General features: G+C 38.5%; 3 protein-coding genes across 3 annotated transcripts; all 3 read left to right on the top strand.

Moving 5' to 3' along the window:
* Positions 1-40514: 40514 nt before the first annotated feature.
* On the top strand, positions 40515-48967 carry LOC308640255 (intermembrane lipid transfer protein VPS13C-like; the record flags this gene model as incomplete). The annotated part of the gene is made up of 5 exons (XM_081312226.1): positions 40515-40617; positions 44678-44757; positions 46257-46316; positions 47926-48085; positions 48819-48967. The coding sequence occupies 5 exons, from the start codon at positions 40515-40517 to the stop codon at positions 48965-48967; spliced, it is 552 nt and encodes a 183-aa protein (XP_081168352.1).
* A 4069-nt stretch (positions 48968-53036) lies between these two features.
* Positions 53037-55310, top strand: LOC308640260 (intermembrane lipid transfer protein VPS13C-like). The gene is made up of 3 exons (XM_081312228.1): positions 53037-53384; positions 53796-53882; positions 55185-55310. The coding sequence occupies exons 1-3, from the start codon at positions 53046-53048 to the stop codon at positions 55248-55250; spliced, it is 492 nt and encodes a 163-aa protein (XP_081168354.1). The 5' UTR covers positions 53037-53045; the 3' UTR covers positions 55251-55310.
* A 289-nt stretch (positions 55311-55599) lies between these two features.
* LOC308640254 (intermembrane lipid transfer protein VPS13C-like) lies at positions 55600-68695 on the top strand (the record flags this gene model as incomplete). Its single annotated transcript, XM_081312225.1, has 11 exons — positions 55600-55760; positions 56169-56329; positions 57265-57386; positions 58099-58393; positions 59584-59793; positions 59875-59970; positions 61452-61556; positions 62256-62420; positions 64040-64168; positions 64443-64576; positions 68515-68695. The coding sequence occupies exons 1-11, from the start codon at positions 55616-55618 to the stop codon at positions 68693-68695; spliced, it is 1743 nt and encodes a 580-aa protein (XP_081168351.1). The 5' UTR covers positions 55600-55615.
* Between the last annotated feature and the right edge of the window lie 3394 nt (positions 68696-72089).

Below are 72089 nucleotides of genomic sequence, written 5' to 3'. Positions count from 1 at the left end.
GGGGCCGCCGGGCCCGGCCCGGCCCGGGGATGCGAGCGGTCGCAGGGTGGGCAGCCGGAGAACCCGGGGTGCGGCTTGGGCCTCCCCGCGGCGGGCTGCTGTGCTGGGCGCGGGGCTGGGGCGGAGGCAGCTCCGGGCGCCGGCCTCGGAGCCGGCTCCTCCGGGCAGAGGCAGGCAGAGGACCCAGCACCCCGGTGGCGGGCCGCCGGGGGCCGGTTCTCTCCCCCGAGGGGCCGCGGGAGGCGAAAGCGAAAGCGAGCCCGCGCCGCGGACTTTGCGCCCGGAGCAGGGGGTGGCCGGGAGGGGGCGGGCTGGGGGCTGGGCGGCCGGGGGCGCTGTCAGCGCACCCCACCCGGCCTGCGGGCACGCCGCCGGAACTCCCCGGCGCCTCCTTAAACGCGGCCCCGCGAGACTCTTTTCCCTCTTTTTTGTTACATCGTAGGAGCGGAAAGAATGTCTGAGCGGGCCGCGGATGACGTCAGGGGGGAGCCGTGCCACGCGGCGGCGGGCGGAGCAGCGGCCGGTCGGCAGCGGCAGCAGCAGCAGCCTCCGCAGCCCCCGCGGCAGCAGCCGCCACCGCAGCGCCCACGGCCGGAGGACGGCGGCCCCGGCGCCGCCTCCACTTCGGCCGCCGCAATGGCGACGGTCGGGGAGCGCAGGCCCCTGCCCAGTCCCGAAGCGATGCTGGGATAGTCGTGGAATCTGTGGGTCGAGGCTTCCAAACTTCCTGGGAAGGACGGTGAGTGTCCACGCCCTCCTCTTCCCCACGCCCCCCACTTCCCCACGCCCCCCACTTCCCCACGCCCCCCACTTCCCCACGCCCCCCACTTCCCCACGCCCCCCACTTCCCCACGCCCCCCACTTCCCCACGCCCCCCACTTCCCCACGCCCCCCACTTCCCCACGCCCCCCACTTCCCCACGCCCCCCACTTCCCCACGCCCCCCCACTTCCCCACGCCCCCCACTTCCCCACGCCCCCCACTTCCCCACGCCCCCCACTTCCCCACGCCCCCCACTTCCCCCCTCCTCTACCCTCTCCTCCCCTCCCCCGCCACCCTGTCCTGTGACCCGCCCCCTCGGGGGTCGGAACGAGGTGGTGCCCACACCTACCCGTGCGTGCGTGAGCGTGCGTCACACTCCTGGCCACTGACCTGCCTCTTCCCTCCTCCTGTGTGTGTATATCTCCTAGGGACGGAATTGGACGAAAGTTTCAAGGAGTTTGGGAAAAACCGCGAAGTCATGGGGCTCTGTCGGGAAGGTGAGTCCAGCCCCCCCCTGATGGAGTCTGTGCAAACCCCGGGGAAGTTTCCTTGCTGCTTGACCAGGGACCGGAACCTGAGCCCACCTTACCCGCTCCCCTTCCCCCTGGAGGATGCTGCCTGAGGAGGAGGGAGGGGGAGGGGGAGGGCAGAGCATTTGGGATAATCCAGTCTCTGGGACTTCCTGTAATTGGGAGCATCCTAGAACCCTTCAGTGGAAGACTGGCAAGGTGCAGCCTGAGTGGCATTCATTGCTAGGTGGTGAGCGCTGGGAATCATCGGTTAGGGAGTTTAACCTAGATCCCTTCAGGTGTGACCCCCTTGTGGAGAACATGAGTGGAGGAAGGATTTCTCAGCTTTAGAATCATTTCCATAAGTACTTGGGAGTGGGTATCTTAGAAAGGAAACCTGATCACCCATAAGTTTCTTTTTGTTAATTAGAATGAATTTTGAACTAGAAAAAAAATGTCTTAATCGCTGCTGCTTTATTTCTGTGGAACTTAATGTACAAGATGCTACCAGAGGTTCTTCATGGTGTGAGTGCAATTGGTCAGACTTTTTTTTTTGAGAGCTGCAAGATGAGGGGGTTAAAAAAAATAAGGAAAGCCAGAATTTTAGATGGTGAAATAAAACTTTACTGCCCATATCTAGTGAAATCAGAGTTTAACTTTTGGTTAGTTTTAAGCTATTTGGTGGAAGGATGCTCTAGGGAAATATGTGTAGCTAAAGGTATGCCTACAAATGAAATGTCTGGTATCTGGAAGCTGTCAGATTAGTCCTGGAGATTTCCTTGTTTTTATGAATTAGGTGGCTTGGTGGCTTGTGCTACTGTTTGCCTGCACCAGGCCTCGGGCACACTGTGTTCAGAAAGGAAAAGGCCTTAAGTGAGGCTTGGCATCCCAAATACTGAATTTGGAGTAGGTAGAATGTTGGCAGCTGGGAAATTTTTAAGTCCAGAGCGGGCTGGTAGTTACTGTCTGCATATTTACTTCTTGTTTTCAACACCTGGCTTTTCTTCACTTTCACCACTTTGGTTTTTATCAGTTGCCGACTTGACCTCTTTGGCCCTGTGAGGAAGAATAATACAGTGGCAGCCCTATGAGAGCTTCCAGTTGGAACAGATCATAGAGCAAATTAGTTGATTTTCAAAAGGAGAACTACTGTTTGAGGGCAAAGGAAAGAGGGAAAGCAAAGGACTTGTTGGCGATGTTGCAATAGAAAAAATCAGTTGTTGGTCCGGTTTTAGTGTGGCATTGGCAGCCCGCCTGGGCTTAAAAAATTAAAATCACTAGGTGGCAACTCTCATAGGAAGCAGTTGGAGTGGACTTTAGAGGACCTGATCCACTCTTGTTCTTAGTTTTCATTCTCTGGGTGTGGATACATTTCCCATAAAGGGTTTCTAAATCTGTGTGAAAACAGGATGCTGATTATTGTAATTCCCCTATAGAGAATGAGTAAGTGTCTTAGCGTTTCACTGAGGACCTTCATCTGGACCAAGACCCAACCAAATTTAGTGGCCTGGACCCATTTTTGCTCTATTTTTCTGTTGGGATACATTTATCAGCAGGTGTTCCATGAAGTGCTAAGACCTTTTTTAAACTCCTTGCTGGAGGCTCAAAAGGGCCATGGATCTGGTTGTGTGTGCTTCTGAACTATCAAATTATTAGTGTTTGTTAGAGTTCATCCCCCATCCCTTAACCCCCCCACCCCCAAGCTGCTCTCACCATTTAGAGGATGCTTTAGCTGCCAGGCTATCTGTAACTTGTGCTTGCCTGTTTTGAGTAGAGACTGAAGTTTTAAATTCAGACAGTTCTACATTTGTTTGTGACTAGATTTTTTGGGGCGCTGTTTAAAAATCTAAGCTTGAGAACTCCATGAAGTAGACTTGTATGTTGTCTTACCAAACAGCCCATATCAGAATGTTTCAGGAATAAAAATACATTCAATATTACCAAAACTTATTGAACCTTTATCCATTGTCTTTGGCTAAGATTATCTCCAACGAAGTAAAAGATGTTTTGGAATTAACTCTGTACTAATTCCTCTCGTAAATGTGAGAGAAATATGTAGGTAAATTGTGTGATGAAGCATGGAAAATCAGCAGCTTTCCCTGTTACAATATCTCTAGGAATCTCTGCTGGGCTCCTGGGCTCCTTGAATCTCTGGTTTCTGATAGGTCAGAAAACCTGAGAGAGAAAGTGGCTTAACCTTATATTAGTTACTTCATCTCTTTGAAGGTAGCATTTTCTATTTGAAAACATACTACATATTTCCCAAGGTTTTTGTAGGGGTTGAAATTAAATTAGATAACCTGTGTATAATGACTAAATACATATTAATTGCTTTTAACCCTTTGAACTGCTGATAATCCCAGACCTGACTTCCTAATTTGATTTTTATCTAGGTCAAGGGTTGGTAACCTGGGACCCTTAAATAGATTTCCAGAGGTCAAAGTTTGTAGAAACTGTATGTAAAATAATATGTATGTCCACCTACCAGGGCAAGTGTCCACAGTTTCCCTTGGATTATCAACACGTCCCCACCCCCACTGTTTAAATACACATTAGGCTTTATTTTGTTTTTCCTTTTCTCTTTTTCTTATGAAGAAATTCCTTTGTGGCAAGACTGCCCAAGGGTTAATGCTGTGGAAGAAGGTTGGGACTATTGATTTGAGTGGAAGTAAGATTATTTGTGGTTTGGGTCTTCTTTTAGCACAGGTAGCAAATGCTAGGATAAAATTCCAGTTCTTTTCAGTTTAGCCTATTGTATGTCTGCATTCTCATATTTTTATTGCTGTTTTTCCTATAGTTTGTAATATTTGTTAATGGTACAGTTGACTTGGTAGAAAAAGGTTGGGTATATTTTGACTTTTTAAAAATAAGTGAACTCAAAAAATTACCTTTTTCCTTTCAAGATAATTTGTAGAATTCTATATTTATAATATCACAAATTTGTGTTTAGATGGAATTAATTGGTATGAATCACTGACTAGAATTTCTTTATTAGTTCCTGAACACATAGGAGCCTTAAAAAATGAAAACATTATAAGGCAATGTGGTGCATACCTGTAATCAGTCCCAGCAACTCCTGAGGCTGAAGCAGGAAAATCGCAAGTTTTTGAGGCCAGCCTCAACAACTTAGCTTGGTTCTAAGCAACATAATAAGACCCTAACTAAAAATAAAAAGGCCTGGAGATGTAGCTCAGTGGTAGAGAAACCCTAGGTTCAATTCCCAGTATCAAAAGCCTTAATTGCACAGTACATTTTTAAAATATATATGGTGTCTTTATGGGAATCATCAATGAAATTGGAAAAATGAACTCTTCTTTGGGCAGGGACCTCTAATTTTTCTGAAGTCCACCTGTTGGGTGGACATCATAGTTCCCCAACTCTTCCCTTTCTCCGTGCTGTCAACACTCATATGTACTGTGATGGTTGTTGCTTTAGAGTGTAAGTGTCCTGAAGGCAAGGACATTTTTGTTAATAACTATTCAGTTCCTGGGGCTGGGGATGTGGCTCAAGTGATAGCGCGCTCGCCTGGCATGTGTGCAGCCTGGGTTCAATCCTCAGCACCACATACAAATAAAGATGTTGTGTCCGCTAAAAACTAACTAAAATAAGTAAATAAATATAAAAAAAAAACTATTCAGTTTCTGCACACTTTTGTGTTCAGTATTTGCTCAAAAAAAAAAAAAAAGAACGAATGGATTGAGCTGGATATGGTGGCACAAGTCTGTAGTCACAGCTAGTAGGGAAGTAAGGCAGAAGAATCACAGGCAAATTCAAGGCCTGCATAACAACTTAGGAAGACCCTGTCTCAAAATAAAGAATTTAAAGGTCTGGAGTGTAGCTCAGTGGAAGGACACTTGCCTATCATATGGGACCTCCTGGGTTCAACTCCGCCCCCCAGGAATGAAGTGGACTACGGTGAAGATTGAACTGAGTGCCATAGGGTGAATGGTTCAGATGATCAATTTCCAATGTATTGTGACTCAAAAAAAAAAAAAAACAAAAAATAAAACTTACATTGTGTTCTACTTAAATTCTGTGTGTTGGGGTAATGGCACCAGGGGAGGCCGGAAGCTTCCTTCCAGTACTTCCTGTTGCTCTGTTCTGAGTGTAGTGTTCCATTCACACTTTCCAGAAAGGGTGAAGACAGGACACTACCTTTCATATCTCTGATAGTTGGACAGGGGAAGGAGGATGGCAACCCAGGGTGATAGCCACACTTGATGACAGGTGATTTCCCTGTCAAAATACAGGGACCTAGTTGAGCCTGGGGCAAGATGGAAAAGAGCTCAGGAGGCACCTCTAGGAGTGAGCTTTTGTTTTTGTGTTTTAAGGGTGGACTGGGAGGTGGGTGCTGAGTCAGCACAGCAGCATCACCTTCTTTCTTTTCTAGGAGGAAATGAAATTGTTCCTAGTGAACTGGAAACAGGTGTTTGTATGAAGTCCTGTTAAAGGCACTGCATTATAGACTCACACCCCTCTCCCTGGGAGTCTTAATCTCTGTTTTTCCCTCGGGTTTCTCTTATCTGTTTTTATACCCAGCTTTTTCTTATGGAAAATTTGAAACACACAGGAGAGAAAATATTTTAATGAACCTCTGTAGCCATCACACCGCTTCAACAGCTAATGAGTCACGGCCCAATCTTGCTTCATCTCTGCCCCACAGTGAGTTGTTGTGAAGTACATCCCAGGCATGGTAGCATTTTTCAGTTTTCTCTTTTCTGCTCACCTGAACTTCAACATGGATTCTGTAAAAATGGAGTCTTGATGCTGTGCCTTTGTTTAGAAGCAGGCCAGGCTGATGTTTCTGATCTCTTCTGTGAGCTTGCAAGGGCTCTTCAGGTGGCAATGCTTGCAAGTCCACTTACATCTTAAGGGAGATCTAAGCCAAGCCTTCCACAGGAGTCTTTGAGATCTGTCCCTTGGTCAGTCACCTGAGGGGCTTGTTGAACAGGAGTGCTTGAAGGAGTGCTCATTTGGTTAGTTAGTAGATTGCCCACACTTGAGAAACACCTCTCTCTGAGCATCAGTGCTGCAGTGATGTAGGTGGGCAGAATACTGTGTGTAGCTACCTGCCTGTGAGATCTGCACTAACCCATGGGGGAAGGAGCCCCCACCAGACACCCTTGCAGCAGGGATTCTTTCCTCCATTCTGCCATCTTTGAGATTCTATTCAAATTATAGCTTGTAGGTCAGATCCATCCTGAGCTACTTCAGAATGATTCTTACATTGCTGAATGGTTGAAATCAAAACAAAGGTTTTCATGACATGTGAAAATTATATGAAATTCAAATGTCTGTGTCCCTAAGTAAAGTTTTATTGGAGCACAGCTACAGCCTTTCATTTACGTATTGTCTATGACTGCTTTCTCTGTACAGTGAACAGCAGAGTTAAGTGGGTGACCCTATAGCTCACCAAGCTCAGAGAAGTTGGCTGACCCCTGGTGTAATGACTTCCTTGGAGGATGAAACAAAGCCCCCTTCTGTGATTCTAGGATTCCTTAAGCTTCCTATTTTGATGAGGAGAATACAGTATTTTATTCTGTAGTCTATATAACATAGAAGGAAATACATGGAGAAAGAAATGGTTTCACCTAAGAAGGTTGCGCCATGTCCACACTTGTCATTCATGGCTACTCTTCTGTGGCATACATGTATTTCAGGGCAGTTCACATATAGTTTCCAAGAGCCTAGGATGATGGAATCTCTTAATCCCTTGTGTGGTACGTAAATATGCAGCACAGAGTCTAGAACTTTTATGGAATTTTCACTCAAATTCTTTAGAACTTCTGCCATTGACCTGGTTTAGAGAAACCAAAACTTTGTTGGAGGTTTTGGGATTATTGGAAAGGTTCAACAGAAAACAAATCTGCATTTTGCTTGAAGAAGGCAGACAGTGTTCTGAGATCCCATATCTTTATAATTTTGTACTTGGTAAAAGTATGCAGCACTGGTATATGCTATGCTGAATTCAGAACTCTCCAGACTTCGCAGGTTATGGAAAGTGCATGTGTTATCTGCAGTAGGGCAAGATTCCGCGTTTGCAGTTTTGATTGGTTCTTGTCATAACTAATCTCAGGAGGAAAGTATGAGGTTTTATGCCTCCTCGTGGCATATTACCTGTGCATGGTGTAGTGTGTTTCTTCTTTATAAGGACATCCTTCCTGAGATCCACATCTCACAATGTCCCATGTGTAAGTGGACAGCCCAAGTTTGGTGAGTAATTGTACTGTGTGCCAGCTCATTTTACGTCCTGTAATCTTCGCAGTAACAACGTGTTCTGGCTGTCATCATTATCTCCCTTTTACAGATGAGACGACTAAGGCTCAGATAGGTGAGGTAGCTTGCCAGAATTAGAAGGCATCAGGAGGCCTTGAAACTCAAATGGGCCTAACTGAAGCCAACCTGCCTAACTGCTCCCGTGCCCCATCCATTCTAGAATGTGTACCCACTTTTGATGAGCTTCAGCAGGTTACCCTAACCTTTGTTTTCTTTGTCCTTGTCTGGAAATAATTGACCTTTACCAAAAATATTTTTGAAGATGTCAGAACCATTTCCCTGCTGTGCTTTATAATAGTGTATATGTTGTATTTAGTTGTTCCTTTATAAAATCTTTTCTTTGGGGGGGTGGGGCACGTGTGCAGTTTGCATTAGAAGTAATTGGCTTTTAAAGAAAAAGATTAAATGAAAGCTCAGGTTGCAGCAGATAGCAGGCACAATCATCTGGGATTTGTGCCATTAAAAAAAATCCTTTAAAAAGGGAGAAGTGAAATTTCACTATTTAAATAGCATTTCAGTGCAAGATTGCTTTTATTCACATTGATATTCAAAGTTTATGGCAGTATTTCTAATAAATGTGCCCCTCTGATTATTGAAGTATTTTTTGATTGAAGTTCTAAGGGGGAAAAAAAAGCGCCGCCAGTTAGTAGACTTAACAGTTGGAGTTACTCTACTTTTGAGAAAAAGGCAGAGGGTTACATTTATATTCATCATGTACAGCAGGGATTATTATAAATGAGCAAAGGAAGGAGAAGAATGAGTTTTGCATTTTAGCCACTCGTAAAACTAGATTTAGTGTTCTTGTTCCTCTTTGTAATAAAGACCCTGCTAACATGAAATACTTTTCCTCTTAGATATAAAAGCATAGCAAGGAAAAAGTAATAGTTCATTATCAATTAGATTTCCAGTCTTAAAACAGAACCTATTCCCCTCCCAGGTTTTACAGATGTTTTTCATAATCTTCAACTCAAGTGAAAATTTGAGGTTTTCCCCCCTTCTCCAATAGAAAAAAAGTAATGCTTTTACCAGTGGCCCCCGGCTTTGTATTTCAGTCCAGGAAGCTTCAGAAGTGATTGGGGAACTCCAAAACTAGAGTTGCCAGCATTTTATATATGTCTTCTCCATCAGAAAAGTAAGAGCCATTGTCTTGGAATAAAGGACAGTTCTTTAACTTTAGATTTAGGAGAAACTCAATGTGTTATCTTTATTTTTCCTCATTTTATTATGGGCTTTTCAGAGATCAGTATCTGTTTTGGTGTGTGAGAGGCACAGTACTAAATCATTGTTTCCTAAATTGCTGGGCCCCTATTTCTGTGTGCTGTTAGTAGGTGTTATGCAGATAAGAGGTTCCATATAGTAAGCTTGCAAAAGTCAGCTTTCACTGACAGGAGGAAGATTGGGAGCTGAGTTCTCCAGCTAAACCCATGTTCAGATCTCAGTCCTAGAATGGAATTGATGCGAAGGAAATCACCTAGTGTCACTGAGCCTCAGTTGACTTGAGTGTGAATGAAGTAATGGTAATTCCTCATAATGGTTGGGAGGATTAAATGATATAATCTTATCAATAACTAGAACCCAGTGTTATAAGCATGCTTACAATCCAGTGGTCCTTTAGGACTTTCAAGGGAACAACAGAAAGTGAAATAGAGGTTTTGCTGTAGTAAACAAGGTGTAGACAGTCCATGAGAGGAAGCCTCCCATGTTCAGGATGACCGTGTAGCACATGAGCCTAGGTTTCAGGCCTTCTTGGACTCTAATAAAAATAGGAAGTCTGAGAGGTTGTATTTCTTACTTCCCTCTTTAGCCATCTGACTTAGGAGCCCAGTGTGGGTTTTTACTTTTCCACATTTGTACAGAATTGTCTAGAAGCTGTTTCCTGTAATGGTTTTCAGACCTCTTTTTCTGGGCAAGGAAGGTAAATCATAGGCAGCAGAATGAAGTTCTCTAGTTGGGGAATTGATAGTGAGGACTCTGCGCCTGTGATTTTATGTATGCGTGGTGATCGTCTTGGGGTTTTCTGCCTGATGAGGGAGTTTAGAAAGTCACCTTTTCAATTCTTGGAAATTTCCGTTTTCCTTTCAGCAGTTCTCCATTTAAGTTACCTTGTTCTGTTTGGAAACCATAAAGAAAGATTCGTTTTAATGGAAAAAATGATTATTGTAATCACAAATGTTAATCCATGCTCATTGAAAAGATTTTCCCCGTGGTGGAGGCATGGAACGTAAAAGCCATCATGCTTTGTAATCCCACTCAGGGCCAATTTTAAATCTCCAACTTCAGGATTTGGATTTAGAGCACTTCACACTTGATTAAGGACACCAGGTAACTACTTCGGGCACTTGCTGGCTGGCAAGACTCAAACTTGCCTGCCTGGTCATTTCTCTTCCTGACAAGATCCAGACCTTGTCCTTCAGCAGGCCCATGGTTCTTTTGTTCAGCATAACTACTGCTTGGAGAATCTTCTGGGTATTTTGCCTTAATTTCATTCACTTAGCTTTTATCCCCACCTTGTGTAGGGCTAGCGGCTGAGGATACAACTGCAAGCTCAGTTAGGAGGCACAGCCATAACCCCCATGAGGCACTCAGTCAGCAAATACTTAAGGAGTTACCTTCCCACTAAGTGCCAGGTTTCTGATGGGTGTTGAAGATAGCCTGACAGAAGTTAGTCCCTGCCTTCTAGTGAAGTGAGACACAGTATTTACTGTTTTCTCAAGGACTGTGGAGTGCCTTGAAATCAGTAAAATAGGCTAATGTGTTAGGGCTAGGGAGTTCAGGTCAACATGATCAAGGAGGACTTTCCTGAGGATTTAATACTTGAACAGGGATTCAGATGATGAGAAAGAAGCAGCCACTGATCATCTGAAGAGAGGAGATGTTGGAAGAAGGGAGGGAAATAGGATTCAGAGGGTCAGATCACAGAGGCCCAGGTAAGGAATTTGAGGGCATTATAATGGTAATGGGAGCTTCCTGGGGGGCAGCACAGCAGAAAGGTGGCCTGATCAAAGTCCTGCTGTGTGAGGTTCCCTTTCTGTTTATAGAGCCTGCATCATGGAGAGTGGCTGACTGAGGCAGTGCAGAGAGGTTGTTGTGTTCGGGATGCTTTTGGAAAGTAGAGTTTACTTGACTTAGTGAAGATGTGGATGAGAGTAAAAAAATTAAATTGGCTTGAGCAACTGAGTGACTCCATTTAATGAAGCTGAGGAATGATGAAGGACACAGTATATTTAGGGTTGGGAGCCCTGTTTGCTTGTATGCAACTGTGGAGTCAGCCATTGAATATGCAGTTTACAGCTTGGTAGAGCAGCCTGGGCTGGAGCTCCCAGATCAGTTTGCATCACCGATGAACAGAGATTGGGATAAGACAAGTAAGGCCCAGAGGCTAAGCCTTCCGAAACTGACACTGACCTGTGGGTACACGGGAGAGGAGAACTCTTTAACGAGGTGGTTGGGAAAACCAATGAGTGTGGTGGTGTAAAATCTGAAAGGAGAGAAGACTGGGTGGGGGTTAATGCTAGGTGGGGGGTAATGTGTCAGGTGCTGCATGAAGTAGAGTACTTGGATCTCTGGCTTTGGGAATGTGGTTGTCAATGACCTTGGTCAGGAGACTTGAGCTGGCAGGTGCTGATTACGGTGCTGGAAGAGCCAGAGCTGAAGTGGCAAGGGCAAGTGTGGACAGTGCTGTTAAAGGGTTTTGCTCTGAAAAGTAAAGGAGAAGCGAGGTCATAGCAGGCTGGGGGCCTGGGGTGAAGAGTCCCAGGGAATAAAGGAAGATTGATTTCACTTTATTTTATTGGGAGAGTAATAGGCTTGTGTGTGTGTACCAGTGGAAACAATCCAGGAGTGAGGAATCATGGATAGCATGTGAGACGTGGATACCAGTCAGGGTAATGCCTCAAATTGGGGATGAGACTCAGAGCCCCATAGATAGGTTGGCTTTGGATAGTCAGATTATTTCCTTCCACTGTATGGTGAGGAAGAGTGTGTGGAGTCAGTTGCAGGTCGAGCTGTGGAATTGTGGGATAAGATGGTTGGTTCTTTCCTGTGGCTTCTGTGGAAGAGAGAAATTCAAAGGTCATCAATTGAGGAGGAGGAGGAGGAGGAGGAGGAGGAGACAGGAAGATAACCAACTAAGCAGGCAATTAAGAATCCTTTGGAGGCTTCCCACTGCACTTAGAAGAAAATCCAAACTCCCTAGCAAGGCCTGAGAGGTCCTGTGTTGTGAGCATGTAAGCCCAGAAAATCAGGAATGTCTCTGACTTGAGGTGGAATGCTGTTGAAGCAGTGGAGGGGACAGCACGGTTCTGATCAGGAGGACTTCTTGCAAGAGGCAGGGACCAGTTAACCAGTCTGGTATGGGGACACTTCAGTGGCAGAGCCTGTAACTTGTCACAGGCTGGAACATGGGCATCAAACCACCAGGAGATGGTTCTGGATGTAGACATCCTGAAAAGAGGTCTGTGCGGGGGGGGGGGGGGGGGGGGGCGGAGTGGGGGTTGTGGTGGCTGAGTTTGAAAGGTCACCATGGTAGCAATGTAGAAACTGAATTGGCAGTGGCTAAAGTAGGAGTTGGGGCCAATTGGGCACATAGCCTACCTCTTAATGTGAAATTCCTGAGTTTCTAGGTAATGATAAACTGCGAAAGTAAGGTTTTAAAATGTATAACATCTCAAATGAATTGTTTCCCCCAAGTGAAGCCCCTTCCTGACTTCTGCATATGTTTATTCATTCACTTACTGTGTATTTACTGAGCACCTACTCTGGACTTGTTCATATTCTAGTTTCCAAAAAACCACAGCAAACCAAACAGCCTTCATAGAGCTTCTGTTTTAGTGCAGGAGACAGGCAACAATCTTAAAAACAAAAATTAAAAATATATGTGTGACGGGATAATGGTGAAAGGGGAAACAGAAAATGTTGGGGTTGCCATTTAAAATGGAGTGACAAAGGGTTGTCAGAGCCAAGATTCTTAGGACCTGGCGATATAAGTCACATGGTATCAGAACAGCACATCCAGAGAAGGTGGTGCAAGGACGGGTTGGGGGGTGTCGTGCACTGGATTGGGGAGCAGGGGTTGTAGTAGAAGAGGTCCCATGCCAAAAAGTTAGAGTTGGGGAAGCAGATCACAGGGGCCTTGTATCCCACTGATAGTTCAGATCCTTTTACTGTGGCCCACAGGCTTGCTTGGTGTGGCCCCTGTCGGGCTGCTCAACCCTGTCACCTTCCATTCTTTCCTTTGTCTAGTGCGCCTCAGTCACAGTGGCCTCCTTCTGGCTCCTCTGGCTCACTGGAACCTTGCCCACTTGCAAACCCTTGCATCTGCTGTTCCCTGACTGGGCCTTTGCTGCTCCTGCGGCCTCCACCCCTTCCCTGCTGGCTTCTGTCCTCCTGCTGGACTTGGGTCAGTGTCATCTTCTTCAAGGATCTTCCACATCACTCTGTCTATTGCTTTACAGCCAGCAGAGCATGGCACTTGTTAAAATGTTTTTAATTGTTAGATCTGAGGCATAAATGCTAGGCAGAAGGTATTATCATAATTTTTTTTCATCAGTCTTGGATAAATTTGTGGAATTACCCTGAGAAAAATAGTATACCACCCACTAATAATCTTATGGAAGGAGGTGGGTCGTGTTCCTTCAGTAGCATTCCACTCCTTTGTTGGTTATAGTTTGGATCAGTGTTCATCTTTGTTTCTGATGTTCTACCACCTCTTTTTTGTTGTTGTTGTTGAGTAACAATACACTGTGAAGAAAGAAATGGTTTTGGTTTGGGAATAACTAGTTATATACAAATAAATGACAGTGTGCCTGATTCCCTCTCTTACATCACAGGGGTTTTCTTTCCCAAGATAAACTCTGCTTTTCTTAGCCTCTGAATGGGATATTTATTTCCTCCCTTCACTTTATTACTATTTCTGGGCCTTTTTCCTTCTACTCTGATGAACTGCTGTTCTGGAGTCAGACAGAGTCTACTGTAGATTTTGTGTGTTATACTTTCTGTTCCTCTTATCTTGCTTATTAGCCCCACATCTGATGAGCTTTTCATTGTTAACTGGCAGCTGTGGTGGCTATTTTTTCAAAAGATCTTGTATTTGGTAGTTGGCTTTTTTTTTCTTTTTTAAAGCTGATGGCTCTTGCAGAATGTGATCTAGTGATGTGTGTATAATCTGTTTATGGATCATGTTCTCATTATAGTAGTGGTCATTCCTGGGTAACAAACAAAACTATTTTTTTTAATTTATTAAATTCTAGGTAAGTCTTTTGTAGAAATTTCATGAAGATCCTGTTTTTCCCCTCACTAGTAGTTCTGCAACAAAAACAGCTTCTTCTTAAATATAGCATTTTGACAGATGGCATTTAAAAATTACACAAACATGACAAATCTTGATTGCAGTATGGTTTGCATATCCCTTTTGAGTGGGGAAATGCTTTAAAGAAATAATTGAGAATTTGAAAAATTAAGCGTCAGTCAATACCTGGTAGCACGTAATCGTAGTAGTAATAGTAGTAGTAATAGTAGCAGCTGTCATACTTTGAGCCCTTACTCTGTTAGGAACTGAGCAGAGAGGTGTACATGGATGGCCTCACTTAACATCTTACAGCACATGTGCAAAGCAAAGACTTATCTTCATTCTGAAGGAAGAACTGAGTCTCAGGCAAGCTAACTTGCCAAAATCAGAGTTTATAAGAGGCAAAGGTGGGGTGCCTGGCCTGACCGACCCAAAAGCCAAATGGTTCCCTGATTTGTCAGTTCTGCATCTTGAGTTGCAATTAGTGAGAGACACCTGGAATGGACTTTTTATTTTTCATTTTTTTGGAAAATATGCCAAACACACTGAAGAGAGCAATTTCAAATCAAGGAAGTGCTTGGTTGATGGTTCAAGGAATAGTAGCAGCATGATTCTAGTGAATAAAGAGGGAATTGTCTCAGGCTCTAGGCTAAATACTTGGGGTTGGAGGGTGTGTGATCGTTAAAAATCCATGTGCATAGTTTATAGAATGCATGGTGAAGAGATGGTTAACTCTCAGAAAGCAAATCTTAATAGTTGAGTAAGGTAAAAACAATTCATAAATTTCTTAAACATAACTGAAGCATCAGTATACTAATCACTTAGGACAGTATCTCCCCTAAGAATAGAAATAAACATATTGAGACAACCTTTTATAATAATGTGCAGAGATCATTTTAATCCAAAGATTATCTAGGAGCCTTTCTTTTGAAAATTAGAATGAATTTGTACCATCTCTCTCACTAAGCCATGCTGTGATTGACATTAAGTAGCTAAATAGATTGATATGACCTCTCATCTACCTGCCTTGGTGGTAGCGCTACCCAAAATGAAAATAGATTAGAACAACAAACCAAATATTTTTTTTTTAACCTTGGTCATGTTACATTGCTGTGATCTCTCTCTCTCTCTCTCTCTCTCTCTCTCTCTCTCTCTCTCTCTCTCTCTCATTTTTTTAAATATCTTTATTTTATTTATTTTTCTGTCGTGCTAACGATCAAGCCCGGGGCCTCACATGTGCTAGGCAAGCACGCTACCACAGAGCCACAACTCCAGCCATTGCTGTAATCTTAACCTGCATGTGACACAAGGCTCATGGGAGTTTGCTTGAAGTCCAGGCCAGCTGGCCTTTCCTGACAGAGCCTGTCCTTGTTTCCCACCCTTAGTTCACCCACAGTGGGGTCACACTGCATGTTGTCACTGAGGGAGACTGAAAACAAACCCCTCTCCCCAATCTTTCATCAGGAACTGGGAGTTACTCAGTAGCCTCTGGTAGAAATCTAGGATTTTGAAATGGTTATGACTAAATTGAATGTAATTTTTTAACATGAAAAATAGGTCTTAATATCTATGTTAATTGTTCTCATATAGTGCCTAATTGAGAGTTCAGTGCTTGATTTGGTAAGATTTAGCAGCCGCTATTTAGGGACAGCCTCTTCCTCCATTCTATCAGGTAAAAAGTTTGTTTTTATTTTCCAACCCTCAGGAAATTCTGAGAGCTGTCAGTTTATGAAAAGGTGATTAGAGAGTGAGAAGAGAATATGTCTTCTAAGCAGTTAGTTTGACATTGTCACTCAGGTTACCATATGCCCAGTGAAAAAACATCTTGCAATTGGATCCCTTTGTGTGAAATCCCTCTGTAGCTTTCTCTGGAAAGCTATGGTCCTGATTATTTCTGGGCACTGTTAGATGAACAGAGGAACGGAGTAGAAGAATAGTTACCTGATTTTTCTCAAACCCCACAGTTCATAAAATTTTGGGTGGGTTCTAATATACCCATGTTGTATAAGGATACTCACACTGCTCTAAGTCACTGGGCAAGTGGCTGTGTCTGTGGAACTATGACAGCCTATGCACTGAAATTGTTCAGTATGGCTAATGATTGGCATGTGTGGCATGAGAGTAAAGTGGCTGTGTTTGACAGAGCTGCTGAGCAACTCACGTGAAACACAGAAGGTTCCAGAAGAGGCGGGCCCTCAAAACTAGAGTCATGGAGGATGCAATAGGAGTTCAAGTTCTTGTTTGATCTGCTGGTCTTCTTGCAGTTGCTGACTTATAATCACCCCGAACACAGTGGAGGAGAAAGCACGAAGTTTAATACTCAGAATTGTAATGGAGTTCGGATGCAGGTTCTGTGGCAGTAGCTGTGGATACCCATGTGTGGAATCTGGGCTTAAAGCAGATCTAGCTTCTTCTAGTGTGGCAGGAAGGAAGAGTCCCTGAAGAACAGAGAGGGCACTTGGGGACTTCGTTTTGCTGCAGACAGCAACCAAAGACTCCATTAGTGAGGCCGCTGCGGGTTGGGCCAGTGATCCCTTTTCCTTATTATCTTTTGCCCTCTTTTCTCGTAAGGTAGAGGATTCATCATTGCCACCTTGTGTTTTGCTTTGTTTTTCTGTTTTCCATGCTTTGGGCTGTCATTTGCTTCAGTTTGTATACCCATACCCTCTTCAAACTGCCCCTCCAAATTCTTACTTGTGAAGAGTTCACATTCAGTCTTGCTGGGTCTTACTGTTTCCATGTCCTGTAGAGGTCATGGTTAACTGACCCAAGGAAAGGAAGGCCTTAGTGGGGAAGTGGAAGTAGATGCAGATGCAGGAGCTTTGGAATCAAAGTTCATAAACTTTTATTATTTAAATAGTGGTGCAATATGTAAAACTGTTTCCCACATTTGCATAAGTAGTTTCCTAGGGAGGGACAATACACCTTTTCAACATATTTTCAAGACCTGCCTGACTCCAGAGTGTTTTCCACCAACCAGTGAAAGTGCTGGGGGCTGGGGGTCAGTGGTGGAGGGCTGGCTTAGCATGGGTGAAGCCCTGGGTTCTGCCCCTGTACCACCTCAAAAAAAAAAAGTGCCCAAAGTCTTTAACAAAATCATTGCTGTTATTTTATTTGTAGTTAAAGCAGATTTGTTTGTTTGTTTGTTTGGGTTGCCATAATCAAGGTACTATTTTTGAAGTTTTACTTGGTTTCTAGATGTTTTGATGGTTTCACAACCGTGAAATTTTCATGGGAACTATATAGTATTCTGGTTGCATTAAAGGTTAAGGGTCAGAGAGTGGGCCAGCCTGAGGTGACTGTTTTTTGTCATAGTGATTTCAGATAGACAAAAAAAAGGCCAATTCTACCTGGAGTTTGGGATCTAAACCAACTTATAAATTAAGACAAATGAGGAATAGACTTCAGGATGTGAGGTGACAGTCAAGGTGATCTTTCTAAAACTCATACCTAATAGTGTCTCACACTTGCTTAGTCATTCCAGGGGTTTCCAAGGCCCTTGGGGGTCAGGCTAAAGTACCATTGTGGCTGGTGGACAGCATTCTGTTCACCACAAGCTCTCAGCTCCTAGACTCTTCCTCCAGGTTCTGTGCTGTCCCTTAACAAGGACACTTCCCTTTCCCTTGCTTTCTTTTTTCCTGTTTCTTTCCCTCACTCTCACCCTCAAGAGTAAGAAAATTACCTGGCATCTGTGGTCTGAGCTGAAAGGTTAGTGCTTTGAGCATCCTTTGAAGGTCTTGGTCTGGTTTTAGGTGGACAGCCTGTGTTTTGTGTTTAGCCATAAAATCATCCCATGTTGCTGCAGATAGTTCTAGTTTATTTACTATTGCGTGCTCTTCTCTATTATGGATGCACCATCCTTGTTTCAGACCCTGATGGATGGCCATTTAGGCTGTGGCAGTTTTGCTCTTTCCTTGCAGTGCTATGGTTAAAGACCTTTACAGATCTCTTTGCAGCATTGAGGTTTCCTTTGTTTGCTTAAGGATGTCTGTATAAAGAGATGATGCCAAAGTGCCCTCCAAAACAGTGTTACCGGTTTCAGAGGCCCAGGGTCTGTGTAGGTGACAGGAATATATATTAATGGCAGGGGGCGTGTTTTCTGTTTTCTCTGTGTCTCTGCTTTCAGAACCAGCAGGATCCAGCATTTCCCCCTGTGTCTTCCTCCGTGGCTCTGTGCTGTTGAAATGGTAGTTTTCGGTCCTGTAGACACTGAGAGCCCTACAACTTGAAAATGCAGTCTGACCTTCAGAGTGACCTGTTGTTCTTAAAGGAAGAATTAACTGTCAGCTTCCTGATTGCAACAATAGTTCTTCACCTGACAATATCATAGTACCCAGACTTTCTTTGCTCTTACACAAAACCTAGGGGCCAACTTTTCCCACTTGTTTCCCTTTCTCTACTCTGCAAGCCCCAGCCTCTACAGTCTCCCCTGAATAAGTCCATGAGGGATGAGCAGTAAATTTCAAAACAGGATAGAACTGATAGGAACAGATCCTTAAGTGACTGCCCTAAGTAGTCTTAGCTACTTTTCTTTTACAAAATAAATAAATAAAAGTTCCCTGTGGCTGTGATGATGTCTCTTGTCCTCCTCTAGGTGAAGTGCTGTTTGTTACTACTGAGTGTGTCAGGGGGGAAAAACTGTGCAAAGTGACTTATTAGATAACCTGTGGCATGGGGGGTGCAGGGGGTTCCTGCTGAGGCAGGTTATTGCCTGAGTGCCTGTTGGAGGAGTGGATCATTTGATTTCTTTTTATTTACATGGTATTTAGTTTCAGATATGACCATGAGTTTTCAAAAAAAAAAAAAAAAGCCATGGGAAGTTGTGCAGTTGTCACTTCATTCACAAATTCTGTACTTGAAAAGCTGCTGATACTCATGGTGTTCTCCGAATCCTTGAATCATCAGTTGCCCTCTCTCCTTTGCAGGGAATTGCCCACGCTGTATTTGTATTGAGAGGCCAGAGATTAATTCCTTCAGGAACTAGGAAAGTCTGAAAGCCACCCCCTTGTGTCCTGTCCTTTTATGCCTCTTGCCAGCTGGCAGCCTCTGCCACCTCCCACGGCCTCTTCATTCCTGCCTACTCGGAGGCTATGATTGAGTTTGGCCTCCTTGGCGCATGGTGTGCTGATGTTTTGCCACTTCTCGGAAGAGGTCTCACTGAGGCAAAGAATTGCCTGGTTTTCTGGGTTCTTAGGGGCAGAGGAAGTTTTTGTTTATGCTGATGGGAACCGATCTGAGCACTAGATGGAGAAATCCAAAATCAGACAGTCGTCCTTTTTATACATCTTTCCCGAGATCAAGATGGCGTGGGGGACAGATGCCCTTTGTGAGAGGCAGAAAGAGAATAATTCTGGATGGGCACTGAGCATGGATATGTTGTGGTAGTGTTTTAAGTACTTCCTTCTGAGTTCCTGTAATCACCAAGAATTTGACAGGAAGTCTGTATGTGACCCAGCACCATCAGATTTCTAGGTTGCATTCTCTGCTCCTGCACCCTGGGATATTTAACACCTTTTGCACTAGTTTCCTCAAAAGTGAGCATGATTTCAAGCTGTCTCCCTCCTAGGTTTCTCCTGAGCATGCTCATTTAAGGCAGGATTTCTCCACTTGGCACTATTGGCATTTGTGTGTTGTAGGATGTTTAGGAGCTTCTCTGGCCCCTGCCACTGGATTCTAGTGTGACAACCAGAATTGTTTGCAGACATTGCCAGCATCCCCTGGGGGACAAAATTGCCTCTGCTGCAAAACCTCACCTTTAATGTATGCAAAGCCCTGAGTGCGGTGCCTGGTGTACGGAAATGTTCAGCCATGTTTGACCCATGCTAGGTGCTAATAATTGTTGGCATGAATGAATGAAGAAGCGTCACGTTGCTAATGTGAAGAGTGCTATCTCCTCCTTAGCAATCACACTATGGAAAAGACCCCTTGGAGATGCCTTTAGCACTGCAGCCACTGAATTCTTTTTTTCTTTTTCCTCTGGTACCAAAGTTTGAACCCAGGGTCACTCAACCAACCAGTGAGCCACATCCCCAGCCCTATTTTGTATTTTATTTAGATACAGGGTCTCACTGAGTTGCTTATCACCTTACTTTTGAACTCACAGTCCTTCTGCCTCGGCCTCCTGAGCCTCTGGGATTACAGGCATGTGCCACTGTGCTCAGCTACCACTGAATTCTTTTGAGTGGCTGCCGAGGAAAGTATTCTGTCTCCATCCCTAAGTTTGACTGCTCTGACGCAGAGACACCTGTGAAATGCCAGAATAGCCATTGCTCCTTGGCTTTGATTTCACAATGCCCACTTTTCTCTTGCTTCAGTAGTTCTGGAATCAGAATGGATTATAAACTTGAAGGGGACAGGGGACAAGAATAGGGCTACCAGCAGTGCTGTCTCTCACATAATAGGTAATGGTTTCAGTGCTGGCAGGTTTTGGTTTTCTTCAGTAATCACCTTTCCCCTTGCAGCAGCTTGTTAGAATGATTGCCTGTTTTACTGCATTGTACTTGCTGTGAAGACTAAACAAAAAACTGGTGACTGATGTTGGTGGTAAGAAGCACACATCTTGAACTGCAGTTGGGTTGCCTCATAAGTGCTTATAACTTGTACAAATTATACTACACATTCAGGAGAGCGAGGGAAATGGTGTGGCGTGTCTTACCAGCTTTTCAGTCTTGTTTTGAAATATACTTGAAACAGGTGTGAATCTACCAAAATGTGGGTGCCATGACGGCAGGGTTTGGCCGACTGCTGTGTCTTCATGTTGAAAGACTGCTTTGAACAGAGTACGCACACAGAGTTGTGGAATATTGGTTCCTTCTTCCAGCAAGTTTCTCAAAGTGTGAGATCTGATTGTCCCATGATTCCCATTTTTAATTACATGATTTGTTTCTCTCTGTACAATAAGGCCCCTACGCACAAGCCATCTACCTCTCTGTCCAGCCTGTTGTAATAGCAGTGACACAGCTGGCTGTGTGGGATTTGAGTGGTGAGCCTCCTTCTGAGAAGTTTTCAAGGATGATTTTAACTTTATAAACGTTAGCTGAATCCTCCCTTAAAATGGAACTGCACATTTAAAGTCAAGATAGGTGAAAATCCCTAGGCATGCAGAGAGCTGTGACCTAGGTTTGGTGGGCTTACACTGCTCAGAGACTGTTGTGTTCGTTTACCTTCAGATTGCTAGAAATAAATCCCTGGAGAGTGAGCCTCAAAGCTGAGATCTAATTAGAAATTTTGTGACTTGAGGAGGGGAATACAGGACTCCAGTAATCTCCTGTTCGACTTTCTCGCATATGCTTTTGTGGAGGAAAGGAAGGGACCGCCTGTGGTAGGTTTTGGATAAATATTTGTTGATAGATTAATCTCAGATTATAACATAATGAAATAGATGAAAGTCTCCCGTGGACTAGAGCGTGATTTTTCTTCATGCACTATTCTGCTCAGCCCATACATTGCGCCTTTGACTGGTTGGTCAATTTTCTAGTCTGCCTTTTTAGCTTGAAGTCAAGTTTCATGATGTGGTAGAGAACAGGAACGTTATCACTTTGTAATTACCTTAATCTGATTTCTAAATACTCTACAATTCATACCATTTAAATAAAGGCTACAAGCCCAATGATAAGAAATCTCAAAAAGAAGAATAAAAATGTTTCTGCATTAGGCTAGTGTTGTTATTTTTGCTGATCAGTTCATAGGCAGTCTGCCAGAAGATGAGGATACAAATTAATTAACTGTTTGTAGAGATATGGCCGTGTCATTACTGATAAGTGAGGACATAAATAAGGTAATGTGTTGGCTGTTTTTCTGAAACAAGGGAGGACAGAAATACGCTAACTTAAACAAAATAGACCAAAGGCTTAGTAGAGGGGAAAAATAGTTTCTGTTAGTTTCCATTTATTAGTACATTATTTTCCCTATTGTCTTTTAAGTGCTTCTCCATGTATTGAATGGTGGGAGAAAGTGAGAATCGTCATGTTAATTTTTCTTTAAAATATTCAGTGAGGGTTGGGGTTGTGGCTCAGTGGTAGAGCACTTACTTGTCTACCATATGTGAGGCACTGGGTTCAATTCTCGGCACCCCATATAAATTTTAAAAATGGTTCATCAACAACTAAAATTAATTAATTAATTAATTAATATATTCCGTGACTTGTACCTCAGTTGAACATATTTGGATGCCACCCCATCCCTTACTGAAAACAACCATCTCATTTTTTTATATACCATAATTCAGGGTTATTGGGATTTATTAGGCCTGTGATAAATTTTAAGTAGGACCATGGATAGTCTCTTATGTGAATAGTTTGGCACAGACCAGTATCTTAAAACAATTTGTGTGTAAGAAATGGTGTCAGGTCTATAAGGCCCGAGTCCTTGGAGTTTCTTGTGTGCTTCCTTGGAGGTAAAGCACAGGACGACCCTTCCTACTAGTTGATGGAGGAATAAATCCCTGTGGCCAGTGGCATTGTTTGTTGCCTGCTGGTTAGGAGCTGGGATCAGGAGTTAACTAGGTGTAACCCTTAACACAGGCCCCACCTCTTGCCAGCTGTGTGATCTTGAGCAAGTTGCTTAACCTTTCCATACCTATCCCTGTTTGTAAACCAGGGTTGAGAAGAGCGCTTGGACCACAGGCTGGCGAGAGGGTTACATAACATAAACTGTGAAGTACTTAGCAGACTCTCTGGTCCATTAAGTGCTCAATAAATGTTTGACACAGTGACTGTTGTGATACTGTATTTTAAACATTTGCCTAACCTTTCCCTTTAGAAGTACTGAAAACAAAACAGATCTGGGGAGAAATAGGTATTTGACTTGAGGCATCAGCCTGAACTGTGGTGGCTTGGGTGATATCACTCAACCACATCTGTTTGCATATGGTTGTGGTGAGCAAGGGCCTTGTTCAGGTATGTGGACCCGTTTACCCGGGAAGGGCAAAGAGTGAAACTGCACAGTCTGAAGAAGTAAAACTGAGAGGACGTGTAAAACTTTCTTTTGAAAGGTCTCCTAGTACTTGAAAGAGAAATAAGCAAATAAACTAATAATCAAAACAAATTCAAGCTTCCAGTATTTCCTAGTGGTAATAAACTACAGTTTTTTTTTTAAGTTGGGGGGAAAACACTTTGTAATATTAAGAGATTAAGAGGAGAACTAATTAACCAGCAGCTCCCACTCCCTTGTCCCCTCTTCAGTGTTCCCTTGCAAATGTCTCTCCTCCCTGCTCCAGACCAGAGAACAAGTGAGTCTCCCACAGGGAGGCGAAAGGAAAGTCCAGAACTAAAACATTTAGTACAGTAGTCAGTAAAGCCAGAGTTAAAAAGAAGAATCCACACTTCGGGGACTTTCTGTGACCTCTTTCCAGCCATCTCCCCCAGGTCTGACCAAGTGCAAGGTGCTAGAGTATTCGTGGAATGAGTGGAGGAGTCAAAGAATCTGATTGATTTGTTTTCACAAGCATCAGTGAGAACATTAAATTGACGTGTGTATTAGTGCAATGCAGTCTTTTAGACTTGGGGAAGATTGATCTTTGTTTTTATTATAACTTCTCTTTAAACAAAGTTGCCTTTGGGGAAAACTAATTCATCGGAGTGGAAGCAGTGAGTGGTTTTAGGCACTTATGCACCGTTTTCATCATTCTCGGAACCATATTTAGATTTCTGGGACTTTGAGTTATTGACACTTGGTGTACATGCTTTGCTCTTAAATACATGATTTGTTTGCATATGGAAGGCATAAAGTTTTAAGATTTAATTTACAAAGCATTTGCTTAAAATTAGGGGAAAATCTTCAAGATGATGACTTTCCGAGCATCTTCTCGGGTATCTTAGCAGCTCCCTGGAACCAAGATGTCCTCAGTGTTGCTCCTCATTCTCAGGCCTGGCGTCCTTCCAAGATTTTTTTTCCTCAGAAAGGGGTACCACCCATTCATCCTGCTCTACAGGAAGGGAAACACGGTGTCATTCCCCTCGCCACCCTGATGCTCAGGCCATTGCCAAGCTATGTTGGCACTTCTGAACCACTGAATCCTCCCTGTGCCTTCCCAGTACCATCCCTGAGTCTAGACCGCCCACCGTGTCTCTCAGCTGTGTTCTGCAGGCAGCTCCTGACTGGCCTTGTACCACGTACCTCCCTTCTCCACACTATAGTTTGGGCCATGTTGAAAATAGTAGTGAACAATTTGATGATATCAACCTTCACGAAAGTGCTGCTTCTAGAAGTTAAGCATTTCCAAATGGCAGAAGAAGGACCTCCAAAAATTTGCCCTTCAATAAAAGCGATGACAACACTGGCAAGAATTACTAAAATCATCGTTTTCAGAATTCTGAAAATCAACCAAAGCTGCCTCCTTCTAGAAAGTGCAAGATTTAAAAAAATAAAAATTAAAAAAACAAAGAGGCTGAATCAGAGAACTCTGTAGAATTTTAATTTGCTCTGCTTTAACCTCCCCTCCCCGGCTCCACAGTAACTTTGAAAAGAAACAGCCTCACAGCTATGATAGCTATAAAACCCAGCAGACTAGCAGCTACCAGGGGGAACACAGTGCGTTTGGTCAGACAGCTGTGTGACTATCTGGTAGCTCTCAGCATGCTCTATTCTCAGAGCTTATCTTTATTTGGCATGGTTCAGAGTTCATTTTATGTTCTATCCCAAGAGTGTTCAAAAATGTATATATTAGCGATTTGGAGGCACTACTGGTAAGTTGAACTCAGTGATGCTTTGCCACTAAGCTACATCCCTAGCTCTTTTTATTTTTCATTTTGTGACAGCGTCTCACTAAATTGCTTAGGGCTTTCTCAGTTGCTGAGGCTGGCCTCAAACTTGTGATCCTCCTGTCTCAGCCTCCCAAGTTGCTGGAATTATAGGGATGCACCACTGCACCCGGAAGCAATTTTTTAATATTTCAGTTGCCTAAGCATTATACCAGTTGAAGCTAGCAAACAAACAGAAACTGGATAATTTATATGGCGTAGCAATTGGAGCAAGTTGGAGCTAGCAAGCAGCTAATCAAAATTGGATAGGAAATAAGGTATCAGTTGTGGAGCTGTGTAGAACTTCCACCTATTTCTGGGAATCTAGAAAACTATACATCTGTGAGGCTACCCATGCCCAAGAAAAACCTAAGAAGGCCCTGTCTGTCACCTCTGGCTGACCTCAGGCTCTGGGCAAGCAGGAAGTGAAGGCTAAGGCAGAGTCATAACTGCCTGCACCTTTGCAGGGGCTGGGAGATTTACAGAGTTCAAAGCATTTAAGGAAATCTCTGTCCAGCAATCCGCCAACCAAACAAGAACTTGACTGGCTACACATGACAAAGAATGCAGACTTTGTACAGTTAGTTCCGGGAAGTCATTAATCGGACAGGGTCAGGTAGATGTCATTTCCAGAATTGCTACGCCACATAAATTATCCAGTTTTTGTTTGTTTTTGTGGTATTTAGGATTGAACCCAGGGTCTCATGCTTGCTGAGCAAGCACTTTACTGATGAGCTACATGTCCAGCTCTCTTTTTAAGACAGGGACTAACTAAAGTTGCCCAAGCAGGCCTCAGATTTATAATCCTCCTGCCTCAGCCTCTGAGTACCTGGGATTACAGGCATGAATCACTGTGCCCAACCTAATTGTCCCACTTAAGTATTATGAGACAAACTAACTGTTTCCACCCATGGGAAGTGAGAGCAAGGAGTACAGAATGGAGCTATATCAAAGCAAAGTTTTTATAAAATACTTTGAAATTGTGATTTTTTTAGGGATGTTAAAATGCTTAGTTTTATGAATGAAATTTTGCAGAAAAAAAATTTTAAACCTATTGTGCAACTACCCTTTACTCTCTCCTTACCATTTCTTGCATCTAGTGACCGTTGTTCTACTAAGTCTATGAAATTAATTTAGCATGCAGCATTTGTGTGTCTGGGACTGCCTTATTTCACTTAACATAATATCCTCTAGCTTCATCCAGGTTACTACAAATGACAGGATTTCAGTTTTTTCTTTCATGGCTGAATATCACTCCATTTTCCATCCCCCCTTCACCCCCCGCATTGCTGGGATCAAACCCAGGTTAGGCAAGTGCGTTACCACCAAGTACATCTCTAGTCCTCCATATTGTAGACACACCACATTTTCCTCATCCATTCATCTGCTACAGGACACTACAACTGATTTCCTATCCTGGCTGTTGTGAATAATCCTGCCATAAACATGGGAGTGCAGGTATCTCTTAGATGGATTGATTTCCTTTTACTATATACCTAGTAGTGACATAGCCGGATCCACTGATGGTACTATTTTTAGTTTTTTGAGGAACCTGCATTCTGTTTCATAATGGCTGTACTAATTTACATTCCCATCACCAGTGTGAGACAGTTCCCCTTTCTCTGCATCCTCACCAGCATTTGTTATTTTTTTGTCTTTTTTATTATAACCATTATATGACTAGGATGAGGTGACATCTCATTGTGGTGTTTCTGGTTTTGTTTTTGGTACCGGGGATTGAACTCGGAGGCACTCCACCATGAGCCACATCCCCAGCCCTATTTTGTATTGTATTTAGAGACAGGGTCTCACTGAGTTGCTTAGGGCCTTGCTGTTGCTGAGGCTGGTTTTGAACTCTTGATCCTCCTGACTCAGCCTCCTGAGCGGTAGGGATTACAGGCGAGCGCCACCACACCCAGCTCTTAATTTATTTTTATGTGGTGCTGAGGATTGAACCCAGCACCACATGTATGCAAGGCTATTGCTCTATCACTGAGCTACAATCCCAGCCCCTATAATACATACTTAAGTCTTACTATCTTTTTATATGTATATATAAAATATATATACCTCAGTATATAAAGTATATATTATACATTAAGTTGATTTTAATTCAAAGTAGGTTATTTGGAGTTAAGGGTGTTAATATATATAAGGTATATATCTTATATACGTAAAGAAGACAGTAGAAGAATAATAGAGGAACAAAAAAAGACATAATACGTATAGAAAACAAATAACAAAATGGCAGATATAAATCATACCTTATTGGTAATTATATTAAATGTAAATGGACTAAGGACTAATCAAAATTGTCAGGAATTTGCAGAATGGATCTTTAAGACAATGTCATCCAGCCATATGTTATCTGTAAGAGATACACATTCAATTAAAGTCAAATACATTGAATGCCAATGGGTGGAAGAGAGAGAACATGCAAACAGTAATCAAAAGAGGGCTAAAAGTCTATACTAGGAAGTGTATAAATAGACTTTTATTTAAAATGGGATTAGAGACAAAAAAGGCATGTTATAATCATGAATGGGTCAGTTCATCAGAAAGAAGTAGTTTTTTTTTTAAAGATAGTGAGAGGAGAGAGAGAGAGAACTTTTTAATATTTATTTTTTAGTTATCGGCGGACACAACATCTTTGTTTGTATGTGGTGCTGAGGATCGAACCCGGGCCGCACACATGCCAGGCGAGCGCGCTACCGCTTGAGCCACATCCCCAGCCCAGAAAGAAGTAGTTTTAAAGATAATGCATCTTCTAGCAGAGCCTTATAGTACATGAAGCAAAAAACTTTACACTGAAAGAAGAAATGGGCAGTTCAACAATTATAGTTAGAAACGTTAATATCCTACTTTCAAGAATGGCTACAATCAGTAGGCAGAAGATCAAGAATGTGGATGGTTTAGATAACATAAGTCAACTAGCCCTAAGCAGGAACAGGAGAGTACACACTGTTAAGTGCACAAGAAATGTTTCAGAATCAGCTGGTAGGACATAATAAAACGAGCCTCAGTAAATGTAAAAAGCCTGGAATCATGAGTACAAAATATATTCTCTTACCACACGTAATGAATGATATTAGAAATTAATAGCAGTGGATTTGGGACATTTACAAGTATGTGAAGTTTAACAACACACTGGGCCAGAGGGAAAAAATCATGAGAAATTAGAAAATATTTTGAGATTAATGGAAGTTAAGCACAACATACCACAACAAGAATACAGTTAAAGTCATGGTTGCTTAGGGGGAAATTTATAGTTATAAACAACTACAAGAAAAAATATGAAAGCTCACAAATCAATGGCATTTCACCTTAAAAACTAGGGGGGGGGAAAAACTCAAAGCAAGCAGAGAGAAGCAAATAATATAGGTCAGGGTGGAAACGACTAGAGAATAGGAAAAGAGAAAAATCAATGTCACCAGAAGTTGTACTTTGACAAGCTCAGTTAAAGAGGAAAACCTTTCGCTAGATTGGGCTGTATTATTATTATTAATAAAATAGGGATGAGAGTCATGACATCATTACTGACCTTATAGAAATTAAAAGGTTTCTCTGGGAATACTGTGAACAGCTGTCTGCCTGTGGCGCATAGGATAGCCTAGACAGTGGATAATATCCAAGAGAGGACGCCAGCCTCCCAAAACTGCCTGTAAAGAATCAAAAGATCTGAGTAGTACTAGAACAAGTTATTTGAATTGGTGACATTAAAATGTCATCAGGAAAAGCCCAGGCCTTGATGGCATCACTGAATTCTTAGAAATGTCTGGACATTAACAAGTATATGAAGGTGTGGGGATGTTGCTCATTGGGGAAGCATCCCTGGGTTAAATCCCCTGTGCCAGTCCTACAAAAACTCCTTTGAAAAACAAGAAGATTAGAAGACTTGACTTCTCAACCAATTCTATAAGCTCAGTTACCTGGATATCAAAATCAGAGACATCACAAAAACTAAAAACAATGGATCAGATTCCTTCTGAATAAAGACAACAATCTTCAGTGAAATCCTAGCAAACGAAATCCAACAACATGTAAAAAGGATTATACCATATAACCTAAGGGGATTTAGTCCAAAAGAATGCAAAGCTGCTTTACCATAGTACATGGTAGATGCTTGATATATATTTGATGGCCAGATGAATTGAAAAAAGTCTGGGTCATGGTGATATGGATAACTTCTCCAATATTGGTAATATTCAAGTTTTAGTCCAGATTTAATGATGCTGTATTTGTAGTGCTTCTCCGTCATGTATGTGAATCACCACCAGTGCAGATTCTGAAGGTTCTGATTCTAACCAGATTCCAGGTGATAACTTGAGCTGTTGGTCCGTGAACCATACTTCAGGCAGCAAGGCTTTATTCTGAAGATGATATGCACACTGAGTGTGTACTTTGGTTTTCATTGTGACTATTAAAATAGAAGAACTAAAAATCATTTTCCCTGTGACTTGAGGGATCTGAACCAAACTCAAAATGCTTCCTATGTATTTCGTTATTTATTTCTGAACTTTCTGGGTCATATTTCTGGTATGATTTTTAGAGATTTTACAGATATGAGCTAATTACATTTCAGTACGTCTTTTTCATGTAGTTATAAAAGATACAGATGTCTAGTTTACCACACTCATCACAGACCTGTGGCTGCTAAATTTTACTCAGAAATACCATACGACAACATTCCTGACATGCTAGGCCAAGATTTTTTGTTTTGCTTTTTGGGTTTGGGTGGGGTTTTGTTGTTGTTTTTGGTTTGGTTTTCAATTTTATTTTAAGACAGGGTCTTGCTGAGTTGTCCAGGCTGGCCTTCAGTTTGAAATCTTCCTACTCCTGGAGTAGCTGGGATTATAGGAATGTGCCACTGCAACTGGCCTACACCAAATTTTGAGAATGGGTCTCAACCGTGTTGCCCAGGCTGGCCTCAAATGCCTGGGCTCAAGCAATCCTCCTGCCTCAGCCTCCCAAGTAGCTGTTAGTATAGATTGTCACATGACGATTGCTTTTGTTATGTTCCTGTAGTCTGTGATCTTGCTAAACTCCTAAATTCCAGCTGGTGTTTTTGTACATTCCTTGGGAATTTTTCACATGGACATGATGTCATTTGCAAAAGGGGGCAAGTTTATTTCCTCCCTACCAACCTATATTCTTTTTATTTCTTTATTTCTCTTGCCCATACTTCTAATGCTATATTGAATAGCAGTGTTAGGAGTGGATACCATCGCAACTATTCCTGAGCTTAGAAGAAAAAGCATTCATTCTTCACTGAGTACCATGCCAACTGTAGGTTTTTTTGTAAATATTCTGTATCAAATTGAGGAAGATCTCTGTATTACTAATTATCTGTTCAGATTTTTTTTCTTGTCATGAATTTCATCAAATTCTTTATTGCATCAATGGATATGTTTTTTGTTGTTGTTGTTGTTGTTTTGTTTTTCTTATTTAGCCTGTTGAAATTGTGGATTCTGCTGTTTGGTTTTCAGATTGACCAGTCTTCCTCATACCCTTGGACCAAACTCAGTCTTATATGAGTTTTGTCAATTTTATTGATCTTTTCAAAGAACTAGTTTTTTGTTTTATTTATATTTCTCTAGATTTTTCCCCTTGAGTTTTATTGATTTCTGCACTTAGATTTTTCTCTTCTGCCTACCTTGGATATAATTTGATTTTAAGATGTGAGATTATGTTATTAACTTGAACCTTTCCCTCAGTTTCTAGGATAAGCAGTTAGTGCTACAGGTTTCCTTCCCAGCACTGCCTTTGTTACATCTCACAAATTTTTGTTATGTTTTTTATTTTTGTTCAGTTCAGTGTATTTATATCTTTTGTGACTTCCTTTAACTAATGGATTATTTGAAGTGTGTAGTTTAGTTTCTAAGCATTTGTAGATTGGAATCAAATTAATAATCATAGCAGATAACAATGTGTTCAGAGAATATACCTGATTTATATAGTGTATTATTTACACACTCACACATACACACACACACACACACACACACGTATAATTTTTGTTCTTTTAAATTTGTTGTGGTCTATGGAGGTTAACCATTTAAAAACATAATGTTATAGGTCAATATCTGGTGCGATTCTGTAGTTAATGTTATTGTTAGTTGTATGAAAGACATGGGTTTTCTGCACCTCCCATAGGAGATACTTGGCTGCCTTTTGAACAAAAGAAGTAGTATTCTTTTTTTTTCGTTTTTTTTTCTTTTTTTCTTTTTTTTTAAGAGAGAAGAGAGAATTTTAATATTTATTTTTAAGTTTTTGGCAGACACAACATCGTTGTTTGTATGTGGTGCTGAGGATCGAACCTGGAGTCGCACTCATGCCAGGCGAGTGCGCTACCGCTTGAGCCACATCCCCAGCCCAGGAGTAGTATTCTTAACTGAGTCATGAGATTATAACTGTAACCACAATAATAATAATGAAAACAATAAACACCATTCTTTATTGAGCTCTGATATATATTGCTGACTGTGTTTAGACGGATACAGAGATGAGCATTTCTTATGTATTAGCTCATTCATTCTGACTATCAGGTAGATTATCATTGCTTCCATGGCCTTTCAGATGCAGAAATTGCATGCCTACAGGTTAAAGCCAGGTAACTAGGCACTTGAGCCCACATCTTACCACAGGCTACATACACACTAGGTAAAGATTGTGGTGGGCATTTCCAGATTTCTGTCACCTGGGGTTAAAGGCATGGTTTCTGATTTGAGAGGTTAGAATTTGCTCACAGCATGTTGAAGAGTAGCTTCAGGAATATCTGTGACAGCCTGGCCTGTCGGTCACTATTATAACCCTGTTTGCCTTCCCCAGTCCAGGTTCCCCAGGATCCTGATGTCCACCTCCTGTGTCCTGACCCAGGTGTTATGTATCAGTTTCAATAGAAGCAGTGACATTGAAAGCACTTAAGGGCTCTTACCTGGGAAGGGTCTCTGTGGGGAGATAGGACATTTGTAATTAGCAATTAATAAATATCAGACAGGAGTATTTTCTGACGCAACTTTGGCTCTCTGATGTTTTTGTTGGTTCCTACTATGGTAAACTATTTTTTTCTTTTTAAAATCCACTGTTTATTGACTGCTTTAGTTCAGATAAGGCCTCAAACCATACACATTTGGCAGATTGCTCATTGGCCTTTCCTGTCTCTGATTGGTTCCATCATTTAGCATCTTATGGTTAAAGGGAAATCCAGTTCCCTTTAATTATTGGAGTAGATGATATGAATTTGGGAGATTTGCTTGTGGAGGGTGGAAATAAAATTATATTTTATCTTTTCCCAACTGGGATTCTAAAACCCATTTTAAAACTTGAAAAACTCTAAAGCAATTAAAAACTTTCTATCGTTGATACTGCTTTTAATTACCCACTATTGAGACTCCCCATTTGAAATCAATGTGGTGTTGACTACAGTGAAGCCTCAGTTATGTGGAGACTAGCCTTCCAGGTGACTTGAAAGTATCTCTAACACTAATAAGGCTGGGAGTCCTTATATCTCAGAAAACTTTGAGCAGCAGTGAGAACAGACAATCCAGAGGTACCCCAAGAAGTCTGTTGTCATGTGGAAGTACCTTGGCTGACTCTGATGGAACTAGACAGAAGAACAGGGGTTTCCTAGGAGATGCAGAGAAAAACTCAGGGAGGACACCGAGCGATGGAGGTTCATGTAGTGAGGCTGTGAGCCTGGGATGAGCCCACCTTCAACTTAGGCTCCTCCACTTGCTGGCTTTATGACTTAATGCAGGCAGTCTCGTGGTACCACATGTACTTTTTCCTAAAGTAAAAAAAGTCACTTTAGGACTTTTTTTTACATCAACCCCAAGAGCTCATGTGAGTTAATTAACATTGTTTTGGGATACAGGAAGCATTCAGTTAACTGTGAACTCTTACTATTTTTGTTGTACATATTAGTGCTTCTCAGGATTAGTTATTTTGTTTGTTTTTTGGTTTACAAACACCCGATAACAGTACCTAGGGATAGTAGATATTCATGTATTTTCAGTAAATGAAATGATGCGTATAGAGCTCTTGGCATGATAGCTGGCGCACAGTAAGTACTTAATAAAGAGTGGTAACAAGTAGTAGTTGTAGAACAACAGTGTTGGAAGCAGTGGCCAGTGCATACCGTGACAGTGAAGCAGAAGTAATTTTATGCACATGCCTTGCACATACTTCGGGCTGGACATAGTTAAAAGGGCTTTTTACGTAAACCTTTTCTTTTCATCCGTAACAACTGTCCATGAAGGTTATTCTGTTGACGGGTGAGGATACCGAGGTGGAGTAACAACTCTTAGCAACTGGATAGGATTGGGATTTGGACTCCCGCCCTCTAGTTCCGGAAGCTGTTCTCAGATTCTTTTGTTGAGAATTTTCTAGGTTCTGTGCTTTGCGTGTGTGGCTCCTGCCCTCCTGGAGCTTATATCCTAGTGAAGGAGATACGCCTGACCCCAAGTGACAAGTGGATGATGGATGAGGACTGTCTGAAGCCATAGGGGCCGTGAGTGATCAGGGAAGGTGTTTTCAATGCAGGCTGAGACTGGAGGCAGCCAGACGAAGCACTCCATGCAGAGGGAACAGAATCAGCCGAGGTCCTGACAGTCACCAAGTCAAGGAGATGGGAGTACCAGAGTGCAACGAAGACCCCGAGCTGGGGTTGAAGTGAGTTTAAGGCACTGAGAACTCCAGAGTGGAGAGCTGGGAGACAGCATGTGCTTATTGGCTGCACACCCTAGGAAGGCCTCCTTAGTGCTGAGTGTGGGTACTAGGTCCTGTACTCACAGACAAGAAGACTGAGGCTAGTGAGTGTCAGGCTGGGATTTGAACACAGCCGGTCTGGCTCTAGAGGCTCCAGCCAACTAAGTTCTTCTATTCTGCATCTCCAGTCCTGCATGCATCTCCAGAAGCTGCAGCGAGAAAGGAAGATGCTGCAGAACCATGTATGGATTCCTTACTCTGCCTCACTTCAACATCTGTGGTCTCCCAACTACTCTGCCAGGTCCTTCAGAGCATTTCATACTAGTTTCCCTCTTCTTCATTATGCAGGCTCCTCCTGTCTTATTCTGACTTTTGCATCAGTTTTTGGGAACCATCCTCCACCCTAAGTGACCCACACCCATGCCAGAGTTACTGTTTCTATCATGTGGCTTCCTTGCTGAAGGTCTTGGGCTCTCCCTGATGTGCAAAGAAGAGCCACCCATCCTCCTGCAGCCAGATCCCCAGCAGGTGTCCCCTGCTGCTGCCCTGCATGGCCTGTCGGGTGGAGTGTGGTTGGTCAGCAGTGGGAGCAGCAGACCACGAGAGAGTTCAGCTCACATTGTACAGTGGTCAGCTGCTGTTAGATGATGTATCATGTCCTGGGTAGTTGAAAAACCTCACGTGTGAAATCTTGTGGCTTTGTAGCTAAGTTATCAAGTGTTTACTTTGGACTCGGCGCTGGGTCCTCTCCATGGAATCCTCACAGTAGAGCTATGGAACACTGGTTCTTTGAATTATATGTTGTAGACAAGGGAAACCCAGGTTCAAAGAGGTTAAGAAATTTAACCTTGCTTACACATTTAGTAAAAGAAAGAGTAGGGAGTTGAATCCAAGTAGTCTTGACTATAAAAGTGCTTTGGGCTGTTGCATAGAATGCAGTAGTAAAAGAGAATTTCCCAGTAAGTAGATTTGAAAATCAGACCCTGAAATGTGGAGATTGAACCTGAAACTGTCTCCAGGTATGGGATCACGTGTTGAAGAGGACTTGAAGTTTTCTCATCCTGAAGGGCATACGCAGTTCCAGCAGGTATTGTGTCACTCAGCAACATGAAGGCACATTTACAGCCTTCTGACTTATGATGGTATCACAGAAACTTAACCTAACATTTTGATCGTTATCCAGCAAGTAATATGTAAGACGTAATCATTGCTGCTTTCTGGATTGATAATCACAAATGAGGAATGATGCTGGTGCTCTGTGTCAGGGCTTGTTTGTGCTCAGAGACCATGTCATGCGGGCCCTGCCTTGTGAGTCTCCAGAAAAGTGACTTGAGGCTAAGAATGACTGAAGTAAAGCAACAGCCGGCAGAAGTCTGTGGGAAGTGAGTTCCACACGGAGGGACTAGCAAGTGCCAGCATGCACTGCAGGAGAGAGCCCACTGTGGCCCAGGATGAGAAACCCGGCCGAGAGGCAGGGCCTCTGCTCTGGGCCATGTGGGCCAGGTCGAGGAGCTGTTTCTTTTCTCAGAGCAAATGAAAGCTGCAGGAAAGTCCAGGCGCCAGTACACACACACAGCAAGCTCACTCTCAGGGGCTGGCCAGGAAGGCACCACGCTCTCGCTCCAGCAGTACTGCAGAGATTTTCATTTATGAATCTTATTCGCAAGTCATGAATCAGTGCGTGAAGGGGCTGTGGTGGAGGTGTGAGTGGGGTGAGGAGGAGCCCAGCTGGGAAGGCCCAGGGCCACTTGTTGAGTGGTAGGAATTTCAGAAAGAGGGGAAAACTTTCCACGCTGTAGGAACCGTCTGGCCCAAAGGTAGAATTGTGGGGAGACAAGGTAGGTTCTGGGAATTCCGAGACCATCTTGGGACAGGGGTGAATTGACTCCGCAGCCTAAATTCTAAGAGGCCCGGCTTTTGGAGAGGTGAGCCCAACCGCACTTTGACGCCGTGGGAGTCTTGGAAGTAGAGGGATGGTGTTATCGCTTTTCAAGTCAGTGGATCGGCCAGCAGGGGAGTGGAGGCCACCGGCACTGCAGTCAGCGTGGCTGGAGGAGGCAGGTTCTGGGGGACACTGGAACCTGCCTGGGCTGATGAGTGCAGCACCCCTGGGTTCCAGTGGAGGCTTTGCCATGTGCTAGCTCATGAGAGCTGAATGCGTGCCTTAGTTTCCTGGCCAGTCGTCGGGGTGGGGTGACTTCTGTCTCCAGGTTGTGGGAAACAGTGGGCACTTCCAGGAGCCAAGGTATCCTCCTGAGACTGTGTGTATTCTTTCTTTTCCTGCCCTGTGGAGTACCTGCCAAAAGAGGCACTGTGATCATCACTGTTTGACAAATGAAGAAACACAAGTCCACGGAGGTTATAGAACTTGCCAAGGTCACATGTGTCTTGAATGAGAGAACCAGGGGATACAGGGTGATAGAGGGTGGACCACATGCAACCACTCTGCTTAAATACCAGTAATACAGGATGACCGACTGGGGAGCAGCAGGGAGCAAGCTTTTGAAGAGGGGACCGCTGAGCTGAGACCTGAGTTGAGAACATGCCAGGCATCTCTTTTAAAGTGATGGCAGAGCCTGGTTGGGAATGAGACTTCTGGGTCTGCAGGGAGAACGGAGGTCAGTGTACCCAAAGCAGAGTGAACCGAGCAGAGAACAAGACAGGCTGAGAGAAGTGAATGCATTCTGGGGGCTGTTCTAAGGGCTGAGGTTTGTTCATAAAAAGCCACTGGAGTCGGGGTGCAGTGGTACGCACCTATCAACCTAGCGGCTCAGGAGGCTGAGGCAAGAGGATTGTGAGTTCAAAGCCAGCCTCAGCAATTTAGTGAGACCCCTTCTCTAAATAAAATATTTTAAAAAGGGCTGAGGATGTGGATCAGTGGTTAAGTGTCCCAGGGTTGAATTGCTGGTACCAAAAAAAAAAGCCATTGAAGAAGCTACCAGAGACTTTTAAACAGGGCAGTGACATGATTTGGTAGAGGATTTTAAAGAATCATACTGGTGGCCTCGTGGAGGGGATTGAAGACCACTTGGGAGATTTCTTCCATAGTCTAGTGCCCTCCAGGTAGCTGTAGCAATGGAAAGAAGTGGGCAGAGGTTTTGAAATGGAGCTAACTGGATTTGCTGGTGGCCTAGATGTGATGAAGGACAGAGAGTTAGAGATGATACCAGGGTTTTTAGTTTTGGCCATTGAGAGGCTAATAGTAGCATTTACCCAAGAGAGGAAAGCTTATTAGAAACAAGAAGTGGGGCAGGACCCACATGAAGTCTCTTGGACACGCTTGTTCCATTTGAGATGTGTATATGAGACGTCCAGATGGCAGTGTCTAGTAGGCAGTTGGCTACTTGAATGTAGACAGAGCTTGGGAGTAGTCTGGGCTGAAGATAGCAACGTAGGAGTCACTGGTATGTAGAAGTTGAGGATGTGTGGGAGAAGGGAGACACTCAGGATACTGCAAAGGTTAAATGCTTTGCAACAACATTCAAGTTGGGTTGTTGTTGAACACAGTCTCCCATTTGGAAGTAAAGGTCAAAGTTGTATTAACACCCTTGCTGCAGTGGAGATCCTGTCTCCAGCCCAGGGCCTTCATTCTGCAGGGGACTGTGGTGTTTCTGTACGCATGTGCTCACTGGTCTGTGTGCTTAAATCCAGTCCTTCCCTGAATGCTGGCCTTGGGTCCCTAAAGTACCCAAGGCATAGATGTGGGGCCACTCACTCACTTATTAGAAGGTAGTGGTGACCCAGATCTCGAGAAAGGGCCAAGCCTTACACAAGAGCAAAAATCCATTCTTTAAATTAGCTTCAGAATCCATGAACTCAAATACAGTATTAAAACTCTTCATATTTTTAAGTACAGAATTGATGGTTTTAGTTATATATTAAAAGCATATTTTGTAAACTTTTAAATTCAATAAGAATTTCATTTTTACTAACTCCATATTTTTTTTCTGTTGTAAATCAAATTTTTCTTTGCATTTGGATAAGAGCTATATGTTAATTTGTGGGTGGCCTGATTATGAGTTTATGCTTGAGAAGTATTCAGAAACATATCTATTGCCTTTCATACAAATTATTTCATTTCTTTCTGTTGCCACAACATTCCTCACTCTGTTCCTGTTGCTAAGGCCTCTGGAATGTCCCAATACAGAAAAAGGATATAGAACATTTTGTTTGTTTGTTTGTTTTCCCTGAAGAAATTTTATTTAAATTATCTTGTATGCTCTTTGCTTCCAAATATGGGTATGTGTAGTAAAAAAATTAGAAAGCTAAAATTATAATTGCTTAAGATTTTTATAATAGGAACTCAGTTCACAGGGTAGGATGAACTGGGCGTGTGTATGTGTTTCTTTCCTCTGAGGGGTGGTGGCACATGGCACACGTGCTCATTAGGAAGATGCTGTGTGCTAATGAGAGACTAAGAGAACTTACAGGTCACGCAGAGCTCGAGTCCTGTTCATGCTGCTTTATTGCTGGGTGATATTAGACAAGTTTATTTCTTTATAAGTAGAATGAGGATTATATTGTAAGCTTATTGTTAAAAATAAATAATGGGATCAGGATATGAAGATGGGGAGGGGACGAGGGTAGATGGAAATGATCAGTGCAGATGTGTGCATGTACGGAAGTAATCACAGTGAATCCCATTATCTGTACAATTAATATGTGTCCATAATAATAATAAATCAACTTTGAGATGGGACAAACCAATATATAAAGTGCTTAGCCCAGGACCTGGCACACAGTAGTCAACTGTCATGGCCATTGTATCAGTTGTCTGTTGATCTTAAGTTATTGAGGAAATTGAAATTTTTACAGAAGTGTAGGTTCTTGGTCCCCTACAGAATGACCCCGCCTTCTTAGTTTTACTAACTCTAAGTCACACATACAAAATGATCAAAGAAACCAAGATAGAAAGGGAACCCTCTTCCTTGTGGCAAACGTGAATCCTTGCTACTTGAAAGGATCTCTATATATTGGTATTTATCAAACTGCCTTATTTTTAAACGGGTCCCCAGAAATGTCTAGTGTCTGGCAAAGTGATACATTTTTAAATAGCATTCCTTGTAAGCAATGTAAGAAACTACACAAACTATATCAGGACAAAAACTAAATAAAGACTATGTATTTAAGGCTGCTGTAATTACTGTTTAATCAATAAAACTTATTAATTTGATTTGATAATTATAGATTTCTCATATTTTTCAACTATAAATTGTGAATTTTATACCACTTCTGTAATTTGGATTTTCCTTATTAATAGGCCTATCAAAGATAGTAAGCACAAGGATATCATGGAGCTTAGGATAAACTACCTTAAATTTTACTGTTGAGAGGGGCTGGGGATGTGGCTCAAGCGGTAGCGCGCTCGCCTGGTATGCGTGCGGCCCGGGTTCGACCCTCAGCACCACATACAAAACAAAGATGTTGTTTCCGCCGATAACTAAGAAATAAATATTTAAAAAAAAAAAAATTTACTGTTGAGAATGAAATGTCATGTCAGAAACAGTAGCCATGGAAAATGGCTTACTGTGTGTATACCAGTACACACAGAACCTTTCTCCTCCTCCACGGGCACAGTCTTTACCAACTCAGTGTGCGCATGCTTTCAAGGAAAACAACACGTTGTTTGGCTGCAAATTTTTCTGTTAAATAATTAAGCTTAGCTACAGAAGTTAGCATTCTACTGGAAGCTTCTTCAGTTGTCTGACCTGTTTATGTAATCAGAGGTGTTTAGCCTTGATAGTCCAATTTATTGGAGTTGGAATCTGGATGAAATGTTTAGAAATCAGGGGTTTTTTCTTCAAGAGGGCCCAGACCCCAGCCATCTCAAATCCCAGCTGTTGACCTTAGACAAAGTTCTTCACCTTCCTGAGGCAGTTTCTTCTTTAGTAGAATAAGGTTATAATGGTACCTACTTAAGTAGCTGTGAGTATCAAATGAAAGAGCAACTCATAGAAATGGGTCGGTGCTGCATCTGCATCCCAGAATCATGCTGGACCATGTTGGTTTGGGATCCATAGCAAGCCATCTGCAACTCAGTGTAATAGAACTATTTAAAAAAATCTGAGATGCAGCCACATGTGACTATCAGATCTGTCATTTACTATTTTAGAAAATATCATTATTTAGTATCTTAGGGCATTTTCTTCTCCATATAAAAACCACCAGTATAACCCACGCTAGAGAAAGTGAAATTAAATTTTTAAGAAAGAAAGCAGATGCTCATCAGCTTTTGGGGTCTTTTAAACATTTGCTGAATTGAAATGTGCCACCTATTCGTTTATAGCAAATATTCTAAATAATACATGTAGTGTAAAATACTTGTTTAAAATCACTGATGTTGAAATCTTTAAAAAGTTTAGGTTCTCCATCTGAACTTTACGCTGTGTTCCCTAGATCATTGTTCTGTGAATAACATGAACCATTGTTCATGGTAGGGACTTTTAATTTAACCATATTTACAATGAATAAATTTACTTTTAATCTTTATGCTTATGCAGATAGGTTAGCTTATTATTGTCAAGTTGACATTATTGTTAAAAACTATCTCCTGCTCGATTTTGGTTGGTAACCAACTATAAGTAATAATGTGAAATGCTGTGTTTGTGCCAAAGCTCTGTTTGGTGGCATCAGTGTATAAATAAATGGACTAGAGGTGATTGTGACCTGGGGGGAAATATTTCTTTATTTATTTAGATATATATTTAATATAAAACATACCTGTATATAATATCTATAAATATAATATAGAAATAAATACAAAATATATGTCTGAATTATATACACATATATATTCATGCTAGTGAAGCCAGCAATTTTCCTCTTCGGTGACATCTCTGTTCCCCGTCTTAACTTATCCATAGGACTTGGGGATCAGCTGACTGGAAACAATCATAATTAAACAAATAAAACTATCAGATTGTACAGCTTTGAGGATTACTGAGCATTTTATATGATTTCAGATTCTTACCACAACCCTTGAAAGAATTCACTTAACGTTGCTTTATTGCATGAATGTGTTGTTTGCATTTTAATAGATTTGTTTTATTACCCCTCGCAATTTTTGGTGCATGTTATATTAACCCTCTGTAAAATGTCTGTTCCTTTTAAGCTGGAGTGCACTTGTCAGAGAACGCTGATGAGAAGGTGACTCCTTTGGAGAGTAGCATTCCTCCATGTGGCTTTACAGAAGTCATAAACAGATGAGTAAGTGACACTCTGTTTCTTTGTTGCAGACATGCCAATATTTGGTCTTTGTCTAGCCCATGATGATTTCTACTTGGTGGTGTGTAACGACTGCAATCAGGTTGTCAAACCACAGGCATTTCAATCACATTATGGTAAGTGGTTAACTATTTGAAAATTACTTTTTAAAGGGAAAAGGGAAAAGTGGGGTTAGACTGCAGGCCAGTCATGGCACATAACATCCCTCCTTTCACAGGAAGTAGACTGTCGAATTCATAGAGAGGGTTAATACCTATCAGATGTTGGATGTTTTCTGATTTTTATTGAAAGTGATCTGCTAGTGATTTTCTGTTTTTTTAAATTGAAATTAGGGAAAGTGTATTTTATAAGTTGTCTCTTGAAATACCACACCTATGTTTCCTTCTTGAGTCTCTGGTTATGAATTTGGTAGATTTTAAAGTTAAACACACAGACACACAAACACAGTATAAAGGCATGGGCCTTTCTTGAAATGTGATTTCGAAATTTCCAAGTTCAATAGTTAAGTAGACATTTTTAAAATACTTGTGAGTTGTTTCCTCATTGCTCTTACCAGTATAAATGCAAGCTCGAAAACAGAAAACAGTGAGTTCTAAGATTAGAGTTTAACTGAAGCATCTTAGGAATCAAACTGGAGTTGAGTCCTAAGCGATAAAAAGGAGCAACCCCGGCAGCCTTCTGGAACAAGAGCATTTGATGCAGAGGGAACAGCCAGCTCACAGTCCTGAGGCGGACACTGTGGCTGAAGGGTTAGTGAAGAGAGAAAGGTGGGAGCTAGAGGAATCCAGAGTTAGAGGCAAGAACCTGCTAACTCTCAGGCCAAGGTAAGAAGCGGCGTGGGGCGTTGGTTTGTGTAAGGAAGGGAGTGACACAGTCCCATCTCACTGGGTGATTTGCTGGAGAGGAGTTCAGAGGCAAGAGGTAGCACTAGGCTGAGACTCAAGTTGGCAGTAGAGTTGGGGAGACTGTGGAGCTTGGAGATGTTCTTAAAGCCAGAACTTTTCCTTTTCCTCATTCAGGTTACTTTCATGTGGGTATGTTACATACTAAAAGACATTAAAGTTTTTAAAAGAAGCTTATCACATTTATCTGTGCCTGGTTGGGTTTTGGGTGGACATACTTCACAGTGGCCAGTAAGACAGTAGGTTGGGTTATCATGTTTCAGATGAATGTTTGAGGTAAATCCCCCAAGTTCATACCAACATGTCTGTAAGCCCACAGAGCAGTGCGTTGTAGAGCACGTATAGGGTAGGGAAGCATGGGAAGTGTGCCTTGCCGAATTTCAAACATGAGAGGAGGAAATGTGGATGAAGTCACTTATGTTCATGGATCACGTGACTAGGGCCCTGTCATCAATGGAAGCTGACCCACTCCTGGGGTTCATCGTCTCCTGCGTTTTTACAGACTGAGACCCCAGCAGTTCATGAATTGTGACCTATGAAGTCGTTCCACAGTGATCAGACTTAACTGTCACTAAGAGTTGCCAACTTTGGTGACCTTGCACTTGTACATACTGGTTTGTCTTCTGCTGGGAATGGGACTAGACTCCGTTACCTTAGTTTTTATAGAATGTTGGTTATCATCAAAATGCACTTGGTGCACAGACGCTTTCTTACAGGTGTTTCAATCAGAGGTTGACGTTGGTTGCCTTCTGAAAGCCAGCAACTGTCCCTTGGCCTTCCTCCCCTCCGGGTGCCCCTTTCTCAGTCCTGAACCTTGACTCTGTCTGCAGACTCGGGACTGGAACTGGCTGCTGGGTGTCTCTTCCTGTTGCAGTTCTTTCTCGGTCTTGTGTTCACCCTCTCAGGTCTTCCATAGCTATGGTGGTCCCTTGTCTCCAGAATGTGTCAGCCCACTCTGTCTTCACAGGGCATTTTCACTGGAAGACAGAGAAGCAGTTGTTTCATTTTTACTCTCTGCAATTACTACAAGAACACTTGTTAATGTGTGTTTATGGAATCGTTGATTCTTTCCTTTGTTAGCATTTGGAGTTTTAAATGGTTGAAAGAGGGACTCTTTAATGGAGTTGATAAGAGCCTCAATAAACAATTGCTCTCATGGTAACAAAACATGAGCACCTGTCACCTGTTTCTACTATTGTCCACTAGTTACATAGCCAGGTGACCCAACTAACATGACTCCTTCATTCTGATAGAAATAACATTCCCAGATTCTCCTCCAGTTAGTCTAGACTGGGTGCTTTTAGTCCAGCGGAGAAAAGATCATGCTTTTGGAATTATTTTTTATCTCATCAAATGCTGAGCTGTCTTTAACTGTGCTGATGGTATAGATTGCTTTTTAAAGAGAGTGGCGTTTGAGGGTATGTGACAGATCAAAGTCATGTAGAGATTCCTCAGTTTCTGTGTTTTTTATTCTTCAGACACATTCCTTAACCCAGCGGAGGGCTGTTCAGGGTAGAAGAAAACGATTTGATGTGTTATTAGCCGAGCGCAAAAACAAAACCAGGGAAAAGGAATCGATGCGCCATCCGGACTCTCAGCCACCACCGCAGCCTCTCAGGGACCCGCATCCCACCCCTCCTAGATCGTCATAGGAGCCGCACCAAAACTCTCCTTCTGAATCAAAGCCTTCCATAGCTAGCAAACCTAAACCTCACACCCCCAGTCTTCCAAGGTAAGCCAAGCCCTCCAACCTGGGCTCCCCTTCAGGACAGGCTTGTGGGCACCCAGCAAGGCTGCAGCCGGGAATCCAGGAGACACACCAGCAGGCTCGCCATAGGGAGGTGCTTTATAGTTGATGCTTACTGTGAGAAGAAGCTTGTCCAGGCCCTCAGGAAGTTTCAGCCAGGGCTTCCCTGGTCGCAGATACAAGCAGCACCACAGAGCTCGAATTATCTGCTCTGTACTTCTTCAAAATCGGGTGTCTCTTAACCCCATTGAGCAGGGCTGACATTGGCCCTTGCCTGCCACAGGTTACTGGTTGGCATATTTCACATGGCCTTGACAGTGGCTTCCTGTTTATTTTTCCCTTCTTGCTGGAATACACTGTGGGAGTTCTTGCTGGTGACAGGCACTAGGCCTGAGTCTTCACAACATCCACTCACCAACATGACTTTTCATGCAATCCTTTGGGACATAGTCCTGAGTAGAGATGAGACATTTCAGCAGCATAATAAGCAGTGGGCCAAGGTGCTTGAGAATCTGTCACATGCACACCTGAGGTGGTGTTGGTGGAGGGTGTGAGTGCTTGCATATGTAACCAAGTTGAATGAAGGAAGGGATAAATCCACATAATTAAAATGACCTAATATTTGCCTAGTACTTTTGTCAAATATAAAGACCTATGTTTTATAATTTTAAGCCTTTGTTTGGAAGAAAAATGTTTTATGTTATTAATATTCTGTAGGTATTGTCTTAATACAGAGTTTACATTACTGCCTTAAGGGAAAATATATAATTAATGTATTTCTAAGCCTTTTTTTAAGGGAAGGTTGAGACCTCAGTGGACAAGGGAAAATTAGATGTCTTAGAAGCAGGAGTTATAGATTGTGAATAGTAAAATGTGGATGAAATGGTGGCTCTATCAGTCCTCTCTGCATAGCTTTTGGCGGCAGTACGTTGGCACTTCTACATAAGGATTTAGAGGACATTTAATAGAACTTCTTATTCTTAAGATAAAAAGAAAGTTTTAATAATTCTCCTTCCTTAAAAAAACCTTTTCTATGTAAATTGACTCTCAGCCTAAATGAAGGAAAATTATTTAATTTTCTTGAATAAATTACTTTTTGTAAAATTTTATAGTGCAATAGGATATTAGATTGTTTTAGTCCAGCCTTTTTGTTATATGATTGAGAAAAAAAAATTAGTAGCCTTCGGTAAGGATAGAGATGAACTAGAAGTCATATTTCCTGATTCTTAAACCTATAGTCTATTATGCTGCCCTAGACATGCACAAGACGGCCTTAAAAATATGTAGGAGATGTTTTTATTATTTTGAAAACAAATAAAAAATCAAGCAAAAGTAAATATGAATGTTTTTAAAGTAAGTTGTATTTCTTATATAAAGATTTGTAATTTTCAGTAACCATGAAAATGTGAACAGATTTTTTTTAAAGCTTAACTAGTATTTTTAGAAAATAAAAAGATACCTAGAAAGTTTCAAAATTTTAGAAGAGCTGTTTATTTGAAAGCCCTTTTTCCTTTTTCTTCAATTTAGGATCTAGAAAGAAACCCCTTCACTTGATTAGTTCTTCTGACAAACCTGGATTAGATCTTTTAAAAGTGGAATATATTAAGGTAAGGACCATAGAATGATTGTGTATTTGTTGTATACTCAAAAACTATACTCTGAGGAAAAAAGATGACAGTGTATTACTAATGGTTCTGGATGTGTTTTCATTTTTAATTATAGGGATAACTACTATTTCCTCTTCCATTTGTGTACCTTCTTTCTCTTTTACTGTAATAGCCCTTCAGTACAGGGCTTTATGAAATCATTAAGCTACTAATCCCCAAAGGTGGAGCCTGGGATGAAGTTGGTGCTGTTTCTGTCTTCTGGGGCATATTCATGTGTCTCCACTCACTGTATCCAAAGGTGACATTTGGCCTAGTATTCTTCATCAAAAGGAAAAGTCAACTTAGATTCTGTTAGAGGAAACTGCTAGGATTGACAAGAGACTCAAATATATCACATGAAAGAGTAAAACAACAAAACTAGAAGAATAGATCACATGAAAAATGCTGAAGAAGAAACTGATGGTATTTGGTTGCATTTAGGATTAGTTGATTTGTTTAATTAGTATTCACCAGCTATTTATTGAATGTCTGTTATCAAATGCCTTTACTGTTAGGCACTTGAATACAGATATGAGAAATACTCTTTGTTCTCAAGGAAATTATATACTAGAATGGCATGATCGGCAAGGAAACAACCAAATATAACATTGATTGGTGGACAACATAACTGATTCTCTAAGAAAGAAAAGCACAAAGTAGTGTAGGAGCAGAAAGTTAGGGAAACTAGTCTGGCCAAAAAGTTTCTCACAGGTGGTAAATTTTTTGAGTTTAAATTTACTATGTTTATTCCCAGTAGATAGAACTAGAACCAGGGGTGGGTTATGTGGGTTAGGATGGGAGATGAATGTTTTGTTTATTGTTTGTTTGCTTTTTACTCAGTATGAAGAACTCATTGAAACAAAACATTCTTCAAAGATTACAATTCCTTGTAGGGAGACAAGATTTCTTTCACTGGAGAGATATATTTATATTTGCCAAAGACTTTTTTTTTAAGTAATTGGAGTTGAGCCTAGGATTTTGTATACTAGGCAAGTGCTTGTTCTTCCACTGAATTACATCCCTTTCCCTTTTTATTTTATTTTGAGAGAGTGTCTCACTAAGTTTCCTAGGCTGGGCTTGAACTTAACAATCATCTGCCTTCGCCTCCAAAGTAGCTGGGACTGTAGGTATGTGCCATCACACCCACCTCTGCCAAAGACTTTATAGAGGGATTTAAGCATTAAGTAATGGATGGACTCTATGGAATTTATATTCTCCAGCCTTCAGAATTCTTCCCAGAATTCAATGAATATCATCCCAGGCTTGAAGAGAAAACATTTACATTATTACAATAAGTTTTTTGGATATAACATTAAAATAATGACAGTAAAATTAAATATATAAAATAGATACAAATATATTTATAGGTAAATTTAAATAAATTAATCAGAGATTATAAATAAAGGATTTATTTGCTTTGGTCTTAGTTCGTTCCTTAGAAATTTTCTTTCTTTTTTCAGGCTGATAGGAATGGATCAAGCTTTCAAACTGCTTTTGAAAAAACGGAACAAACACTTAAGGTAAGGGATTTTATTAAACAAATATATTCCTTTTGAAAATAACCTATTCTGGAAGTGTTCACTGTCCTCTAAGGAATATTGATGGGTTATTTGATGAGACCATTGAAAGTTATAAATTAACTTTGTAGATACTTAGCTTGCTCTGTGTCTGTGATTCAGTTTATTAAAGCAGTTGTTTTGACTTACTGTATCATATCCTACTATAATCTTTTCTAAGATTTCAGTATTATTTCTAGGGAAGGGAGTACTATAGAAAAGGTAACTTTGATATGTAGAGAACTAACAGGATTCAAAATGATGGTGGAATGATGGTGGAATGTGATGGACATTTTATTAAAAGTACATATATAAAGACACGAATTGGTGTGAATATACTTTGTATACAACCAGAGATATGAAAAATTGTGCTTTATATGTATATTAAGAATTGTAATGCATTCCACTGTCATATATAAATAAAAAAAAAAAAACTAACAGGATTCTAAACAAACCAAACTAAATAACATCTTGTAATATAGGAGTGAAGAAGTGCATAAGGTATAAAGAAAGGTGGTAAGTAATTTTGAAGCTATTACTTCTTAGGCAGTACTGTAGAGGAAAGAAGAAGAAAAGTACTTGTGTGTTACACTAAAACGAAAATGAGAGATATGACTTTAAGTGAATGCTTTTGAGAGAGGGGAAAAATCTGCCATAATCTTCAAAACCTTCCTTTTTGTGGTTTTTGTATCAATTTAGTGTTTTGAGGAAATGAAAAATTGTTTTCTGTGAACAGATTTTGATTTTATTTAAATGTGCTGTTAGAAAGCCACACATTCTTGGAATTAATATGTGTTCCTACCTTCGCTTTAAAGAGTCTTTGTTTTTAAAACATATAGTACTTGTTTCTTACAAGTCATATATTCTGTGTTTGTTTCTAAATGATGGAACCATTATTGTGGTTTTTGGAGATCACTTAGTAACTGGGAACTTACAATTGTATCTTATGTATTTAAATTTTATTGGTGCTACTTTTGGAATCATTTCTAAACATATTAGTAGCCCACAGTGGTCCTGGAGTTTTGTAGTAGTTCTGGAGTTTTATTTTCTGATTTATATCTTTTAAATAATCATAATAAATGTGCCATTAAGATCCAGTAAGGGGGCTGGGATTGTGGCTCAGCAGTAGAGCGCTCGCCTAGCACAGGCGGGACATGGGCGGGACATGGGTTCGATCCTTAGCACCACATAAAAATAAAATGCATTGTGTTGTGTCCATCTACACCCAAAAGATAAATATATTTAAAAATCCAGTAAGGCATTATGGATGGCTTATGTTGAATATCAGGATGGTCATGAGAGGCAGATTATAAACTCCGTTGTCATTATGCTTGGAGGATGGAGTAATTAAGTTGTTGTGGTATTCTAATGTACCCCTCAACTGTGTGGGTGTAACTTGCTTTCCATGTACTCCCTACTTTATAGAGTCCTGAACCTTCCTTTCCTCTTTTCTTTCCAGGTGGTAGAAAGTCTGCTGGGAGCCTCTGGGCGGGGTGGGGGGTGGGTCACTGTGTGGAGTACAAGTTATAAATGGTCAAATAAAACTAATTTTCTTCCTAAAACATCTTTTTAGGTGGCCTTTTCATCTTTAAATCTCTTCTTGCAAACACAAGCACTTCTCTCTTCTATTAACTACCTGACAACCATTATTCCATCAGATAGTCAAAATGTGAGTGTTGTCAAGGAGGTACAGATTTCAACTGAAAAACAAAAAAAATCACCTTTGCAGAAAGGTATGAAAAATGTGTTTTGTTTATTGTTAGCAGGGGTTTTAGTACTCTAGGGTGAAATGAGGAATCTTAGAGATCATCTAATTTAATCATTCAAATGCATGCCCTCCCCCTCATTGTGCCTTTTTCTTCAAATTGAATCATATGTGAGCACCTGATCTATAGGGTAAATATAACCCATGCTATTGTTTTTGAAAATGTTTGTTTTTTTCTCTTATTTTGGTGGTGGTTGCCTTTGAGAGGGTAATAGAGGAACAAGATCTGTATTTATTCTGAGCTCTTCCCTCCCTTCTCAGTGGCTCCTGAAGAGGTTCCATTTCAGTCTTCCCTGCCATTTTAGACATGTGGAAATCAAGACCCAGAGACCAAAGGAAGGAGTTCAGGGACAGCATCTAATTAAACAGGTTCAGATTTTAGATCAGAAAGAATTCCATTCAAATTCTGACTCTTTTACTTAAGGTGTGTGACCTTAAGTAATGTCTAGTGTCTTTATTTATTTATTTTGCGTTTTTTTTCTTTACTTTCTTTGTTTTTGCTTTTAACTTATAAAAGTAACATACCTCTGTAGGATATACAAAACAGAAGTATTTGAGATCTTAAAGAGATTGAGAATTTAAAAAATGTGTATTTACATATATTTAGCAGAATTGTGGTTCAGTTAATATGGAGAAAAAAGCTTAACAAAATTTAGATTACTGGAATCTCACAGTGATAGAATTCTTTGTTTTATTTTTAGTGATTGTGTCCTCTAAAGATAGTGATGTTGTTGGCTTTAGTCTGTTTGCCAAGTTGAATGCTTTCTGTGTCATTGTTTGTGATGAGAAGAGCAATATTGCTGAAATCAAGATTCAAGGTAAAGATCTCGTAGTACTAAAAATTCATTAAGAGATAAGCCTGCACACTCATTCTCTTGTGATCTTCTTTCCTTTCCTTCTCTCTCTCTCTTCTCTCTCTCTCTCTCTCTCTCTCTCTCTCTCTCTCTCTCTCTCTCTCCTCTTTCTTTCTTTCTTTCTCTCTCAATACCAGGGAGTATACAAATGGAGTGCTCTGAGCTGTGAAATACCTGCCAGTGTGTGATTAGACTGGATGCTTTCTTTTTGGACTGTAGAAGTTAGTCACAACTTGACCTTAAAATTGAACCACACACATGTGCTATGGCCTTCTGAGAATTGTCTAGGAGGTGGAAAGGAATACTAATGTTAATGTTAGAACACCATTGATGGGCTGGGAGAAGCATCAGTTCAATTTAGTTGAAGGTCTATGTAATGCTTCATCATTACTAGACCTTTTTAAGCTTCATATTATCTTCATATATAATCATATAATTGTATGTCATATTTATTCATTTGTACTTTAGGCAAAGCAAACCTATAATGTAGAAGAAAATCTGTGAGCCCATTATGTTCATTTAGGCAAATCTGCTAAACTCATCTAGGTTTTCTCCTGGCCTTAACTTTGTCAGTTTATTATAATCTGGTAAAGGTAAAGAATATGTGTAATATGTTTAATGAAATTCTTTAAGAATTTCAAAAAAAACAGAAAGCTCTGGGTTTTTTCTTTTTTGTTTTGTTTTCTTTGTCTTGGCTTGGCAGTATATCTACTAGTCTGAATTTGGTTCATGACACTTTAACAGGCTCCATAAAAATGACCTAAAGTATAAAGGAGTTGTGTAATTCTGAGATATACTAAATGTGTTTTTTTCAGATAATTAGTTTTTGATAAATTTATATATATTTATATCACCTTTTAATACTTTAAAGTGTCAGAAAATTTACCAGTGTCAGACCTAGATGTATGCTGAAGTCACTTTCAACTCTGTAATTTTTTATATTCTAGCATTACCAAGTAAATCAGTGATTTTCTGTATTCATTTATAATTATTTAAGATCAGGCATTTTTTTTCCTCCAGTGCAGCACCCAACAAGATTGGAAAACTAACTTTTATTGGCAAGGTCAAATGTTATTTTTCCATTTACTTTTAATGTTTCTTAAGTTATAATCATTCTTGATATCTCTGTAGTTATTTACATATTAAATTTATTTATTTATTTATTTTTAAGTTGTAATTTGGACACAATACCTTTATTTTATTTTTATGTGGTGCTGAAGATCGAACCCAGGGCCTTGCATGTGCTAGATGAGTGCTCTACCACTGAGCCACATCTCTAGCCCCATTAAATATATTTATATTATACATTATATGATACTGATTATATAGTTTGGGATGAAACCAAATGACAACAGTTTAACTGCTTTACCAGCGTCTTTTTTTCCCCCGATAGTTCTTTCTCTAGTTTTCCCCTCCTTGCTGCTTCAGCATAGCATAATACATTATCATATGTGTATACAGGCACATACCTTAATTCTGGCCCAAGAATTTCAAAACACCATTATTCCCAACTAAATCAAATATCAAAATGAGAATGATCTTTTTTAAACAGGTTTCAAATTATGTTTTCTTGTACAATCAGCATTTGATAATATCATTTAATAATTAGTGTTGATAAACCAATTACTAGTATTAACTTCAACATATCCATCATATTAAGAATATTGAGAACAACTTAGTAACTAGTAGATGATGTGTAGATAAGTGAAAATTTACTTTAAAAAATTTTTGTTCCCTTTTTTGTTTCTTCAGATGATTCTATAAGACCAAATATAACTTTAAAGGCCATGATCACAGATCCGGAAGTGGTGTTTGTTGCCAACCTGACAAAGGCTGATGCTCCTGCTCTGACAGCTTCTTTCCAGTGTAACCTCTCTCTGTCAACATCTGAACTTGAGCAAATAATGGAAGCTTCTGTGAGAGATCTGAAAGTGCTCGCTTGCCCTTTTCTCAGAGAAAAGAGAGGGAAAAACATTACCACAGTAAGAATTGCCTTGGATCATAATTTTGAGAAGGGCAGAATTCTAAGTAGGAGAGCTCTTAAGGACTTTACAGATTATTTACTAAAACCTTGGGGCTTTTCAGATAAGGATACTAAGTTCCAAAGATGTTAAATAACTTAATTATAGCTGCTGGTAATAAAAGTAGGAGTTACCTTCAGACTAGTTTTCTTTATATTATCTTCTATTAAATAGTATTTGAATTGTAGTACACATCAGTATTTTTTGTTTTAGCTATTGTTTTGTTCGCTGTGGTATGCCCAATAAGAGAATGAATGAGTATTTAATCTTGAAATGAAAAATTTACTTGGAGTCAGAGAACCAAAATAGATGGTATTCTTCTGTTATTAAAAGTTAATTTCAGTTATTTTCATATCATTATTGAAAAATATGATTTTAGTTAATTAACACTTAACACCAATTATTTTTAAATGTTAGTGATGATTTTTATGATAAAAGGACCACTGTTATTTGACTCATTGGCAGTGTTAGTTTAAATTTTTAAAAATTTGTGGGCTGAGAGATTTGCATAAAAATATAGTTCTAGGCTTCATCTATACTTTATCATGAAATGTTCTTTGACAGATCATCTTTTGATATGTCACAGAAGGCTTATAGTAATCACTTCATTGAAAGCTCATCCTAATTTTTTCAAAATTATTATGCCATAGTAATTACCCCATTTAGTTTGGGGCAAAATTATTTTGTTTCTTTAATTGTAAATAAGAATATAGACTTCATCATTTTAATCAGTTTTTAAGATTTGAGATTAATTCTAATAAGGACTTTTGGTGGTATTCAAGACTAAATTGTTAATTATCTGAAAATGGTCATGTATCTACCTTACTACAGTTATTAGTTCATTTTTATAGATATCTCAAAAATATATTTTACAGAGGGTCTCAATGAAAATATTTTAGCAAAAGGAAACATTTTAAACTTCTAATAATAAGTTGCATTGTTACTTAACAATTTAGAATGAAAAAAGTTATGAGAACTGTTAAATGTTCTTTAACAATGTTCATAGATTTGTCATAGTTCACAGAAGCCCTCCTACAAAGTTCTTAGTTAATTTGATTTCCTTTTTTGCTTTTAATAGTAAGCTTGAGTAAGAGGTAGCTCTCATAAGGGTCTGTTACACATTTACTGAAACTGTTACTAAGGAAGTGTGAATTTCATTTATTTGTTTCTAGGTCTTACAGCCCTGCTCATTATTTATGGAAAAATGTACATGGGCCTCAGGAAAACAAAACATAAACATTATGGTTAAAGAATTTATAATTAAGGTTAGTACCTATCATGTTCTTTGGGTGTAAATTCTTATTTTTCTAACAATGTTGTATATTTGCAGTTACTTAAAATGGTATCTTTTGATGTCTCTTAACACTACAGCATTATGTTAGTCATCTTGAAAAATCAAAGACCTCTAACATTAAAAGACATTTTCTTTAATGTAAATGTTTATTTTGATTTCCTTTGAAAGGATACTTTTTAATATTTTTTAAAGATCAGAGTGGTTTTCTCAATTATATTTGCATGCATGTGGAGGGGAGAGGAGAAATGGGGAGAAAAAGAGGGAAGAAAGGGTGGTGAGATGAGGTTGCCATTACTTCATTTGAAATAAATTACTTTTAGACTTTTATTTGATGTGAAATTTGAATCAGTTTAATAAGTGAGTGATTAAATGCTTTATTTGACTTACAAAGTATTTGTAATGACAGGTGTGTGCTAGAAATAACTTCTTAGATTTTGCTTTTTTAATTTAAAGGATTGAAAAAATTCTCTATTCTTCAGTGGCATTCAGATTCTTTAAATATGACTTTGTGCCCAGTTACAAATGGAAATTCAGAATGTTTTCTGAAATCCATTTTTCTTTCTTTCCAAAGGATGCAAAAATTAGATAGTTGATGCCAATAATATGTTTTCTCTAGCTGTGAACTTAATGTATTTAAAATTTTAATTAATTTTTAATGCTCTATCATATATGTATTAATTCTTATCTGGGAAAGAATCTGTTCTAAATGTTTTTCTGCTTTCCTTTATAAAGATCTCACTCGTAATTCTTAATACTGTGATGACAATCATGGCTGCTATGTCTCCAAAGGCAAAAGAAGATGAATCTAAAGACATATCTAAGGAAATGGAAAATCTTTGGGATGTCAGATCTATTAGTGATTATAACGCTTGGTTTCTTGGTGTTGACTTCGCAACAGAATTAACAGAAAATTTCAGAGACAGTGAACAACCACGGATAGAGGAAAATTGTACTATTACTGTGGAATCAGTTCAGATTACCTTAGAATGTGGCCTTGGGCATCGAACAGTACCTTTATTACTGGCAGAGTCTAAGTTTTCAGGCAGTATTAAAAATTGGACTTCTCTGATGGCTGCTGCAGCTGACATGACACTACAGGTATGGATACATCATTTAGAACCTTCAGAGCCAACTTCTTGAAAGTACAATTGTAGAATCAAGAGATGAGATTTTTTGTTGGTATTGTTTATGCATGGTAACAACAAATACATATGAATAGATAATATATTTTTTGTTTATGCATGGTAACAACAAATATATGAATAGATAATATATTTTAACATTTAATTTGTATAAATTGATGTATATGTATTGTGAGAATTGATTTTAAGAAATCTTTGGCTAAATAATTTGTTTAAGACAATAAAGAAAGAATAAAGGGGAATACACTTGACACTTTTTGTATCTTTCAGTGGGGTTTATAAATGGTTTTTGACATTTTTTTTCTATGCTGGTTACAGAGTTATATAATTAAAGTTGAAAGACTAACTTATAATTCTGACTTTTCAGGTTCACTATTACAATGAAATCCATGCTGTGTGGGAGCCACTGATTGAGAGAGTGGAGGAGAAGCGACAATGGAATTTAAAGGTTAATGTAAGGAAACCATAAAATATTTTTGTATAGAGTGACACTCTGTATATTTATTAATATTTTTTAGTTCAGGGATTTGCAAGATGGAGTCCAGGATCCTTGAAGCCATTTCAAGGGGTCCATGTGATTAAAACTCTTTTCATGGTAATACTCAGGCATAACATATCATTTTTGTCTTCATTCTCTCATGAATGAACTATGGAGTTTCCAAGGGACTTCTTGAATACAATATTGAGCCAGATTGAGTACAATAGAAATCAGAGTTCATCTCTTAAGGCAGGTGCTGAAGAGATTTGTAAATGCCCCATTTCTCACTATTTATATATTGTATATAGTTATTTTTCATTAAATAACTTAAATATAACATTTTCAAATGTGTATTAAAATCCTATATTTTCATTTTGAATAGTGTGGATATAGGTAGATGTAACTCAGATAAATTTAGAAGCTCTTTGAGATATTCAGTGATTTTTTAAGAGACAGACCAAAAAAGTGGAGAGAGAATTTTATTATTATTTATGAACAAGTCTTTTGTATTACTTCTTTATGGTATTACTTGAGAGCACTTCAGAAGCCTATATACCAAAGCACAATTTCTAGAATAACGGGAAGGTGTTATATACTCTGAATAAATTGTCAATGCATACCTCCTAGGAAGCCTCCTGACTGAGGAGTTGTGCACTGAAACTGGCATAGCCAATTCTTAAAGTTGAGAACTCACTTAACTTGTGATCCCAGTTTTCTTTGAATGAAGTAGAAGTGGTATTTGTCTCTCTGATGTAAAGAGGCTAACAAAGAATGTTTTACAGCTTTTTGAAATGTTATTAGAATAAAAACATGATTGTGATACTGCAACAGGTTGAATCTGATGGCTGGTTGAAAGCTAGTATTACTTTTGTATATGTGTTAATTGTAGAAAACAGAAGGAAAAAACTTATTTCCAGATGATACCACCATATAAGGACTAATGTAGACTTTGGGGCTGTCTTAGGTTGCTAATCAACTCATAATTATCACTTAGGCCACACTAAGTTATTAGTTGTACTCTGGGAGATCCACAGGAGGCAAGTCTAGTAGCTGACTTTGAGTGTTTCATGTTATGGTTCTAAAAAGCATCTTCCCATGGATTATGCACTGAAAGAAAGATTTCTCATCTGCACTAAGTCAGTGGGAAGCTCTGAATATTTTTGAAAAATGAGACTTGAAAAGCCTTAATGTAAAGCAACCAATTTAGAAGAATTTAATACTGTATTTTAATTTTATTATTGACTGATAACTTAAATTTGTTATGTTGTTTAATTATAGGTAAAGAAGAACCCAATACAGGATAAAAGTTTGATGCCAGGAGATGATTTTATTCCTGAGCCATAAATGGCAATTCATATTTCTTCAGGAGATACAATGAATATAACAATATCCAAAAGTTGTCTTAGTGGTTTCAACAATTTAGCAAAAGTATGTTTGATTCTTGTTTGGAATATATTAAATAGAATTTGAGAATGAAACATGTATGGATATTTTTTGTCATCAAAATTAGTTAAAAATGTGTAGTAGTGGTAAAATGTTTGAAAGAAATATACATATTGTAAAAATGATGATGATTTATTCCTTTTCAGGGTTTTTCACAGGGTGCTGCTTCTACTTTTGACTACTCCTTAAAAGACAGGGCTCCTTTTATGGTGAAAAATGCTGTAGGTGTTCCCATTAAGGTGCAACCAAATCGTAATCTCAGAGTGATGGGCCCCCCCGAGAAAAGTGGCATTTATGATGTGGATGCTGGTCAGAACTTGGAGCTGGAATATGCCAGCATGGAACCTTTACATCAAGGGAAAGTGTGTGTACTCAACCGTCAAGAAAGCTCCTTCTTCACACTGACCTTTGGTATGCTAGTTATTTTAAGAGTGTCTTAGGAATTGCTGTGGGCTTATTTTTGATAAGAGATAAAGAAACATTTTGCACCAGATATCTTGGGAGACAACGTTTCTAAAGGCTTAGAGTAAATAATTAATAAACTAATGTCTTATTTTCTTCTAAACTTGAAAAAGATTAAACTCAAGAAATACTTTGCAAAACTAGATTATTTCAATGTTCTTTAGTAATACAACTTATAGTATGCTTCAAAAAGAATAAGATTTCAATGAGAGAAAATAATGATATTCCGAAGTCCTAAAATATTGACAGTAATTACTACTTTCTCAAATTCTATAAAATATTCATCATTATTTTGAGGTGCTGATGATTATTAATGAGTAAATATTTGTACTTATTTTCACTTATGCTCTGTCTTAGTACCGCATGGATACACAGAAGTTGGAAACATCCCTGTTGCCAGACCTGGACGGCGATTGTACAATGTACGGAATCCCAATGCCAGTCATTCTGATTCAGTCTTGGTACAGATTGATGCAACTGAAGGGAATAAAGTAATTACCCTGCGTTCTCCCCTGCAGGTAATGCTTTAGAGTGAATTGTGTCACTTTCTCTAAAGCAGAAAATATTGTTTAGCCGAATACAAGAATATATAGTAGAACTTCATTATAGTGCACTGAAAAGGCTCCTACTCTATAACTTGATTTTGTATTATTCTTTATTTTAAATGTCTGATACATTTGTTATCTTCTGCTTTTAAATTAATGAAATTGTTTTGTATTCTTTTAAAAATTCAGAACTGAGGAATATTGTAATTATCGTTAGTTGTAGAATAGGATAATAGTTCATTCTCTTTGTACAATATTTGGAATCACATTTTTCAAGTGCATATGAAGAAATATTGGAATTATCTACTTTCCTGAAAAGAATTTAGCATTTTAATCTATAAATATTTTCTACTTTTAAGGCTTTATTAAACATTTTTCTTCTTTTGCACATTATTATAGATTATGGAATCTGATCAATATATGATCAGCAAAAGGACATTTCTTCATTTCTATAACATCAGATAAAAACTGAAAAGATTTCAAATTTTGGCAATTAATCTCTCTTTATTATTGATTCCAGCAAATATACTGTAGTCAAGAATAGACTTATACTGTACTTCTCAAATAGCTTTTGCTCTTCTATTTAGTTTAGTCATATGATGCATACATAAATGGTTGTAATGGAGAAAATCTGACTGAAATTGTCAAAGAGCAGTGCATATTTGAAAGATAGTATGATAAACTAAAATAAACATAAGCATGTAATTATAGGAGTATGTGAATATCTTAATTTTTATTTAGATCTCAAGTTTAATATACATAAATTGTACTTATCTATCCTAAAATTTTCAATTACCAATGAAAATTCCAATATTGGGTTTGAAAACTTCTAGACCTAAAAGTAATTATGTGCAGCTTTTTAATTTGTTTATCCTTTTTAAACTATTGTATGTCCTTTTGTCTAACAGATTAAAAACCATTTCTCTATTGCATTTATCATCTATAAATTTGTCAAGAATATTAAGCTGTTGGAGCGCATTGGAATAGCCAGACCTGAAGAGGAGTTCCATGTTCCTTTAAATTCATATAGGTAGATATTTCATTGAATATATAAAGCTTTAAAAACTTTATAATATATATTTTGAAGTTTATGTTTTGTTTTTTTTTTTGTTTTGTTTTGTTTTGGTTTTTGGTTTTTGGTATGGGTTATTAAACCCAGAGGTGCTTTACCGCTGAAATACATCCCCAGTCCTTTTTATTTCTTTTTTTATTGTGGGGCAGAGTCTCACTAAATTGCTGAGTCTGGCCTTGACCTTGTGATAATCCTCCTTACCCTCCAGAGTCTCTGGGATTACAAGCATACACCATTGTGCCTGGCTAGGCATCTTTTTTCTGGAAAAAAAATAACCTTATATTTTTATAATGTAAGAGCTATAAAAGCAGTTTTAGGTTTAAGACAGTTTATATTATTAATGAACTTGCAAGATGAAATGCCTTCTTTTTATATATATTTGATGTTTTAGAATTATCTGAGATCTATATTTATCTGACTGCCTTTGTATTTGAAATGAAAAAAATTTTACATTGCCCTTGTTTACAGAGTGCTTTTTCCCAGAAAGTGCCTCTGTGAGTTAGACGTGTGACTGTGGGCAAGTTTCCCAACCTTTCTTAGCTAAGACTTCCTAACCTGTAAAGAGAAGAATAATAGTACCTATTTTGTAGAGTAATCAAGAAGATTTAATGAGATTATTTTTCTTATATCTCAATCAAAACTTTTTCTTCCCTGGTTTCTTTTTCTGCAGATGTCAATTGTTTATTCAACCAGCTGGAATCTTAGAGCATCAGTACAAAGAATCTACCACTTATATTTCCTGGAAAGAAGAACTTCACAGAAGCAGGGAAGTAAGATGCAGGCTGCAGTGTCCATCAGTGGAAGTCAACTTCCTGCCTCTCATAGTGAATACAGTTGCTGTGCCTGATGAATTAAGCTATATCAGCACACATGGGGAAGATTGGGATCCAGCTTACATTATTCATCTTTACCCTCCTCTCACTCTGCGGAATCTTCTCCCCTATTCTTTAAGATATTTACTTGAGGTATATTTCTTGTTTAGCTTTTATTATTGTATAAAATGAACTCTAGTTTTGTTTTATAGCATTTTTAGTTGAAGTCCGTGTTTTATATAGCATAGTTGATAATGCTTTAATAATATTAATGATAGCAAAAAGCAGCATAGCATTCATATGTCAGGAGCTGTATTGTGTACTTTACATGTATTGGCATGTTCAGTCTTTACAGTAACTTTTTGTAGTAGATACTGATGAGGAAACTGAGTTACGGAGAGGTTAAATGATTGGCCCACCAACCCATATCCACTTAGTATTTGAGCCAGGATTTAAACCTAGGCACTTTAGTTCCTCAATCCCTAATACTTGTCCTTACTACATCTGTCAGAACCATAGTCATCTTTTCATTCATTAAGTAAAATTTTATTATCTAAAGGGGTGAAAAAGTCAATGAGAAAATACTTCATCTTAAAGTTTTTATTTAAAAGAGTTAATATTATGATTATTTGTTCTACAGTTCTAATGAAAACAAAAATAATTACTGCCTTAAATAATAAGAAATATTTTCCCTAGTAGTGGGGTATGATAAATACTTTCGAATTTGTACATGCTATGATATTTTAAAGTCATAGTGTATGGAACCTCATTTTTTTTTAAATCTAACAATGAGCTATTCCTGAGTTGTGCAGACAAAAATTAATTAAATGAACTAAATAGTATTTATACAAAAGACAGTTTTAGTAAGAAACCCTGATTTATATTTTGCTATTATTTATTTTGAAAAAATTACACCATAGATAATTTGTCAGAGTAGTTCAATATCACTTTCCATATTCCATCCTTATGGAACCATCAGGTGTGATATTTAAATAGAGGATGAAACTGAAGCCCAGGCACTTAAGTGGCTTATTTAATGATGTAGCTCTGGTGGACAATAGCCAGGATTTCTGAATCTAGCCCAGGATTCTTGACATAGATATGAATATTTTATCAAAACTTATGATTGTTTGCCTATTAATGGCCAAAAGACAGTGCTGCTTGTGGCTATGGCATAGTTTTTTCTTTTTTGTCCTTAATGATTACTGGGTTGTCATAATATTTGAACAAGGTTCTTGTTTGAAGAGTTGGTAGTTAATTTAGCATTTGTGTAAAACATGGATTTTGCTATTTCAAAAGTTTCAAAAATTGCTGAGCAAATTTTTTTGTGTGTTTATTTTTAGGGAACAGCAGAAACTCATGAACTAACAGAATGCAGTACTGCTGATGTTTTACATTCACGAATCAGTGGAGAGATCATGGAATTAGTCCTGGTGAAATACCTGGGCAAAAACTGGAATGGACATTTCCGCATATGTGATACACTTCCAGAATTCTTTGTGTGCTTTTCTTCCGACTCCACAGATGTGATGACAGTCGATCTGTCCATACATGTCAGGCGAATTGGCAGCTGATTGGTGCTCTCTGTGTTTAGTCCCTATTGGTTGATCAACAAGACTTCTCGTGTTCTTCAGTATCGTTCAGAAGATATTCACGTGAAATATCCAGCTGATTTTAGGGACATTATTTTATTCTCTTTTAAGAAGAAGAACATTTTTAGTAAAAACAAGGTATGTTTCTGTTCATAAAGCAAGTTTAAGTAGGAGAATCTCTTCTCTAGAAACTTGGGAACCTGGCACTATGCTTCCCTGTTTATTTAAGTACCATTGGTATGAATTAAGTCCAGTGGGACTTTAAGGAGTGCAAAATCAAGTGGGATGGCAGGAACAACAGCAGTTTGCTAAGACTCAGTTGCTCTTTCTCTCCTATCTGTAGCATTACTTCTGTTCTTAAATTCATGACAGATAAAATAGTTTTATTTCATATACTTTCCTGGTGATACGGCATTTCTAAAGATACGGTGACTGAATTTACTTATATTAGCTGAGTCTTCGGTGGGCAAAGCATTAAGCTAGGGAAGAGAAGCCTAAAGCTTGAGCCTGATCTTTTATGTCCTGGTCCCTTCTTTCCTCTTCAGATGCACATCTGCCTTCTTTACTTTCCCATGTGCTCACTTCTAGGCTTTTGCATATGCCTCACCTTCTGCCTAGACAGCCTCTTCCCCTACCCTTTTCCTGTTTCCCTCATCTTTCCTGGTTATCTATAGTTTGACCTTTGGCATTCTGCTTAGGCCTGATATGTGTGAAGATTTTCTGACTATTTTAAATAAATCTGGACATACCACTCATGTTCTCTCAGAATAGTTCTCAAATTTCAGTGTACATTAGAATGGGCTTTTAAAGCTATTTACTGAATTATGTCCCCAAAAGTGAGTTTGATTCAGTCTTTCTGAGTAGGGCCTGAGAGACCACATCCTTAATAAATACTTTGGTGATGCTGATGCTGCTGGTCTGAGGACCACTTTGAGATCCACTATTTTGGAGTGGTGCTTATCTGTTTATGTGTCTGGCCTCTGGTTATCCTCAGTTTTTTTTTTAATAATCTAGTTGGGTAGATATGGGTGAGACTAAATCTTGTGCACAGGTATGTCTTCTTCTGTAAGACATTTTCTAAATCCTAGCGTCATTATCTTCTCCTTGATAGCATTTTGTACCTTTGTGCTCTTGTCACATTGAGTCTTACATCATAATTACTAGTGTGTATTTCTTCTTCTCTGTTTGGTCCAGTTGCTCATTGAAAACAGGAACTGGGTCCTCCTTTCTCCCATTCTTACTTTCACAATACCATTCATTTAGTGCCTGCTGAATAGTATTAAAGATGAATTCTCAGAGTTCTCAAACTGTTAAGAATATGTTAACTCTATATAATAAATCTAACACTGGAACATAGCATTTTGCATTACAACTTAAAAAAAAAAACAAAGTCTCTTCAGTTCACTATACTCATTGCTTAGGTAAATGGGAAAATCAGAGCTGTGCTGTGGTTGTCATCCCATAGTGTTTTCTGTGGTTCTGTTATTCATTTGCAGTATGGCTATCATTGTATTTTTGTGTCCTATGATACTGAAGAAATTTCTTGTAGTTCTTTCCATCAAATCAAATGAATATCATTTTTCAGGTTTTTTATATGATGATTTTATTCTGTGTTACAGGTTCAGTTAAAAATTTCAACTAGTTCTTGGTCCAATAGTTTCTCATTGGATACAGTGGGAAGTTATGGGTGTGTGAAGTGTCCTGCCAACAATATGGAATACCTGGTAAGAGTCGACTTGCCTATTTACCCTGGACTCCATTCACCATTCCCACAATTCAGTTAAACAGCTTAGGTCCTAAAGAGTACAGATATCAGAATTGAAAGTATTATGTGGAGAGGTCTCTCTTACCAGTTTCTTCGATCACTGTTAATAAAGCAGAAGTGGAATTTGTCACAGATTAATACAGTGGATTGAATCTACCCAAGTGAGTAGTTTGGTAAATATTGATGGCATGGTAGAATCTTCATTCTGTACAGTCCCTGCCAAGCATAAATTTGAATAATTGGATACCAACTGAACTGTTTTATGACTACTTCAAAATTTTTATTTTATTTATTTTATGACAGATAATAAAGCCACAAAACTTGAGCCTCTCCACTAATTATAAATCAGTCTGTGTTTGGAATATTTAAAGAGTCTAATAAATAACAGAGGACACTTTAAATCTGTCCTTGCAAGGTGTCATTAAATTCCTGATTGAAGTTCTTGAATTGGTTTCTGATAGAGTCATATTAGGGAACAAAAAATTTTCTTTTTAGTGAGAAGATACTCAGTATCTTATGTTCATAGCTTATGTTCATTACTTAATGTAAGAATTCTTATTTTAAAATATTTTAAGAATCAGTGTGTGAATGAAGGAATATGTGTAGGTTTTAGAGATTGCATAAAATATTGGGAAATAAACTTGTTTCCTTCTCACAGGTTGGTGTTAGCATCAAAATGAGCAGTTTTAATCTTTCACGAATAGTTACTCTGACTCCCTTTTGTACCATTACAAACAAGTCATCATTAGAACTAGAAGTTGGTGAAATTGCATCTGATGGCTCAATACCAACTAATAAATGGAACTATATTGCTTCTTCAGAGGTAAGTCTTCCTTTACATATTCCTACAGTATAGAAATCAGTATTGACATGTAAATAAGGATTTTGTGTATCTCTTTGTCATAATCGCTCTGTCATATTTATGTGTTAAAATATGATGGCCAGCTTTAAAAGATTTTTATATTATATGTATGTGTTTTTTAAAAAAGAGGATAATTGTTGATATTTGCCCATATCTCAATCTAAATAATTGTCCTTCTCTAGTCCTTATATAAACCATTGCTATGTATTGTGAAAAGTACACAGAGATAATATACTCTATATAGTCTCAGTTGTCAAGATGATGTCTCTGTACTCAAACTATAATCTTATAGGCAAGGATTAAGCTGTATATCAATTAAAAAATGGAGAGAAATATAGTATAAACAAAGTTATAAGTGGTTTTAGAATTTCTGAGGAGGGAAGATGGAATTTTCTTGCAATTCAGCTCTCTCACTTTACAGAAAAGAAATCAGGTTAACACTTTTCCAGGATCAACAAGGTCATTGATAATTGAATTGATGGGCATTCGTGGTCTATATCAAAAGGTTGAGCTTTGTGGAACAGTTGGGATTTGAACTGAACTTTGCAGGCTCAGTAATATTTAATGAGGTGAAAAGAATGAGGGATAAAGTGAGGGAAGAGGGTACTACTGCAAAGATGAGCAGTAGTCCTTGACTTTGACCCAGTTTTCAGTCAAACCAACTGACCTTCAGGATAGCTGAAGTTCATTTTTAGTACTGCTCAAAAAATATTCTGAAATTATTTTTAAAAGTATTTAGCAAAAGACTCAAAAGGAAGGATTCTTATTTCAGTAAAAAATGTATTTAGAGCTCTAAGATACATGGTCTCTTCAAGACACTTCAAATGATCTCTGTGTATTAGCAATAACTATTTATTTTATTTTTTTGTCTTTGATGTAGATTTGACAACAGTAGTATTTTTTATTCAGAAGCAAAATTTACCCAGTATTCTATAACAGAAGGACATTTTCTATAATGTTACGAATGAAAACCCCAGTGTTATAGATAGGAAAACTGGCTCAAAGAACTATATGACTTTTTGATTAAGTTCAAATAGCTAGGAAGGTGATATCAGGACTTTCAGTAAGTTAATGATGATCTCTGTCTTCTATTCTCTTTCTGGTTTATCTCAGATAAAATAGTATATGAAAGAATTCTTCATAAAGTAAAATGGGATATGCACAAAAGTAAATGTTATGAATATTATAATTTTTAATTATTCAAGATATTTGAGATATGCTTACTGAACATGCTTTTTGGTTTCTCATATTGTACATATGGATGGATAGCTGGCTGTCATATTTTAACATATAAATATGATAGAGTTAAATATAATATATTTAACATATAAATATGATAGAGTTAATATGACATTATATATAGACATATATGACATTATATATAAATGTTAATAGTCATAAATAGAACATAATAGTCATTATGTTGTCAATGGTCTTAATATGAAATATAGAGGAAATGTTTTAAGAAACTTGGTGTTCATTTAGTCAAGATCAGATTCAGAGGTAAAAACTTAATTAGCCAATATCTTATTTATATCACAGCATTATTTTAAGACTGATATTAATTTTTGTGTTTTCAGTGCCTTCCATTTTGGCCCGAAAATTTGTCAGGCAAACTTTGTGTGAGAGTGGTGGGCTGTGAAGGATCCTCCAAACCATTCTTTTATAACCAACAGGATAATGGCACTTTGTTGAGTTTAGAAGATCTTGTAAGTTTTTATATTTTAAAATAAAATGTCTTTTTAAAAATTTTTGCTTCACACATTTCACTGAACCATGCTATAAAAATTTAGTGTTAATTATTTGAAGATGCTGCTATATCAATATATAATGCCTTATGTATGTTTGTAAGAAATCAGAGCCAGTTTGCTTTTCAGTGAGAACTTAAGAAAAAGCCTTTGTATTTACATAACTGATTGAAATTACATATGTAAGTGAGGTTAAACCAATACATGACATATGTACTTTTTTCCTCTACAACAGAATGGAGGTATATTGGTGGATGTTAACACTGCTGAACATTCAACTGTCATAACCTTTTCTGATTACCATGAGAGATCTGCACCCGCCCTGATAATAAACCATACACCATGGGACATCCTCACATATAAACAAAGGTATGAAAGGGGGTTGATGGAAACTCTGGCTTTTATTGGGCCACAGTACCTTCTGAGATACATTTAGCTTTCACATACCAGATGGTCTCAGATTTTAGAAAGGTCATATGGAGCATGTGTTGCTTCTTATTAATACCCTGGTCGTGTCTTGAGACAGACAGTATTCTATAATGAAACACATTAATATTTATGCATGAAAACTTGGGAATATTCACACCAGGTGGGATAAATTAAAACTATTAATAGTTTCACATCAATTCAAATTAGGTTCTACTGCCAACTTTTTTTTTAATTTTTAAAATTTGTTTTAATTAGCTATACATGACAGTAGAATGCACTTTGATACATCATATATAATGGAGTATAATTTCTTATTCTTCTGGTTGTACATGTTGTAGCAACACACTGGTTGTATAGTTATATATGTATATAGGGTAATCATGTCTGATTCATTCTATTCTTCCTACCCCATACACCCTCCCCTCCATTTACTCCTGTCTACCTAAAGTAACTTTATTCTTCTCACAACGACCCCCCTATTGCAAATTAGCATCCTCATATCAGAGAAAACATTCCACTTTTGTTTTTTTTGTAGGATTAGCTTATTTCACTTAGCATGATCTTCTCCAGCTCCATCCATTTATCAGCAAATGCCATAATTTTATTCTTCTTTAAGATTAATATCTCATTATATTATATATATATAGTATATACATACACATATACACACATATCATATTATATATATGTGTGTATATGTACTATACATACGATATATATACCAAAATTGTTTTTATTCATTCATCTATTAAAACACACCTAAATTGGTTCTATAATTTAGCTATTGTGAATTGAGCTGCTTATAAACATTGATATGGCTGCAACACTGTAATATGTTGATTTTAAGTCTTTTGGGTATAAACCAAGGAGTGGGATCGCTGGGTCAAATGGTGGTTCCATTCCAGGTTTTCTGAGGAATCTGCATACTGCTTTCCATAGTGATTGCAGCAATTTGCAGTCCCATCAGCAATGTATGAGTGTACCTTTTTCACTACATCCTTGCCAACATTTATTGTTGCCTGTGTTCTTGATGATTGCCATTCTGTCAGGAGTGAGAATGAAATCTTAGAGTAGTTTTAAATTTTTTAATATTTATTTTTTAGTTCTCGGTGGACACAACATCTTTGTTTGTATGTGGTGCTGAGGATCGAACTCGGGCCGCACGCATGCTAGGCGAGCACGCTACCGCTTGAGCCACATCCCCAGCCCTTAGAGTAGTTTTGATTTGCATTTCTCTAATTGATAGAGATATTGAACATTTGTTCATATATTTGTTGATTGATTGTATTTTCTTCTGTGAAGTTTCTGTTCAGTTCCTTAGCCTATTTATTGATCAGATTATTTGTGATTTTTGTGTGTGTTAAGTTTTTTGAGTTCTTTATATATCCTTAAGATAAATACTCTATCTCAGGTGCGTGTGGTAAAGATTTTCTCCCATTCTGTAGCCTCTCTCTTCACGTTATTGTTTCCTTTGCTATGAAGAACCATTTTAGTTTGAATCCATCCCATTTATTGATTCAATCACTTCTTACACCTTAGGAGTCTTATTAAGTAAGTCAGATCCCAGGCTGACATGGTGAAGATTTGGGCCTACTTTTTCTTCTATTAGGTGCAGAGTCTCTGGTCTAGTGCTTGTGTCTTTGATCCATTTTGAGTTTTGTGTGGAGTGAGAGATAAGGGTTTAATTTCATTTTGTTACATGTGGATTTCCAGTTTTCCCAGTACCATTTAATGAACAGGTTTTTTTTTTTTTCTCCATTGAGTGTTTTTGGTGCTTTTGTCTAGTATGAGATAACTATATTTATGTGGGTTTGTCTCTGTGTCTTCTATTCTGTACCTTTGGTCTACGTGTCTTTTTTGGTGCTAATATCATGCTGTTTTTGTTACTATGGATCTGTAGTATAGTTTAAGATCTGGTATTGTGATGCCTCCTCCTTCACTCTTCTTGCTAAGGATTGCTTTGGCTATTTGGAGTTTTTAATTTTTCTGAATGAATTTCATGATTGCTTTTTTCTTTTTTTAAGAATTTAATCTTTATTTTGTTGTTTGTTTGTTTATTTATTTATTTATTTATTTTAATGTGATATTGAGGATCAAACCCAGGGCCTCAACCATCCTAGGCAAGCACTCTACCACTGAGCCATAACCCCAGCCCCTCATGATTGCCTTTTCTAGTTCTATGAAGAATGTTGTTGGGATTTTAATTGGAATTGCATTAAATCTGTAGAATGCTTTTGGTAGTATGACCATTTTTACAATATTAATTCTGCCTATCCAGGAGCTTGGGAGGTCTTTTCATCTTCTAAGGTATTCATCAATTTCTTTCTTTAGTGTTCTGTAATTTTCATTGTAGAAGTCTTTTACTTCTTTTGTTAGATTGATTCCCAAGTACTTTATTTATTTATTTAATTATTTAACTATGTATGTATTTATTTATTTATTTAGATGTATTGAGGATTGAACTCAGGGGCTCTTGATCACTGATCCACATCCCCAGTCCTATTTTGTATGTTATTTAGAGACAGCGTCTCACTGAGTTGCTTAGTGCTTTGCTTTTGCTGAGGCTGGCTTTGAACTCTTGTTTCAGCTGCGCAAGCTGCTGGGATTACAGACACCTGGCTTCAAGCATTTTATTTATTTATTTTTTTAAGCTATTGTGAATGGGGTAGTTTTCCTAATTTCTCTTTCTGCTGCCAACTTTTCTTGACAACAAACTTACAGAAAAGTTTTTGGGCTTTTAGAGCCTTTGAATTTCAGAATTGCTGATAAAGAACTGTGCAACTCTTTTTTTTAATTAACTTTTTTATTTATATATGACAGAGGAATGCATTACAATTCATGTTACACATATAGAGCACAAATTTTTCATATCTCTGGTTGTATATAAAGTATATTTACAAACTCTTTAAAGTATTACCTTCCATTTGCAATCTGGTAATGCTCAGTTAGTCTTGTCCTATAAATGAAATCTAGTTTTTTGGTTAGGGATAATAAAAGGTTAAATGGAGGTCGGTGAGTAGAGAGAGAAATTGAATTTATTATTATATCTGGAATTTTATTATTACTTTTATGTTGTCATTTTCATGTCTTTCTTTAATGCTATAACAAATAAATTTAAGCCTTTAAATTACATAGTAATACTTCTATAAATGCATTCATGCATATATATATATATATATATATATATATATATATACACACACACATATGTATATGTATGTAATATGTAAATTCTTTAAAGATTTCCCTGTTCTTATTTCTCATAATATGAATCCAGGAACAGATTTACAAGTACAGAAAGGATCAAAATCTGGTTGGATTACTTTTTATTTCACTTCTCTCTAAATGTTTTTGTATTATATGGACCAATAGTTTCTAAACTTATGGGTTGGCTGCAAGGCTACGTTTCCAGCAAGTCCCTGGGAAATGCTGCTGTTTCACATGGACCTTTCTTTTTTTTTAATGCTGAGACCCATAATACATCTTAAGTATGCATTTGATTAACATAAGTTTAAACTTCAGCACTGAGTGAAGTTCTTCTACTAAAGATATTTACTATCACAGCCATTTCTGTAGGTGAACACTTATGTACCAATTTATTTACCTTAGTGGATTTCATTGGTATGTTTCTTCTTGGATGAATTCATAGTTCAATGAACCTTTAGAAAGAAAATTATACTACAGTATTCCATTTCCCCAAACTTCAAAAGTATTAGTCTATTGGACATTTTCAGGTATTTATTTTTAGGTAGAGTTGTTGTTTATTAACTGAAGCACTTTCATAGTACTTGTATGCAAATCCCCTTCTCAATAAACTACAGATCTGGGATTCTAAAGGCCAAAATATTCTAATTTTCCCTCTGTTGATTGTATTTTAGTGGATCACAGGAGGAAGTAGAATTGCTGCCAAAACAAGCTCGACTTTTTGCCTGGGCGGATCCTACTGGCACAAGAAAACTTACATGGAGATATGCAGCAAATCTTGGGGAACATGATCTGTTAAAGGTATCATTTGATGGGATCAGGTGCTATATGGTTTTCCTGATGATTGGGAAGTAAACAAGCTAGTTTACCAGGTTGTCTTGGTCCTTACTGAACTAAAAGTGAATTGGAAATATTTTTAGAATAAGTTACTTTGTAACTTTAGATTGCAAACAGTTCATACTGAATATTTTATTGTAGATGAGTCAAAATAATTTAAATTTACAATTTAAAAAGTAGTTCTGTTCCTTCCTGTCCAAGTTAAGTAAAGCACCTTCTTAGCTTTTTTAAAAGGAAAGAATTTTAAGATTGGTGAAAAACAACTTTATTTTAAACATATCCATACCACTGTTAACTGAGGTTTTTCAGCATGTTTTTCTAAATAAGGCTCTATTTTTTTAAAATCAGTGGAGTTTGATAGCATATAAATTATCTCATAAGAAATATTTGTTGAAGTAATATTGAGATAGCTAAATTAATCAAATATGTTTCTGATATAAGACTCTGGAAAGAACCTAAGAATTCATCTATCAGCCTCCTATTTGATGTTGGAATTGCTCTTACATTCGTGATACGTTATCCAGTTTCTGTAGAGATATATTCCATGACGAAAGGTTCATATAGTGTCATATTCCATTGTCCAATAATGCTAATTGTTAAGAAGGCTTTCTTGATGTTTACTTTGAAGTTGTAATTGGGCAACAGTGACTGGATTATCTTTTCCTATATTCTCTCTGAGATGCCTATAAAAGATAAAGACTCAATCTTTGAAAAATAAGGTTGCTAGTTCCTATGTTATGAGATTCTTGGAGTGATTTTCACTGAGACAGTTTGGTGGTACTCTGTTGGTTTGCTTGTGCTTTACTTTCATAACAAATTCTCAGGTTTATAGCGGAAGAAAAAGACTTTAGTTGCCCCATCCTTTTTTCTTCCTGACTCATGCTCAGGAACTCTACCAGGAGTCCCTATGCTTATCTGGGATTGTTTTGTCTCTCCTGAAATTTGATACTGCTTAACAACCACAACTCTTAGGAACTAACATGCACACGCAGAGAGAAGGTGGCAGAAGAATTATGGAGAGGGCTATGAAGGTCTGTGTACAGAGGCAGGTCTAGGAAGAAGCCCAGGGACAGTGTCAGTTTCTAAACAGATTTCAGTTTCTAATGTTTCTATTTTTTGTTAGTGAAGCAGGCAGTTGAAAAAGCAGATGGTACTACTCAGTAGATAGATTACTAGGTATTGAAAAGTGATCTAGAAACAAGGAAATGGACCATTTCTTTGTCCACTAAGTTGATGTGAGAAGGGAGTTCTGCCCAGGTATAAGTGGTCCTGAAAAGGAAGTCCAAAGAAAGTCCATTTATTGTTGACAAACTTAGATAAGGTATAAACATATCTTTCCCAAAAAAAGTAAATAAATAGATATTTCCTCAACTGAATATGAATAAACAGAAAAAAATCAATAGGATTTATGGAAAAAAAAACTTTACAAGAAAAATGAATCATTATCATACATATTGAGAAGGTAAGTTAGACCTTAGAAAATTTGTTTAACAGAAGAAAAATTTCAAAATATATGCCATACCTCCTCAACTAAGTTATAAAGATATGACAATTTTTTTTAAAAATGACAACAAATTAAAATGAAAACAGAGTGGGAAACAATATATTGTGTGCATAGAATATGTATATCACTTAATCCTAAATTTTAATTAGAGAAATTATGGAATAAATATTGTCTTTTTTAAAAAATCATTGAGTTAAGGGATTTTAAAACAATGAAGAAAACTAAAGAAAACTTTGCTCTAAGAAAGAAGTGTAAGAAAGTGTGTAGTAAGTGACAAATAACATTTTATTGAGTGCCTATCATATCTTGATACTTTTCATGTATTATCATTAATTTTTATAGTAATAACTTAGGACTCCTAGTTGGGATTCAAAATCAGCTCTGTCTGGCTTCATAGTCCTAGACTTTTCCTTCTAGACCATGCTTCCCAGCAGTTATTTCAGTAAATGAAAATGCTTTAAATTCTTCTAGTCACAAAGATACTCAGATTAAGTTAAAAAAAAAAGGAAAAAAAAAACAAAAAACAGTATGTAACACTGAAGCAAGTTGTGGTGGCCTGTGCCTGTGGCCTAGCTACATGGGAGGCTGATGCAAGGGGATCACTTGCCAGAAGTTCAAGGCCAGTGTGGGCAACACAGTAAGATGGTGTTTCTTTAAAAAGAATATTGTATCTAACTATGTGCTAATTACAAGAAATCTGTCTTAACGTAACCAACAAGAAAATTTTAAGCATGAAAAGATAGTGAAGATTTATTAGGCAAACAGAAGTAAAAAATATGGCAAATTGTTGCATTTTAGTTTTGATGAACTATAATCCAAAGCACAACTATTGGATTGTCATAATATGACAGAAAATGAGGGGTCACCACAAGTATTCATCCCATGAATAACATTGCATTAAAATGCTAGAAGTTAATTAAACACATTTTTGGAGTTTAAGATACCTTATTTATTTTTTTTCATTTAATTTTTAACAGATAATGTAGATGGAAAACAGAACATTGGAATGATAATTTGAGATTGAAACTAAAATACATATCAAATTTCATAGTTTGCAAAGAGTTCATCTTATTAATAGGCATCTTTGAAAATTTGAATATTACATTAAAAAAATTGGACAGGTTAATTTTGCCATACAACATATTTTTAAAGTAATAATAAAATTTAAACAATAACAAAATGTGCTTTTTGTAAAATCTTTATTTTTTCCCAACAAAACACAAGGTGAAAAGGCACATAATAGGAACTTTTATTGCCTGTTGAAAGGAACTGTTAAGTTTATGTTTAGCATAAAAATTTTGAAAAGGATTTTATTAATAATATATAAATTTAGTCTCCTAAAACACTAACCAATCAAATTTCATAGTTTTAGGTGCTATATAAAACCTTTAGCCACGAAGGTTATTCTTAAACTTAGTTCAAACTGATTACCATAGTTAGACTATTTAGCAGTGTGATTTACATAAATATTTGCTATGTTATAAATTATTAAAACATAAAAATAGATCAAGCTAGTTTTGCATCAGGTTGCTTTTCTAATAAACATCTGAACTAGACTGTTCTTCAGCTTGAAGACAAGTAATTATCTTGTGGCATTGGTGCCAGCAAAGGATTCTCTTGCTTCTGCTCAGTGCCCTTTGAGCATTAACTGGACAACACAAACTAAGATATAAAAATGCTAAGTACTCTTAATCTTTGTCATTGTTTGAAAAAATGGTACATTTTAACATAGATTATAGTTTTATTTATAAATTTGTTGGTAAAGTGTTTTCCATTTTATGGGCATGCTTTTTAAAGTTTTCTAAATGTAGAAATTTCTTTTGAATTTATATTAAAATCAGAAAAAAATGTTGCTGGAACTGAAGGTGCAGGTCATAATTGATTCAGACATGTTTCAATTAATTCCTT

This window comes from Spermophilus citellus, assembly GCF_964194105.1.
Source record: "Spermophilus citellus genome assembly, contig: SCAFFOLD_91, whole genome shotgun sequence".
In the NCBI taxonomy this organism is placed as follows: Eukaryota; Metazoa; Chordata; class Mammalia; order Rodentia; family Sciuridae; genus Spermophilus; species Spermophilus citellus.
This window is presented reverse-complemented; position numbering and strand designations above follow the sequence as displayed.

Bases quoted from the DNA above. Each gene is read 5' to 3' on its own strand.
- LOC308640260 (XM_081312228.1), top strand. From the start codon at position 53,046: ATGACAATCATGGCTGCTATGTCTCCAAAGGCAAAAGAAGATGAATCT. The intron at 53,385-53,795 runs GTATGGATACAT...CTGACTTTTCAG, and splicing joins CAGCTGACATGACACTACAG to GTTCACTATTACAATGAAAT. The intron at 53,883-55,184 runs GTAAGGAAACCA...GTTTAATTATAG, and splicing joins AATGGAATTTAAAGGTTAAT to GTAAAGAAGAACCCAATACA.